Source organism: Neoarius graeffei, chromosome 26, assembly GCF_027579695.1.
Source record: "Neoarius graeffei isolate fNeoGra1 chromosome 26, fNeoGra1.pri, whole genome shotgun sequence".
In the NCBI taxonomy this organism is placed as follows: Eukaryota; Metazoa; Chordata; class Actinopteri; order Siluriformes; family Ariidae; genus Neoarius; species Neoarius graeffei.
This window is the reverse complement of record NC_083594.1, coordinates 53,748,896-53,819,957: the sequence shown is the minus strand read 5'-3', so window position 1 is coordinate 53,819,957 and position 71,062 is coordinate 53,748,896. Positions and strand designations below refer to the sequence as shown.

General features: G+C 42.5%; 1 protein-coding gene across 1 annotated transcript; it reads right to left on the bottom strand.

Moving 5' to 3' along the window:
- Nucleotides 1-13,199: 13,199 nt before the first annotated feature.
- Nucleotides 13,200-35,503, bottom strand: LOC132874224 (uncharacterized). Its single transcript, XM_060910213.1, has 16 exons — nucleotides 35,491-35,503; nucleotides 34,872-35,186; nucleotides 34,739-34,792; nucleotides 28,054-28,368; nucleotides 27,584-27,898; nucleotides 27,449-27,499; nucleotides 27,143-27,184; nucleotides 26,407-26,460; nucleotides 26,199-26,249; nucleotides 25,036-25,119; nucleotides 24,905-24,923; nucleotides 24,763-24,794; nucleotides 24,643-24,674; nucleotides 24,487-24,553; nucleotides 13,575-13,615; nucleotides 13,200-13,369 (listed from the first exon to the last, which is right to left on the bottom strand). The coding sequence occupies exons 1-16, from the start codon at nucleotides 35,501-35,503 to the stop codon at nucleotides 13,277-13,279; spliced, it is 1,578 nt and encodes a 525-aa protein (XP_060766196.1). The 3' UTR covers nucleotides 13,200-13,276.
- Nucleotides 35,504-71,062: the final 35,559 nt, after the last annotated feature.

The window sequence follows — 71,062 nt, the reverse complement described above, 5'->3', positions numbered from 1 at the left end:
GTAAGGAAGGCTGAAAAACGACCACCACTGAGTAAGGCACACAAGATAAAACGTCAAGACTGGGCCAAGAAATCTCTTAAGACTGATTTTTCTAAGGTGCTGTGGTCTGATGAGATGAGAGTGACTCTTGATGGGCCAGATGGATGGGCCTGTGGCTGGATCAGTAATGGGCACAGAGCTTCACTCCGACTCAGACGCCAGCAAGGTGGAGGTGGAGTACTGCTATGGGCTGGTATCATCAAAGACGAGCTTGTTGGACCTTTTCGAGTTGAGGATGGACTCAAACTCAACTCCCAGACCTACTGCCAGTTCCTGGAAGAAACCTTCTTCAAGCAGTGGTATAGGAAAAAGTCAGCATCTTTCAAGAAGAACATGATTTTCATGCAGGATAACGCTCCATCTCATGTGTCCAAATACTCCACTGCGTGGCTAGCCAGTAAAGGTCTGAAAGGTGAAAAAAATAATGACATGGCCCCCTTGTTCACCTGACCTAAACCCCATAGAGAACCTGTGGTCCATTATAAAACGTGAGGTCTACAAAGAGGGAAAACAGTACACCTCTCTGAACAGCGTCTGGGAGGCCGTGGTTGCTGCTGCACACAATGTTGGTCGTGAACAGATAAAGAAATTGACAGAATCTATGGATGGAAGGCTTTTGAGCGTCCTCATGAAGAAGGGTGGCTATATTGGTCACTGATTTGTTTTTGTTTTGTGTTTGAATGTCAGATATGTTTATTTGCAAATCTGGAGTTGTCATATCAGTGTACCTGGTGAAAATAAATAAGTGAAATGGCTACATATTTGGTTTTTATTAAGTTGCCTAATAATTCTGCACAGTGAAAGTTACCTGAACACATACATATTCTCCTAAAATGGCCAAAACTAAAAACACCCCACTCTAACTTCCATACATATTCAGCTTTGATATTTATGAGTCTTTTTGGTTGATTGAGAACATAGTTGTTGTTCAATAATAAAACTAATCCTCAAAAATACAACTTGCCTAATAATTCTGCACTCTGTGTATATATATATATACACATACACACACACATATACATACAAACACATACACTTCATAAATATCTATATAAATATATAATTACAAAAAAATATCTACTACATACTTATCCCAGTAAATATGAAGATATCTATCCCCATAAATAATTATATACCATATACTAAGCTAGTTCTAATATAACAATCAACCCTATTCTATTTATCCCTCATCATCCTCCATTAACATACTTCCTCTGTAATATACTTGTTTAAAAATATTTCTCATCTCATCTCATTATCTCTAGCCGCTTTATCCTTCTACAGGGTCGCAGGCAAGCTGGAGCCTATCCCAGCTGACTACGGGCGAAAGGCGGGGTACACCCTGGACAAGTCGCCAGGTCATCACAGGGCTAACACATAGACACAGACAACCATTCACACGCACATTCACACCTACGGTCAATTTTAGAGTCACCAGTTAACCTAACCTGCATGTCTTTGGACTGTGGGGGAAACCGGAGCACCCGGAGGAAACCCACGCGGACACGGGGAGAACATGCAAACTCCACACAGAAAGGCCCTCGCCGGCCCCGGGGCTCGAACCCAGGACCTTCTTGCTGTGAGGCGACAGCGCTAACCACTACACCACCGTGCCGCCCTTAAAAATATTTTTTGTACCTTTTTTTAAACAGATTTATATTTGCACTTTGTTTTGTTTCTGTCTCCAGTCTGTTCCATAAAGTCACCCCACAGCTCGATACGCACATGCTTTTCATATTTGTTCGAACTTTTGTTTTTTTAAAATTTAGGTCTCCCCTTAGATTATATCCCCCCTCTCTCTCACTGAACATTCCTTGTATATTTTTCGGCAATAGATTATTTCTTGCTTTGTACATTATTTGTGCTGTTCTGAATTTGACCAGATCCATAAATTTCAACATGTGTGATTTTATGAATAGTGGGTTTGTGTGATCTCTGTATCCTGTTTTGTTTATTGTCCTTATTGCTCTTTTCTGTATTGTACATATCGGCTGCAGAGTGGTTTTGTAGGTGTTTCCCCAGACTTCGACACAATAAGTCAGATATGGCAAAAATAATGAGTAATATAGAGTATGCAAAGATTTACAATCAAGAATATATTTTGTTTTCCACAGAATTGCCGAGCACTTTGCCAGTTTTGCTCGTACATATCCTACATGAGGTTTCCAGCAGACTTTAGGATCCAAAATCACACCAAGAAATTTAATTTCCTGTACCATTTCTATCTTAATATTGTCTATTATCAATTCTACATTACAACCTATTTTATGTCTCCCAAACAACATAATCTTTGTTTTGCTTAGATTTAATGATAATTTATTTTTGTCAAACCATAGTTTTAGTTTATTTATTTCAGTTGTGATTATCTCTAAAGTCTGCTGCAAATTCTCACCGGAACAAAAAATATTGGTGTCATCTGCAAACAAAACAAATTTCAGTTCTTTCGAAATTGTACATATGTCATTGATGTATATTATGAATAATTTCGGACCTAATATTGACCCCTGTGGTACCCCGCATTTAATATTCATGAAATCAGATTTATGGTCACCTATCTGCACAAACTGTTGCCTGTTTCTTAGATAGCTCGACAGCCAACTCCACCCGACTCCCCTAACACCACACTTTTCTAGTTTACTTAATAATATATTATGATCAATAGTATCGAATGCTTTTTTTAGGTCCACAAATACTCCAATTGCTATTTTTTTATTGTCTATACATTTTGTGATTTCCTCTATCAGTTCCATTAGTGCCATCGATGTTGATCTGTCCGTTCTGAATCCATATTGACTGTCTGTAAGGAGGTTGTGTTTTTCAATGAATTTGTCCAATCTATCTGAAAAAAGTTTTTCGAGTATTTTGGAAAATTGGGGGAGTAAAGAAACAGGCCTGTAGTTTGTGAAATGGTGTCTATCTCCAGTTTTAAACAATGGTATCACTTTTGCAATTTTCATTTTGTCTGGAAATATACCTGATTGAAAAGATAAATTGCAGATGTAGGTGAGTGGTTTCACAATTCCCTCAATAACTGTCTTTACTGTTAACATGTCTATATCATTCCAGTCTGCAGAAGTTTTGTTTTTACATTTTCTTACAATTTGGATAACTTCTTCCTCATCAGTTGCAGTTAGAAAAATTGTACTTGGATTTCTGTCCCCCATATCTTCTATATTCCCACATTGTGTTGTCTCAGGTTCCTTTATTTTTGCCGCTAAATCTGGTCCCACATTTACAAAGAATTGGTTAAAACCATTCACCACATCCTTCATATTATTTATGGTCTTGTCATTTTCAGTGTAGTACTCCGGGTAATTTGTAGTTTTGGATCCATTTCTCACAATACCATTTAATACAGTCCATATACCTTTAATATTGTTTTTATTTTTCTCCACTAATTTATTATAATAGTCTTTCTTACATATCCTCATAATATTATTTAATTTATTTTTATATTTTTTATATTTTTCCTCTGCCTCTATAGTTCGATGCTTTAAGAATTGTCTGTATAATATATTTTTCTTTTTGCAGGCATTTTGTAGCCCCTTGGTGACCCACGGACTATTTGTATATTTATGTATATTACTGTATTTCTTTATAGGACAATTTTTATTATATAGTTCATTGAATATTATTAAAAATTCCTCATATGCTTTATCAACATCTTTTTCTTTATAAACTACATTCCAGTCCTGTATTATTAAGTCATTTTTTAGTGCAATCATGGTTTCTTCAGTTTTCACTCTTATATATTTATAATTTTTAGTATCCTTTTTCTTGCTATAATTACAGTAATATACATTAAAAATAGGTAGGCGGTCACTGATGTCTGTTAATAGTAGTCCACTCTCTATATTATTTTCCAGGATATTAGTAAATATGGGCGGCACGGTGGTGTAGTGGTTAGCGCTGTCGCCTCACAGCAAGAAGGTCCTGGGTTCGAGCCCCGGGGCCGGCGAGGGCCTTTCTGTGCGGAGTTTGCATGTTCTCCCCGTGTCCGCGTGGGTTTCCTCCGGGTGCTCCGGTTTCCCCCACAGTCCAAAGACATGCAGGTTAGGTTAACTGGTGACTCTAAATTGAGCGTAGGTGTGAGTGTGAATGGTTGTCTGTGTCTATGTGTCAGCCCTGTGATGACCTGGCGACTTGTCCAGGGTGTACCCCGCCTTTCACCCGTAGTCAGCTGGGATAGGATCCAGCTTGCCTGCGACCCTGTAGAACAGGATAAAGCGGCTAGAGATAATGAGATGAGATTAGTAAATATATTATCTATTAAAGTGGTGCTGTGAGAAGTGATCCTGCTTGGTCTGGTAATAGTTGGATACAGTCCCATACTAAACATTGAATTAATGAACTCTTCTGTCATTTTGTGTTTCTTATGATTTAAGAGGTCGATGTTAAAATCACCACAGATGTACATGACCTTCTGAGTTGATTTTATAAACATACTTTCCATCCAATCTATAAAAACTTCTATACTTGATCCAGGACATCTGTATATACAGCTCACTATTATATTTTTCATTTTTTCACAGCATATTTCTACTGTAATACACTCCATCCAATCCTCAACAGCTACCGTCATTTTATTATTAATTTTATATTCCAAACTATTATCAACATATATTGCCACTCCCCCTCCTCTTTTGTTCTTTCTATTGATATAATTTAATTCATACCCGTTCAGCTCAAAATCTACTCCCATCTCATCGTTGATCCAAGTTTCTGATATGGCTATTATATTGAATGGAGTATTGAACTGACTGAGATATTCCTTCATTTTATGGAAATTGGCATACATACTTCTGATATTGAAATGAATAATTGATATCTTATTTCCGTCTCTAATCTTTGCATTGTATTGATATTCAGTGTAATACCGGCAGCTGATATTGATGTTGCTGAAAAGATTATTTTCCGGATCAATATTATTTTCCATATCTTGTATTTTGTGCTCAGTATAATGGAAAGTGTCCAGTTCTTGTGTCCAGTGTCCAGTCCTTGTGTCATGATTGTAAATTGCTTTATTTGGCTCCCTCAGAATTTGTCCAGTTCCCCAATATCTCGGATGACCAGGATCTTGGCCTCTTCTGGAGATCCCTTCAGCTTTATGAAAATCTTGCAGTTTTGTGTCCAAGTGTTTTGGATTTTCCCCTGTTTCCTTAGTAGTCTCGCCTTTTTTGCAATGTCTGCATTTTTTTTTGTTAAATGCTCATTTAAAAAAACATCCGAGCCTTTCAGTTTCTTCCCTTGTTTTAACAATTGCATCTTATGCTTTCTGTTGGCAAATCGCATTATTACAGCTGGTTTGCCAGTGTTGCTTCTCCGTGGGAGAGGGTGACATGCTTCAATGTTAGTGCTTTTTACCTCAATCCCCTTGGAGTGCAGGAATGCTAACACCTGTTTCTCCACAGAGTTAGCATCCTCCTCGTTCAGTTCCTCTCCGTCTCTTCTCGCCACTGCTCCAGCATATGAGCGGGGCTGAATCTGCAGTCCGGTCACAATGATGTCATTCATCCGGGTGTACTGCTCCAGCTCCTCCACTCGGTTCTCGAGAATGGCGATCCTCTTTGCCTTCTCCGTGTTCTGCAGCCTCAGAGCTTTGACCTCTTCTACCAGGTCCAGGATGGTCTTCTGCTGCATCCTGACAGCAGAGATTTCTTCCCCCAGAAAGTCGAGGGATTTTTTAATATCATCTATCTCCTCGACCGTAGGAGCTTTCTTCGGGGGCATTGCGTTTGTTGTTATTACGCGGCCCGTTCCCGCGCTACCTCTCGGCCTGCTCCGGCGCAGCTTCGCTCCCGCGCAACCTCTCGGCCCGCTCTCGCGCAGCCTCGCTCCCGCGAGGCTGAATATGAATGAATTAACAAAACATCTAGGCCTATGGGTTAGGCAGTCCTATACCTGTTTAAATGGGCCTGGGCTGTCAGGGGCTGAGCCCTGGCACTTTTTTCACACTTTTCAGCAATCAAAAGAGAGATATACAGAGAGAGAGAGGGAGAGGGAGAGAGAGAGAGGAGGCCATGGCAGGATGGCCTGGGGGGGGGGGGGGGGGGGGGGCACACTTTTAATAGCTGCAGGGGGCCCCCCAAGTATTTGCGTTACGCCAGTGCCTGTTCTACAGGGTTGCAGGCGAGCTGGAGCCTATCCCAGCTGACTATGGGCGAGAGGCGGGGTACACCCTGGACAATTTGCCAGGTTATTGCAGGGCTGACATGTTCTGAGCTTTAAAAAGTATAAAATACAACAATTATTCTTCAGTGAGAAAAATGACTCAACTGTCTTGAATGTTACTTTTTGAAAAGGGTTTTTTTTTCAGATTTCTGTCATCTTCCTGGAAGTTGAAATAACAGTGAGACGTTTTAACACTGACTGGAACACCATGCTGAAGTCCTGCTGCTGCTCGGTCTGGGACCAACAGCTGGAGCTGATGAACATCTCCAACCATCAACCCAACAGGAGGACGAGCAGAGCCACGGCACAGCCACTGGATGAAGGGAAATCACAGAAATGTCTGTTTTCAAAAGTAACAGGATCAGGAAGCAGATTGGATGAGTTTTATATGAATAAAATGTGTTTATTTCTTGAATCCAGGGAGTTAAATTCACTTCACATGATCACTGCGGGGGCGGCACGGTGGTGTAGTGGTTAGCGCTGTCGCCTCACAGCAAGAAGGTCCAGGTTCGAGCCCCGTGGCCGGCGAGGGCCTTTCTGTGCGGAGTTTGCATGTTCTCCCCGTGTCCGCGTGGGTTTCCTCCGGGTGCTCCGGTTTCCCCCACAGTCCAAAGACATGCTGGTTAGGTTAACTGGTGACTCTAAATTGAGCGTAGGTGTGAATGTGAGTGTGAATGGTTGTCTGTGTCTATGTGTCAGCCCTGTGATGACCTGGCAACTTGTCCAGGGTGTACCCCGCCTTTCGCCCGTAGTCAGCTGGGATAGGCTCCAGCTCGCCTGCGACCCTGTAGAACAGGATAAAGCGGCTGGAGGTAATGAGATGAGATGATCACTGCGCCATCACCGTGTCCACTAGGGGGCGACAGCACTCAGTTATTCATTCATTTCTTCTTCTTCTGTTTCTTCTCTCTAACACACACACATCAGTTGATCCTTTCATCCCCATTTTAAAACCATTTTTATGTTTATTTATTTAGTAAACCCTGGTAGAACTCATATAAACTTATGAAGCACTACTTTGTTTTGCACAGAAGCTGAAATCCTGTATTTATGGAATTTTTGAGTCTGACCCAGACCATCAGGATCAAGACTCTCTTCATTATTTTACACTCTGGGTCAAAATGGATCACGTTTATTCTGCGAAATGGGAACAATGTTCAATTGGTCATGTCGTGTATATTATTCCGCAATGTGGCATCTTTTCAGACTTTACAGCAAGACAGCTTTCACATTCATTTTATAAACTCAGTGTCCGTCTCCTCTTCATCTCCGTGCAGAGAAACACATTTTGAGGATGCACCAGTTCATTATTAAATGGTCGAGCAAGTATGACATTGATATCTCTCTCTCTCTCTCTCACTCTGAAATTTGGATCATGAAAACACGATTAATCTCATCTCATCTCATTATCTGTAGCCGCTTTATCCTGTTCTACAGGGTCGCAGGCAAGCTGGAGCCTATCCCAGCTGACTACGGGCAAAAGGCGGGGTTCACCCTGGACAAGTCGCCAGGTCATCACAGGGCTGACACATAGACACAGACAACCATTCACACTCATATTCACACCTACGGTCAATTTAGAGTCACCAGTTAACCTAACCTGCATGTCTTTGGACTGTGGGGGAAACCGGAGCACCCGGAGGAAACCCACGCGGACACGGGGAGAACATGCAAACTCCACACAGAAAGGCCCTCGCCGGCCACGGGGCTCGAACCCGGATCTTCTTGCTGTGAGGCAACAGCGCTGACCACTACACCACCGTGCCGCCCAACGCAATTAGTATTATCATATAAATTTTTAAAACACGGCTCACTTTGCAGGTGAACATCCTGAACGAGCTGGAGGAAGAGGAGAAGGGTGAGCAGCACCATTTCACACTCACTAGAGGAAGCAAGAGCACTGAGATTCTTCTCTGAATTCTGGATCTGGAAAAAGATCAGAAGAAAAAAACAAACCTGTCCACCTGAAAACTCCATGACATCTCCATACACCGCTGAAGGAAAGCTACGTTTAATCGATGTATAAATCTGGATGAATATCTGAATACAAACCTTCAGAAACAGAAAGTTAGCAGGACGGACCGTGGAACTTCTCAGCCAGAGTGAGACCAGAGACGAGATGGAGATCTTTCTCACCCAGCTCACGGGAAAGCCACAGCTGACTAAAGAAATACACCGTTCATTTCAGCTGCCTTATTTTATTTCACGTCTTGAGGCATAAATGTCAACCAGCATCACCTCAACAGGTTCACAGTCCTGTGAGAACAAAACGTTTCATATTTTTATTGAGCCGTAGGAACCGAAAGCTCTGGTGTCACTCAGGTGACACTTTTCACCAACGTTTGTTACTTTATAGATTAACAAACCAAAAGAAAGGGACAAAATCACAAATACATCAATTAATAAAAACACAATTTGTACAGTTTCTGAGGCAAAAATGTAGTGACTACTGTAGCACTTACTACAAATATTAAAGTGAGTTGTTGGACCAGAACTAGATTCGTAGGAGGAGCAGTTAATTGGTTTAAAGAATAATTGACAAGAGAAACACCACAGACCAAAAGTCTAGTTTAAATTGTGCTGGCTTTATCAAAAAGAAATGGAAGCAGTAGAAAAGTATTAATTACAAAGTGGTACCTTCAAAGACATTTACGTAGACATAACATACAACACAGAAATCATTTGCATGAATGCAAAGTGAATTCAAAGATGAATCTGAGTTTTACTCAGTTACTCTTTAAAGTAAAGAAACCATTATGAATTCTTAATCTTCAATTAACTTAAACTTAGTTAGTTCCAGTAGTTTAGTTAGTATCTCAGTTGAGCTCTTATTTTAATCTAGTTTTAGTTGTTATCCAGTTAGTTATTAGTTATTTGATATAACTAGTTCTTTTACGTATCCATCTTTTAAATGTTAATCAACATAGGCCTATTTTAGTTATAATGAAATCAAATGCATTCGGTATTACCCTTCTATCAATAGGTTATTACAACCGAAAACCATTGAGCATCTTACTAAGTCCAATGAGGAAAGTTAACACCAGTAAATGCAATAGCTATCAACCTTACAGTTCAAACATTCAGAATATGTAACAGAGGATGAAACATAAAACGAATAAACGGTTCAATGTCCATTAAATCAGGTCCTTACTGCTAAACAGTCCTTTAGCAGGTGAAAGGGAGACGTAATCCTTCCACACAACAGCGCGGAGCAGTCCACGCACTGTTCACGCGATCCAGAGGGGAAGCGGGTTAAACTGAAACAGTCTTACCACGGTTCAGGCCCGTCGCCATGGGCGGGCCTTAGGGGGCCGTGCCCGCCCTGAGACTCATGTGGGCCCGCCCTGCTGGAACCCAGAGCAAAGACTTTTTTTCATAGGAGACAGGTCACTGAAGAAATCGTCCATAGAAATGAATGGGGACAGTTCGTAACGGCAGCAAACATTCTAATCAACCGTCTCTGACGGCAGTACGGGTCTGCAAATATCCCGCCTGTTCCGCTGCCAACAACCAATCATATGTCGATCTGAACCAACAGCTTTCCAATCATCTTGCAGCTTCGTGCTCCGCTGTCCCTCTCCTGCCGTTATAGAAGTACTGCGCCTGCGCAGTGTCGAAATAATCCACGAGAAAAGTGGATTTTAAAGCTTTTTCTGAGTCATGAGAACCAACCTAACACTCAAGTATAATCATCTTTTCATGGCGATTTCAATCATATGCTCTTCGCGACCGTTAGTTTTCACAGAGTCCAGTATTGATATCTCCCCATTCATGTTCAGAGGGTCTGGTCTCACTAATCCGAAAAAGATGCCTGAAAGTGGCCGGCGAGTGACCGCACTTGGCCTGATAGGAGCCCGTCACAGCTGCTTCTTCTTTGTTTTTTTTCCCCCTCAAAAAAAAAACAAACGTAAACTACAAGTCAAAGTTTTTCAGTATAACAATAATAAAGAAAAATGTGCTCAATTTAAAATGTATTGAAAATATTCGAAATCGGCTGATCGGTTCATTCATTATTATCCGTGAGTACAGAAACACTAGTAATAATTTCTGGATCATTGCTATAAACGTGGACTAATATTTCTTGGGAACCAATGGGTTAATGTCATGGAATGAACCAACCGACCAATCGCATTTTTTCTTCAGATGGTATCTGGGTAAATGAGCAGCTGTCTCAGCCAATCACATTTTATTGCTGGACGGGATCATATCACGACATCTTCCGGTAGATACCCGAAATCAGCTTTGTGCGTTGTGAGGCCAGCGGAGCAAAAAAAAAAAACCTTTTATTATGCTGAGCAATGTTTGATACATTTTGGAAAGTTGTTTTGGTTGCTTTATACGTTTCTTAGAATATTTAACTCGTCACGTCTGTGCTGCTCTCCTGGGTTGCTAGAAACAGTTGTGTTGCCCTGGCTTGGCGTATAAAATGTGTGCCCCCCCCAAGCAATTCAAGGCCCGTCCGTCAGTCCGTGTCTGGAACCGGGTCTGCCACGGTTGGTGATTGTCTCTTGGCAAGGAAAGGAAAGGAAAGGCTGGAGCAACCGGCCTCTCCGTGCGATGTCCAGTTTCCCCAAAGAGGAGAACGATATTTCTTTCGACGCACGATGCAATTCAATCGTAGCTCCTAGCTCGGGTGGCTCGCCATCCATAATGTCCTTGATCACGCGCTGGATGCGTGATCTTCAAAAGTAAACTTTTGGTCCGCGATTAATAACTTAAAAAAAAGAAAATGTACAACTTAACCACAGTCTATCGGCATAGACAGAATGTTAAATAAAACACTTATAGAAAGAAAATAATCGTCAAATACACTTGGTATCTCTGCCCCTTTCTTTCTTCTCGCTGGAGCTCTACACAAGCGCGGCTTCACCTGTTCTTGCTTCCTCGATTCTGCTAAGAATCTTCTGGAAGAGAACGACTATCAGTGCTGTGATTGGCTGATAGATATGGCCTTTCAACTTTTTAAACCAATGATAAAATAAATTACTAAAACCATGAAATACTCGTTTTAATCCTATTTATCTATTTTAGACGTTTTTTATATCACTAAAGGAACTTATTTAAATGATGAAATTCTGCTTAATATTTATTCTTATTTATTCAACTATTTATTAACCAAGGCCTATTTTCACCTGGGTTACACTACACTCACCAGCCGCTTTATTAGGAACACCCATCACAAACACCTGCTGTTCGTTTTCTGCATTTCTCGAAGCTTCAGTTAATGTTCACAATGTTCCAGCATCAGAATGAGAAAACCTGTGATCTCAAAGTGTGACTTTCTTTCACTGTGGCATGGGTGTTGGTTTGAGGCGGATGGTTTGAGTTGGTTTGAGTGTGTCAGAAGCTGCTGATCTCCTGGGGTTTTCACACACAACAGGCTCTCGAGTTTACACAGGCAGAATGGTGCCAAAAACAAAAAACACTGAGTGAGTGACAGTTCTGTGGGTGGAAACAAACGCCTTGTTGATAAAAGAGGGTCAGAGGGAAATGGACAGATTGGTTCAAGCTTTCTTTTTTGCCAGGAAGGATATAGTAACTCATATAATCACTCTTTATAATCGTGGTGAGCAGAAAAGCATCTCAGCATGCACCAGAAAACAGAAGAACACAGTGGGTTCCACTCCTGCAGCCAAGAACAGGGATCTTAGAATCAACAGCAAGTTCTTATTAAAGTGGCCTATTGTTTATATCAGTAATTTAATCAAAAGTAAGGAATAAAACAATCTGTGCCATGCTGTTTTCAGAAAATAATGAACAACAGGTTGGTGAGATGAAGCTGACTTCCTGTAACTGACATTTGATTCTTTTCAGATTGCAGAATGTCGACAGGTTTTTTATTCCTCTTTCAAAATTTAACGTATGGAAATAAAACGAGACTGTGGTAGAAGGGGCGTGGTCAAGCGTCAGCTGTGGATGGAGAGGAGGCGAGTCGCACTGGCAGGTAATGTGTGATGATTCTCACCCGTGTCTAATCACCAGCAGTTGTTTACCGATGTTTGTTGTGTGTGTGATAAATTAAGTTAGCTGAAAAGTGAGTGTGCAGAAAGTAAAGTGTGTTGCATTACCACCATTTAGCAGACACTTTTATCCAGTGCAACATACAACACACCCAGAGCAGCCTGGGGTGCAGTTCAGGGCCTTGCTCAAGGGCACTTCAGCCATTCCTGCTGGTTAAGGGAATCAAACTGGCAACCTTTCAGTCCCAAACCTGCTTCTCTAACCATCAGGCCATGACTTCCCCCTTTGAGTCATCCCAAGCCTGCCTCTTGTTTCCTCATTTTCCTACAAAACACAAAATATTCCAGAGATTTTTTTTTTATCCATTTATAGTTACAGCTTTACTGTTCCAAACCACTGGCACTAGAGGCTCCTTCCATCACTGTTGAACAGAAACAGAAAACTTTGCTATATCAACAATTTTTTTAAATCCCTGTGATTAAAAAAGTTCCTGTGAATGAGCGGTTCCTCTCGACAGGGGATATCCTGGCATACACTCGGACCCCAGGGGGTGATGGTGTTGATGCCATGTTTGCTTCATACAAACCTGTGATTTGAAGAATCTGGTCATGCTGTTGATAAAATGTTGTGACTGTGTTTCACAAGAGAAGCCTTTTTTCATTGTTCTACACAATTACAAAACTTCAATAATGTACAATAAACTTCACACTTTTTAAAAAACTTTATTTCAATATTGAAGTTGAAAGAAGTTGAAAAAAGGCACGTATAGTTTAATGATAAATTGTGATAACCTTGGGGGCGTCGTGGCTCAGGTGGATAAGGTGCCATCCCAGGGACCCAGGTTTGATTCTGACTTGAGGTCATTTCCCAATCTCTCTCTCCCCCTCTCTCTCTCTCTTCTGCTCATTTCCTGTGTCTACACTGTCCTATCCAAATAAAGGTGAAAAAAGTGCAAGAAAAATATCTAAAAAAAAAAAATTGTGATAAGCCAAACAGCAGCTTGAAGTTAATTTTCTTAAAGTTCCAGAGCTGAGTATTAAATTTAAGGCATGTGTTGCATCAAAAAACATAAAAATGAGAAATAATTTACACTGTGTAAGGTGCATCAGTGCATCTGCAGCAGGCTGTACACTGCGCCTTTATCTTTGGGGCCCACTTGAGTGTCAGTGATGGAATAGTGCACGTGCTCGCCATCATCCTAAAAGTGTCAGAGCAAAACAGGAACACATCAACCATCAGCAGCGTTTTAAAAGAAGATTTTTTCGACTTGCATTAAAAACCGGTGTGTTTCAGGACAGTTACCAATGACAGCAATGACACACTGCAAGACTGCAATGTTCAAACCAGACCACAAAGCAGAAGAACAGCTCAGCAGACGTCACATTCCTAAAGCTGTTACTCACCTCTGGTTTCACAGAATCTTCTTTTCTGTCTGAGCTGCTCTCTGAAAATTAATTCACATGATTCAGAGCGTTAAAGTCGTCACACAGTGGCATGACATGCAGATTATTCAACAGTGATTCACAAAGGTTTTTTTTTTTTTTTCAGCTACACCATCACCTTTTACTGCACTTTTCCAACAATTATCAGAAAGAAGATGAATAGATTGTTTGTTTAATAATAGAGAATGAGACCGTGATGCCGATCACATTCCTGATTGTTACAAATTCATCCGAAAAGTTTTCTGCATATTGTGATTTGTCGAAGTCGTATGATTTTTTTTAAGAGTCTGTTCCTGAAGAAATGAACATAGGCTCAATGTAAATATTCCTCAGTCACATGATGTGGTGAGTGTTCTTTTTTCATTTTTCATTCTTGTTTTTTAAAAAAGAAATATATTTAACAGTTATAGTCTGCATGTTTCGGGAAACAATGTGCTCGTTGTTGTTTCACGTTGCACATTGGCAACGCAGCCCATGCACTCAGAGAACATGTCATGAGATGTTTATCAGATTTGGTTTTGAAGATAATTCAACTGTAAGATCTGAGAAAAGACAGCAGCTCAGCTACCAATGAAAAGTGAAAGTTGGTTTTGGTCAAACACCAGCATTGCATGAATGTAGTCGGGTGATGGCAGCCCCTCTGAGACGGGCTGTAACAGGTGACAGGTTACCATTAACAGGAAGGAGATAGAGATCCACCATCAGCTGAGCTGAGAGTCACATAGTGCTCCCAGGGGCGGAGCTAAGGGGTGGCCAGGGGGGGGGGGGGGGGGGCTATGGCCACCCCAGGGCACGCCTTGGCCCCGCCCTGGCCACCCCAGGGCTGGACAATAAAATTTATAAAACCAATATGTCCCACGAAATGTTAGTTCCGCCCGCTGGATTTTTGTTCCGCCTATTTGGTTTCTGCAGGGATGCCACTGGCGGCTCGTTAATAGGGGCGATTTGGGCGACGCACTCCCAAACAGGGAGGGAGATTTTTTTTTTTTATCACTCCTACTACCACGGCAACAGTAATGTCATTGTCCAATCAGGCTAAGGTCGCGCCTGGTGTAGCCACGCCCTTTTGGGGCGATTTCTGTCAGGTTCAGATTTGCCCCAAAATCTCCCATTGACACTAATGGTACGTACGTTTTTTTCGAAAAATCATGCTCCCAATGCATTTTCTATTAGGTTTTATGTGCTCGCACAAGCAGCGTGCTTACGTCATACGCCTGTTGCGCCGCGCAAGTGTTGCCAGATTGGGCGGTTTTAAGTGCATTTTAGCGGGTTTTGAACATAATTTTGGGCTGGAAAACGCAACTTGCGCGGGAAATGTGTGAACATTCTATGAAGAAGATGGCGAGTGTTGAGTGCAACAATACGATAGCGGCTCTGAAAGAAGTTCCCTTTAGTTGTCGTACCAATGAGGAGAAAACGGCAATCAAACAGCTAGGACCTCCTAGACCGAATTTAAACATCAAGCAAGTGTCTACGAAGGGGGAGAAGACCTACTCAAGAGGTTTTAACAAGAACTGGTACCACCAGAAAACTTGGCTAGCTGGCTGTGATGTAGTCAATGCTCTTTTTTGCTACCCTTGCGTTCTCTTCCACCCTGGAAGTAGCACAGCAGACGGTACAGTGATATCTGATATTTGAATTTACTAGGCAAAAGGTTTTTGTGTGTGTGTGTGTGTGTGTGTAACCAATGGCAGTTTAACATTGCCATGTTTTTGTTTTACCAATGGCAGTTTAACATTGCCATGCTTGGAATCAGACATGTGGACTCGAGTCATGTGACTTGGACTCGAGTCAGACTCGAGTCACCATTTTGATGACTTGAGACTTGAAATCCCTAGATGAGGAATGACTTGCAACTCGACTCGGACTTGCACGCTGTTGACTCGAGACTTGACTTGGACTTGACAGTTTTAGCTTGCAATGACTTGGCGTATCAGGTATAAATATTCTTTTTTTTCCCCCCTCGATTTTGAATCCAAGTACACTCGTTATTATTTGAATGCGGTGTAGCTCCTTGTCCTAGGCTACGGCAGCTCAATCCACTAGCACTAGGTGTCACTCAAGCACTTCAACTGGTTCAAATGAAAAAACAAACGGTGATGGCCAACGAGGACGCTGAACATTGATGACGCTGAATGATGAACGGACGGATAAAAACATGATTCCCCGCGTAATTTCCTTTGGATTTAAAGAATACTCCAATACAGATGGCAAACGCATTGCTACGTGCAGAACATGTGGAGCCACAATTTCGGACAGCCAGTCAACCACATCAAACTTCGTTCGTCACCTGAGGCTGCATAAGGACAAGTAAGTAACAAAGCTAGGCTACAGCTAGCAAGAATCTGTACAGGCTAGTTGGTGGCTAGAAGTGGAATGTGTTAATATATTAACGCTGTCAGGGATTTGTTTTGCTTTGCTGAATATAAAATAGTGAAGTAGATTTTTTTTTATTGGATTGCTTTTGTGCTCAGTCTAGTGTTAGATTATGTGGGCTAGGCTACCAGTTAACACACATTGGGAAGGCATAGCCAGAAGGTGGTGATTTGGGCCGAATCCCATTTCACCCCTTGGACCAACCCCTTGGCCCTTCCCCTCCATTTTGCGCGTTCACGTGAAGGGGTAGGGGTATCCCAATCCCAGTTAACGCGGAGGGGTAGGGGAAGGGGGAGGGCTTCTGTACCCCTCCAAACGGAGATTTTCCTGGAGCTGACTCCGAACGAAGGGGTTTGAGTGATTTCCCACAATGCCATGCGGATTTCAGCGAGATTTCATGCGGATTTCATAAAGATGGCGGTTCCCGCGGCGAAAGATTGTCATAAATGTATTTTCTCCATTATTTACGTGTTTTAAGTTGTTATCCAGAGGAAACACGCCGCTTGATTCGCTTTCGAGCTGAGAATGAGCAGCGATTTCTGAAATCCAAGCTGCTGCTAAAAAGCTTTGGGAGTGAGTATTGTTTTCGGTTGCTTTACTGCGTACGTTTTGTTCTGTTATTCTCGCTTTTATTGTTTACATGAGTGTTCTGACACTTCATTCTGTCGGATGTGGTGCACGAAGCGCCAAAGATATCCCATTCAGTGGTGTTAGTTAACAAATCACACCCTGCCAGCAGAGATTTCTGTTCTGGCTCTGACTGTAGCGGCTGGTCGCAGCCAATGACGCATTTGGTCACGTTTTGCTAACGTAAATGCTGACGGAGGTACGCGATGACGTATGCGATCGTTGAAGGGCTATCCCAATACGTAAGGGTTGAATTTCAAGCCCTATCCCTTGTAGCTCAGTTTCAAGGGGAAGGGCCAAGGGGAAGGCGGAGGGGAAGGGGGAGGGGGAGGGGTAGAAATTAGAATTGGGATTGGGCCTTGGTCAGAGCAGAGAACGTTTACAAGATTGTTATAAAGGCTCTGGTCAGAACGACACAGACTTATAAGAAACGGACAGCAAAGGATAAAACGTGAATCAAATAAACAGTTACCCAGGCTGCAAGCTAAGTATGTAAAACAGAAGTTCGCTCTTTGCAATGGGAAAGTCAGTGCTTGTCATGAAAGGCATTTAAACCACTGAGACGAGATGACTAGCAATGCAAGTTAAACCAGGCGTTTAACTGTTTGCTACGTACTGCACCAAGTCGTGGACGCTGTGCGATGTGTGTTATTAGTGCTGGGATTACGTGTCATCAGAGACATTCAATTCTATTCTCTTCCTCTCTCTGGTGTCATGTAGGCAATGTGAATAATGGGCCATTTGGGCTATGTAAAATGTAAGCTCAGCTGACGTTTTATAGCGCAGTACATCCCGACAGATTGGAGTGTAGCCTACTCCGACGCGAAGCATTATCCCACAGTCTTTTACCCAAACGACAGGGCACACAATGCCTCTACATAGCGTGGCTTTACCAGTGCATTTATTAGTCTCTGGCAAGAAACCAAATTCGCCAAAAGCACGCAACTTGGATCTGGAGGATTCCGCTGAACATTCTGAAATTCACAACAACTGTTTATTCTACTTTATTATACGGCTCTCTAGAATGTTGCCAGGGCTTCATTCTCACATTCTGGCCAGAGCCCTAGAGGACTCTGATTCTGGCTACATCGTCACAACGTTCTGTGTTTACTGAGGCTACCGGTATTTTAGCGAGTGTTTAGTGAATGCATTGTGGTCTAGCTAAACTGGGAACATCCTGGCTGGCTTGTATTAAACATTATACTGTGTATAAACAAATATGTTCAGATTAAATGAACTCAGACTTTGATATTGAAAATGATAAAAACATGTTAATATCTACATGATTAAAAACAGAAAACAAGTAGGCCTACTAATTTTACTTTTTTTTTCTTGTTTAGATTTGCAGAATATCTGAAGAACAAGATCATCCCAAGTGAGACAGAGCAGCCGTCCATTTCTGGATTCCTTACTGCAAAAGATACACAGTACAATGCTACCCACCCACAACAAAAAGCCATCACAAATTCAATACTAACAGATTTGGTCATTGGATGCAACATCCCTCTCTCAGTAGTGGAGAACAGATATTTCCGGAATTTTTTGTCAGTTAGTTGGTCTCTCTCACACACACAAATGTACTCAAGTCACGTTGTATTGTGTTAAAGGCATGTCATGTTGTATGTTGGGACAGTGCCTAACTTCAGAAGGAAAACCATTCTTTGATTCTAAAAGTACACAGATCATCTGTTAGCTTGGACTTTGAGTTTCATGTCTTAAAATGCACATGAAAAGCATTTTTATGTGAAAAATGACATGAATGAAATGAAAAGAAAATGATTTTTGTTACACAGTACCAGTACTAGTTTTGTTTAGAATTTTGTTTTAATTTCTCACTAATTTTCCAATAAAAAATGTAAGGAAATGGTCATACTTTCACTCATTCTCACACCCTTAGCCTCAGATGTACACTGACTCACTCAAACTAAACTCACTGAAAATTTAAGATGCTTTACTAACGTTAACTAACTAATCATTGTCTCCTCTGAGATTCTTTGATTGTCTTGGGGCACAAGCTCTAAAACATTTTAAAATGGAAAAGAATGGGTGTACTGTAGTTCCTTGTGCTGACTCTATGAATCATTGACATTACATTTAGCAGACATTTTTATCCAAGGTGACTGGCAAAGGAGGACATACACTGCAGTGTGGAGAGGTTATACATTTGTGATCAAAAATGTGTTGATTGCCTGTAGAATAAATGGTGACTTGTTAGGGACTTGGAAAAAAATGAGACTTGGACTCGACTTGGCTTGGGTAGGACTTGGACTTGGACTTGACTTGGTCAAAAGTGCCTTGACTTGTGACTTGACTCGGACTTGAGTGGTAGGACTTGAGACTTACTTGTGACTTGCACATTAGTGACTTTGTCCCACCTCTGCTTGGAATATTTCAGTAGCCTCAAGTTCTCTCTGACTTGGTGTAAATTAAGCATATTTTCAGTTTTTATATATTGTACAGTATATGTGTTCATTGGAGCCAGCAGCACCTTACCTTTTTTCCAACTTGTTAAGCCAAGTTGCACTGACTACAAAACCTTGTGTAACCTTGTGTGTATATAGCTAAATAACTAAAGCCTTTTGTGTTCATTGACATGCTTGTAATACTTTAAATTTCCTTTTCGGGCATGGCTTTCTGGAGGAATTCTTGGGGAAAAAAACTGCAGAATTTATTTAGAATTATTATTTGTTGTTAAAATGGTGCAATTCCATATAAAAAAAAACACATAATGAAGCTGCACATGTTTGTTTGATGGTTATGCTTTTCTTCATCTTTTTCAAAACTTAAATAAACACTTGTTTTGGATTTATATCCTGCCACTTTAATTGCATTCTTTAGAATGAAGAAATTAGAATATGTTTATAATTAAGAATTTGTGTCTACTTATTATAGAATACTGGAATAATATGAGAAAATAAATAAGTAATGTAATACTAATTGATTGTGATGCCAAATGTTTTGCTTTGAAGGCTTCACAATGAATCTTCCTTAGTTTTAGCCTGGCAAGCCAGACTAAATGTGAATATTTGCCACTCGTAGGCAAAAATATTTTTGGCCGCTAGGCAGGTGGGTCTAGTTTACTAGGCTACCTTAGTTTGCCACCTTTAACTTGTTCAGTGTTGCCACCTAGTGGAGAGAAGAGATATTGTCTATATTGATATCTGAATTTACCAGGCAAAAACAAGTTCGGCCAATTGATTTGCTACCTAGGTCAATTTACGTCAGTCCTGTGGACATTTATGGTCCGTGTAGACATAACGGGGGAAAATTGCCCCCCCGAAAAAAAATTCAGGAGCCGCCACTGAGGGATGCATATTACCGTAGCACATAAACATTTCACGCGTTCAAGCAGCAGGTGGTATCAGATAGTCATGCTCTAATCCGACAACACAACAACCTACGAACTACGTGAACGTGCGATTAATTTGGGATGTAAGTTATTCATCTCTTATACTCTCTTCAAGTTTTCTCATTTTGTAGACAGACAGTTACAATTCTGTCCTCAGACAAGTCAGAGTTTACAGAAATCTCCCGAGTTTCCAGAAATCTCCACTTTGCCCGGGGTTTTTGAAAGTATCCGTTTTCAGTGACTGAAACCTTCGTTTACATGTAAATGCAACCGTATAGATAAATATGCGTCTTTATAGATATCCGGCTACAGTGGGATTTGTGCTGTGTGCACACATAGATAGATAGATAGATAGATAGATAGATAGATAGATAGATAGATAGATAGATAGATAGATAGATAGATAGATAGATAGATAGATAGCAAAACGTCGGTGGTTTTGGATTGTACGACTCAAAAGAGAAAATTACGTTGGCAAGTTAGCTGTCTGTGAATCACTTTGCTCGCTCTAACCGCTGAATACAACTTTTAAAGTTAATGTTTGTCTGTTACATGAAAATATAGAGATGTTGTGTGTTACTGGTGGGAGAACACATTGATTAATAATTGTCACACTCACTCATACACAACACTCATGCATTCTCTCAACACACACACACTCTCCCCTTACCCCTCTCTCTCACACACACACACACACACACACACACACACACACACACACACACAGACACACTCTCCCCCTACCCCTCTCACACACACACACACACACACACACACTCCCCCTACCCCTCTCATGCACCACATTTCTATATTTACCGTACATGCAACACACTCACTCATACACAACACTCATGCACTCTCTTAACACACTGTCTATCTCACTCTCACGCAAACAATTTGTGCACTACATTTCTATATTTACATGTAACATTCATACACTCTCAACACAGACACACAACTCATGCACTAAATTTTTACATTTAAATGTAACACTCATGCACTGTCTTAAAGGAACAGTCCACCGTATTTCCATAATGAAATATGCTCTTATCTGAATTGAGACGAGCTGCTCCGTACCTCTCCGAGCTTTGCACGACCTCCCAGTCAGTCAGACGCGCTGTCACTCCTGTTAGTAATGTAGCTAGGCTCAGTATGGCCAATGGTATTTTTTGGGGCTGTAGTTAGATGCGACCAAACTCTTCCGCGTTTTTCCTGTTTACATAGGTTTATATGACCAGTGACATGAAACAAGTTCAGTTACACAATTTGAAACGTGGCGATTTTCTATGCTATGGAAAGTCCGCACTATAATGACAGACGTACTAACACCTTCTGCGCGCTTCGACAGCGCATTGATACGGAGCTCAGATATCAATGCGCTGCCGAAGCGCGCAGAAGGTGTTAGTACGCCTGTCATTATAGTGCGCACTTTCCATAGCATACAAAATCGCCACGTTTCAATTTGTGTAACTGAACTTGTTTCATGTCACTGGTCATATAAACCTATGTAAACAGGAAAAACGCGGAAGAGTTTGGTCGCATCTAACTACAGCCCCAAAAAATACCGTTGGCCATACTGAGCCTAGCTACATTGCTAACAGGAGTGACAGCGCGTCTGACTGCGTCTGACTGACTGGGAGGTCGCGCAAAGCTCGGAGAGGTACGGAGCAGCTCGTTTCAATTCAGATAAGAGCATATTTCATTATGGAAATACGGTGGACTGGTCCTTTAACACTCTCTCTCTCATATATGAACACATACTTCACTCTCTTAACACACACTATGTCTTTCTCTCGCTCACTATAAGATACAACTCATGCACTCACAACACACACCCTCTCTTACACACACACACACACACACACACACCACTCATGCATGATGCACTACATTTCTATATTTACATGTAACACGCTCACTGGTATACACAACACTCGTGCACTCTCAACACACACACACTCACCCACAGACCACCCATGCACTACATTTCTATATTCACATATAACACACACACCACTCATGCACTACATTCCTATATTCACATATAACACACAGACCACTCATGCACTACATTTCTATATTCACATACACACAGACCACCCATGCACTCTGAACATACACTCTCTCTCTCACACACACACACACACAACTTATGCACTTCATTTTTGTATTTACATGTAACACATCTTCACACACACACACACACACACACACACACACACACACACACACACGCGCATACATTTTGCAACTCAACACATTTAGTTTGTACAGTACTTACAATGGACAATGTCACATGTTGTAAGTGTTTACGTATGTTGTATGTATGAGTTAAGTAGACAAGTATTTTCCTTTGCCTGAGCAAAGCACTCTTTATTCAAGCCTGACTCATATCCTTACTACTTCCCAGGTGCCTGGGACAGGTGATCTTTTAGTTTTTACTTTTGCATTTTAGTAGTGATCGTTAAAATCCTGATGCTTAACTAGAGTAAACAAGTTGGATGGTTTCTTTGTTTTGCAGATGCTTTATGTTACATAAATAAATTCATCTCATCTCATTATCTCTAGCCGCTTTATCCTTCTACAGGGTCGCAGGCAAGCTGGAGCCTATCCCAGCTGACTACGGGCGAAAGGCAGGGTACACCCTGGACAAGTCGCCAGGTCATCACAGGGCTGACACATAGACACAGACAACCATTCACACCTACAGTCAATTTAGAGTCACCAGTTAACCTAACCTGCATGTCTTTGGGGGAAACCGGAGCACCCCCACGCGGACACAGGGAGAACATGCAAACTCCACACAGAAAGGCCCTCGCCGGCCCCGGGGCTCGAACCCAGGACCTACTTGCTGTGAGGCGACAGCGCTAACCACTACACCACCGTGCCGCCTACAGGAAATCAAATCTAGCCAATTCAAAATTTTCCGGGGAAGGACCCCTGGAACCCCCCCCCCCCTTATTTAGTCACAGCATGGCCACCCCTTGTGTATCCTTGGCCCCTCTTTGGCCACCCCATGTAAAACAAATCCTGGCTACGCCACTGAGTGCTCCTGGGTACAATAATTCATAAACATAGTGCCAACCTCTATGAATATGCTGATGACACACAGCTGTGAGTTCAAGACAAGTAACAGACCCCAACTGAATAAAGTCAGTGTGGAAAGGACACCAAACACCAGATGTGGAGGACTGTCCCTTTGGCTTTGAGAAGAAGAAGAAGAAGAAGGTATTTATTTCTCACATATACATCACATTAAAGTGAAATTCTTCTCTTTGCATAGCTCAGCTTTTTTGGAACTTGGGTTCAGAGCCCAGGGTCAGCGATGATACTGTTCCCCTGGAGCACAAAGGGTTAAGGGCTTTGCTCAAGGGCCCAGCAGAGTCAACTTGAACCCCCGATCTTCAGCCACAGAAAAATCACGACTGTTTTACAGGGTCCAGTGGCTGCTGGAAAAATAAGCAGAAGCGTACTGAGTTGAAACGGTGGCAGCAATAAACATGAGTGTGATTTTCGCTGAGTTTGACCACAGGCGTTGCATGTTTGAGCTGCTCATTCCCAATTTCTTTCACCACTTCTACATCCTTATGTTTTTGTTTTTGTGTGGATGTTTCAAAGTACCATGATGTTACTGTATGTGATGCAGTGTTGTAGTCGAGTCACTAAACCTTGAGTCCGAGTCCAGTCTTGAGTCCTCAGTGTTCAAATCTGAGTCAAGTCCAAGTCATCGAAGAAAATTTCGAGCTGAGTCTGAGTTGAGTCCACTATTGATCTGAGTCGAGTTCGAATCAAGTCTGAGTTGAGTCCACTATTGATCTGAGTCGAGTTCAAGTCAGAGAACAAGACTCCAACCGCACCATTCAATGGTGGCTGTTGCTGCCTTGATGAGAAACCATTTATGGTGCACGTGTGAGACTCCGCTTGGCGCGTGCGCTGTCCAGAGCGCGCCCGAGAGTCTATCTGATGCACACACCAAGGCGCGCAGATGTGACACTCTCACACAAAATTCAAACAAAAATTAATGAAGATATAAATATCTTATGCCAAATTATTATGGCATGTTACAAAAAATAAAGATAAAATCTGAGTCCTCATCTCATCTCATCTCATCTCATTATCTCTAGCCGCTTTATCCTTCTACAGGGTCGCAGGCAAGCTGGAGCCTAACCCAGCTGACTACGGGCGAAAGGCGGGGTACACCCTGGACAAGTCGCCAGGTCATCACAGGGCTGACACATAGACACAGACAACCATTCACACTCACATTCACACCTACGCTCAATTTAGAGTCACCAGTTAACCTAACCTGCATGTCTTTGGACTGTGGGGGAAACCGGAGCACCCAAAATCCGAGTCCTCATCGCCAATTTACGAGTCCTCATGCAGTTACGAGTCTGAGTCCAAGTCTGAGTCATCGGTGCTGAAGTCCAAGTCAAGAGTCCTTAAAATTAGGGCACGAGTCCTGGACTCGAGTATTACAAGCCTGATGTGATGTGTGTGAGTTTGTACTGTATGACTTACCGAAAAGCAGGGACGGTGAGGGGACTGAGCTGATCACAGAATAAGTTCCAGGATCTTCCGAACCGGACTAAGCATCAGACAGAAGGAAAGAATATCAGTTTATACCGAAGCATTAATCATAACTGATCGTCATTAATGATCAGAAAAGCGACTTACTGTCTTCATCTTGTGCATGGATAACACGCCTTCTAGGAGAAGAATTAAAAAAACAAACAATTTTTTTTATCTTTATCAAGGCTCAGTGGCTCTAGAGAGGAAAGAAATGAATAAACGTACCCTGATCACCTTGGGTCAAGTCCATTTTGCGTCTGTTGGGGGAAGAAATCCACAGAAACACTCAGATAAACACGGCTATGAGGCGTTTCGATCAGATAAAACCAAAGATACACGATTAAGCTGAACACAGTAAATCTCTCACCTCTCAGCCGTCTGCTTCCCTGAAAAAGAAACAGAACAAACACCTTCTGTCAGATCTGAACGATCTCCATGATCAGTTTCACACAGGACGGTGTGCAGGAGAGACACGAGGAGATGAAGTTAAAGACTTACTGATAAAGCTGCAGAGACAGACGCTCATCATTCCAGCCAGTAAAACACAGACACCGAGGACTGACGGCAGCACCGACAAAGATCCTGAACACAATCGTGTAAAATTCAAGATGTTTCTGTTATTATTGGATAAAATATTGGAGAATTTGCAAATACAAAACGTCTGCTCAATATTTTCGTGTGGATATCGACAGCTGAAATATGTTTCATTGAAAAACAGTTGACGTGTTGAACACTTATTTCCCCCACTGTACATTTAATGCGATATAAATATTATGTTTTATACTGTAAGTTTATGGAGGAAGGTGAAATGTACAGTATGAGCTCTAAATCTGTGAAAGGAACAGAACGTTCACGATAATCCAAAAATATTTATATTACAATGATTTTTAAAGTTTGGATTTTTAATCCAAAACTATTAAATAAACAAAATTCTCTTGCTAGTCATGAGTTTTTAAGCCTCTTGTGGTGTTTACATAGGAAATAAAGTACCAGTCAAAAGTTTGTACACACCTTCTTCGAATTCAGTGTTTATCTTTATTTTTATTAATTAAAAGTCACGTTGTGTCTTAAAGTAATGATGGATGTCGTTTCTCTTTACTTAGTGGTTTGGATCTTGATGTGATACTGGACGGATTACTTGATTTGTGTTTTGGGCTGTTTACTTACTGTGTGTTTTTTTATTATTTACTATTTACTGTTTGATCTCAAAAGCATTAAGAAGCAAGAAACTCGTCCACTAATTAACTTTTGATGAGGCACCTGTTGATTGAAAAGTGTTCCAGGTGACTCGCTCATGAAGCTGGTTAAGAAAATGCCACTAGTGTACAAAGAGTCATCAAGGGGAACGCTGAACATGCTGAAGAATTGACATCAAAAATATCTTTTTTATTCACGCTGTTTTGTTGACCATATAATTCCATATATGTTCCAGATGTTATTTCATAGTTCTGATATCTTCAGTATTGTTCTACAATGTAAAAAAGTCAAAATACAGGGAAAAAAACCCTCTGAGTTAGGAGAGGAGGGGTGTACAAACTTCCGACTGATACTTTATGAACTGGAAAATCTCCAGAGAAATTTACAAAATGCAATAAAAACAATTTCAATTGTTTCCTGTAACTGAAGGATATAAACAGCGGGAGCTGAAGGAGTGAACTGACCTGCAGTCGGTTTCTTTCTGTCTGTGGTTGGAGTTGATGGTCCATGAGACTCTAACAAAAGGAAAAACAAATACATGTTAAAAAAGACCAAATAATTGTTTGTTGTATATCTGTAGAAAATAGAATGAAAAATATAATAATACAATTGAAAATGTATAAATGATGCACATTAAATGTTTAATGTTAAAAGTCTGAATTTAAATGGAACCTGCTCTCGTTTTCTCTTTAGTTGTGGATGACGTTGTTGAGGGAGAAGAAAAACCTGACAAAACAAAGAGCAAAATCTGAGATAAAAGAAACATTTAGAATTTACTGAATTATAGAAAATAAAGATGAAGGGGATTATTTTAATCCTAAAATCAACTGTTATCTAAAGTAATCGTCTCTAAGTGTGATATTTCTGTTCGATATGAATTCGTGAGTTTCAGTGAGGAGAACTGGCTGAGATCTGATGATGATGATGATGATGATGATGAGTATAATTTTGAGGAACTCTATCACGTTCAGCTCCAGGAGAGAATGATCAGATTATAACTGATATCAGTAAAACACAGATATGAATAATAAACAGTATCCTGTAACTCAGTTCATGGACTTTATCGTGTTGATGGGAATAAAACTGCACAAAGTTCACTCGAGCAGTTTCCAGTATAAAACCACCTGAACACAGGAACTCACAAATATTTACATTTCCATTACTCCGTGAATATAAATTAAGGAGAATAAAATGAAAACCTCAGAATTATAATGTGCATTAAAACTGAGTGACTGACCAGTCGGGGAGGGTTTAGTTGTGGGCCGCTGTTTTCAGTGATCTATAGGGTTTCCATGATTTGCAAATCATCACATTCTGTTTTTGTTTACAGTTTACACAGCGTCCCAACTTTTTTGGAATTGGGGTTGTCATTCCCACAGTGAGAACTACGACTCCACAATACACTCACTCATAGCTGTGGGTCTTGTGGTGATCAGACGAGTTGAAAGAACTGGAGAAGTGAGAAAACAAATGACACAACATCGAATAAAGACAATTTATGACTTTAAAATGATTAAACAGTGATGGATGAAGGAATAAACTGCAGGTGTGGATGGTGCTGTTGGTACCAGAACCAAATCTGATTGGCACAAATATTTACATAAACTACACACACTGATTTTTTTTTTTTTTTGCATTACTCCATGAATACAAATTAAGCAGAATAAAACGAAGACCTCAGAATTATAATGTGCATTAAAACTGAGTGACTGACCAGTCGGGGAGGGTTTAGTTGTGGGCCGCTGTGGTGTTTCAGGAAAGAAATCTAAAATACAAATGGATTAAAAATGAATCAGATTTATAAAGCGATGCACATCAAAGCCAAGTCATGTGATTAAATATAACTTACGCATCATGTTGTATTTCTTACTCATCGGAGAGCGAGCAGTCGGGTCAGAGGTCACTGAATAATCACAGCTCACTTCACGACTCTTTACTGACTGCAGACGATTAAACACATCATTTCTATCTGCTATAAAAACACAAACCGCCTTCCCAGAGTCTCTCTTCTGAAAGGATGTGTTTGAGAAAAACTGAGTTTTTTCTCCAGTGTAGAGATTACAGCTAAAATCAGCAGTTACTGACTCTGACCCTGGGATTTCACATGAAAATCTGAATTCATCAGACTGATCATCATAAACGACGCTTAGCTTTGGTTTCTGATCTGCAGAGAGATAAATAAATAAATTAATTAATTAATTAATTAAATATTCATGAATGAATTAATCAGTTGCATCAAATACTCCATTGTGAATGTTAATTGAGTAATTATAAATGTCTATTAGAAATGTTATGATCCACACAGACAATAATACACACTCGGTGTAATGTTGATCTTCCTCAGCACTGTGACTGGAGCTGGGCGAGAGTGAGGAGAAGGAGAACGAACAGAGTTATCCAACACATAGAAACAAATAATCCGAAGTGTTCCAGGAGACCTGCGTCCTGTCCACCTGATCAGATCAGAACCAGTGACTGAGAGCCGACATGATGGAGAGGATTTTACATTTTTGTCGTCTCCCTCTGGGTAGAAAGAACACCGAGACACTTTAACATTGTATGGAACAGAACAGTGAAGCTCCACTGATCCTCTCTCTGTGAGAACTTCAGGAGACACGAGCAGCTGAGGAACATCTACACACACACACACACACACACAGAGTCAGAACAACATCTTTCACCGACTTCTGAATGAAATGTCAAACTGATTCCTGCTGTAAAGTAAATCTACTCAAAACACAAATTCCCATGTTTATTAAACTGTACACCAAGACAAGAACTGAAGGAATGGAGAATAAACTGAGCAGCAAAATCAATAAAATATTTGGGCATAAACAGAACTAAAAACTTTTCCAAACTATACAGGATTAACTGACAGCTCTATCCAAACATATTTTTTTTTCCAAGATGGTGGCATGTGTAATGGCTGCTCAGTGTCTCTCTGGATTAATTCGTTTTTAATGGATTTTACTGCATTTATATATTCTCAATAAGTTGCAGTTTTTGCTGAAATCTTTTTGCAAGCTTTGAGAGAACTGTGGACTTTTAAGGGATCTAATGACAAATCTACAGGATATTTCTCCTTTGAATTACTCTGAAGCTAACTAGCTTCGGGCTGTCCCATCGTGCTGGGACCTGGGCTGGAGGGCCTACCCCTGTTGCATTCTCCTGGAGCTGAGCTGCCCAGCCTGGGGTCTGTTGTATCATCTTGGAGCTGAGCTATCCAGCTTGAGGCCTGCTACATCATTCTGGAGCTGAGCTAACCAGCTTGAGGCCTGCTGCATCATCCTGGAGCCGGGCTAACCAGCTTGAGGCCTACTACATTCTCCTGGAGGTGAGCTAACTAGCTTGAGGCCTGCTACATCATCCTGGAGCTGAGCTAATCAACTCGAGGCCTGTTGTATTCCCTTGGAGCTGGAGCCTGTGCCTATTACATTCTTGTGGAGCTGAGCTACTGTGGCCAGCTTGGGGCCTGCTGCATCACCCTGGAGTTTAGCCAACTAGCTTAGGCCTGCTACATTGCCCTGGAGTTGAGCTAACCAGCTTGAGGCCTGCTACATCTTCCTAGAGCTCAGCTAACCAGTTTGAGGCCTGTTACATCTTCCTAGAGCTCAGCTAACCAGCTTAGGGCTGCTACATCATTCTGAAGCTGAGCTAACCAGCCTGAGGCCTGCTACATCACCTTGGAGTTGAGCTAACCAGCTTAGGCCTGCTACAGTCTGGAGCTGAGCTAACCAGCTTAGGCCTGCTACAGTCTGGAGCTGAGCTAATCAGCTTAGGCCTGCTACAGTCTCATGGAGTACCTGTAAGAACCTTTACTTTTTAAGGGCTTGTTTCTTTTTCTGCTGATGAACATAAAGTGAGTCATAATGGCATTTTTCATTATTTTAATAAGTTTGTTGTTAGCCTGTGATATAAGACCAAACAATGTTGGTTTGGTGAGAACCCATAGCAATGTTTTTTGTTTGGGAATCAGTTATTACAGTGGCACCATTTTTAATGCTGTTCCTGGGCAACCACAGACTCATTTGGTATGGGCTTTAACCTCCTGGTCAGATGTATCGAAGTTATTACACAAACTCCAAAATGTTTTTTCTTTATATGACCTCACATTTTTGCCCAGTGAAAATAGTTGCCTGGCCCCGACATACAAAAATACTGGTTCAAAATGTAATGTGAAACAAAGATTGATAATTGTTTTACTTTTACTTCTATCTGGAAATGTGCAACCAAACCCTGGACCTGAACTGCAACTCACCCACACTCCGGCAGATTTTAAATCAATGCCTGGGCTCAAAATTGTTCATCTTAATGTGCGCAGTTTGTTACCTAAAATGGACATGGTCAAAATTTGGGTTAGATCAATAGATGCTGACATTGTCATTATCTCTGAAACGTGGCTGACAAAATCTATTACAAATGATGATGTCAGCATAAGTGGATACAACATCTATCGTACTGACAGGCTCAAAAAAGGTGGTGGGGTAGCCATCTATGTTAAATCAAGATTTGTTGCTTCAGTTGTTTTGTCTGAGTCCATTAGTAAGCAAATGGAGTTTTTGGCCTTAAATGTGGAAATAGCCAGATCCCTCTGTATAACTGTTGTTGGATGTTATAGACCTCCATCTGCTTCCAAGGAAGCATTAGCATCCTTACAACAACTTCTGTCCAAGTTAAACTATAATGAGCTTTTAATGGCAGGAGATCTCAATTGGGATTGGTTAAATATAACCTCTGAAGACTTCAAATCCTTCTGTGACTCTGTAAATTTTAGCCAGTTGATTAACCAACCAACTAGGCCAAATCCTAAATGTCCTGAAAAGTCAACATTGATCGATTTAATTCTAACAAATGCTCCACATAAATTTTCATCCATGGGTGTTTTCTGCAATGATTTGAGTGACCACTGTGTAGTTGTAGCTTGCAGAGACACAAAAATCCCTAAATGTAAACCTCGTATTATTTTTAAGAGAAACTTGAAGAAATTTAATGTACAGGCCTATCATCATGATTTGTCCTTAGTCAAATGGGAACATATAGATTTGTTGCCAGATGTTGAGCTAGCTTGGACATTTTTTAAAGATAACTTTGAGAAAATTGTAGATAAACATGCTCCCAAAAGAAAATTCAGGGTGAAGGGACGAGAAAACCCCTGGTTCTCTTCAGAATTGTCTGATGTTATTCATGAGCGAAATGAGGCATGGGCCAAAGCTAGAAAAAGTGATTCTGCTAGTGATTGGTCCATTTTTAGACAACTGAGAAATAAATGCACTTCTCTTATTAAAAAGGCTAAATCAGAATACTATTTGTCTGTTACAACTGATAATCTTAATAATCCGCAGAAATTTTGGAAGGTGATCAAGTTTTTATCTGTGAACAAAAGTCCTCAGACACTTCCTACTTTTGTTTTAAAAGACTCAGCCCCAGTGTATGATAGAACTGAGATCTTAAATTGTTTTAATAAGCACTTTGTGTCATCTGGGTCCTTGTTTGAAGCCACAAGAACTGTTCCCGTGCCTCATTGTACTACAAGCTCTGAAGCATTCTTTGGAGAACCTTTTACATTTGTACCTTCTACCATGCAACAAGTACGTAAGGTTCTTAAAACTTTGAACCACAGTAAACCTCACGGGCCAGATTTTATAGAGCCTTATTTTGTGAAAATGGCTGCTGATTTTATTGCACAGCCCATCACAACACTTTTTAATTTATCAATTGAAAACAAAGAACTACCTTCAGTTTGGAAGTCAGCCTTTGTTATTCCTCTTTTAAAAGGAGGTGATCCAGCCGTATTAACCAATTACAGGCCAATATCTAATTTGTGTATCCTGTCAAAAATCCTTGAATCTCTGGTGTGTGAGCAACTCAAAGATTTTTTATATTCAAACGACCTTCTTTCAAAGCTGCAATCAGGTTTTAGGAAAAAGCACAGTACTGTCACTGCTGCCACAAAAGTGATTAATGACATATTTGTTGCCCTTGATAAAAAACAGTACTGTGCTGCGCTTTTTATTGACCTGTCAAAGGCGTTCGACACTGTGGACCACATAGTTCTAAAGAAAAGGCTCTCCAGTTTTGGTCTTTCAGATCATGTAGTTTCCTGGTTCACAAATTATTTAAGTGATAGAACCCAATGTATCAAATATGATGACTTGTGTTCAGAATTTGTGGGTGTCCATAAGGGGGTGCCACAGGGTTCTATATTAGGTCCCCTCCTATTCATTATGTATATAAATGACGTGGGTCAAAATGTGTCTGATGCAAATATGCATTTCTATGCTGATGACACAATCATTTACTGCTGTGGGTCATCCCCTACTAATGCTGTTGAATCCTTGCAGAAGGCTTTTGATGTGATCCAGCACGCATTTCTGCAGCTAAAACTAGTACTTAACGTGGACAAGACTAAACAAATGTTGTTTTCAAAGCCAAGGAAGGGACTGTTAAACATCCCCACAGTATTCACTCTTGAGGGAAATGAAATAGAGGTGGTCCACTCGTATAAATATCTTGGTATCCTGCTTGATGACACCCTGACATTTAAAGCCCACATTGAAAATCTTGTTAAGAAACTTAAACTGAAGCTGGGTTTTTTATTTAGAAATAAATTTTGTTTTTCTTTTGATGTTAAGAAGCGCCTTGTCGCTGCAACTTGTTTATCTATTTTAGACTATGGAGACTTGTTGTACATGAATGCTTCAGCTCAATGCCTGAGTAAGATTGACTCTGTGTATCATGCTGCCCTGAGGTTCATCACTAATTGTAGGGCCTTGACCCATCACTGCGAACTATATTCCCGAGTCGGATGGCCATCATTGTCTGCCAGGAGGCTGACTCACTGGTATACCTTTATATACAAGGCAATACTTGGACTACTGCCACCCTACATCAGTAACCTAATTACATTGAGGAACCTTGACTCTTATGGCCTGCGCTCTAATGATCATTTGCTGCTCTCTGTCCCATCCGTCTGCACAGAGCAGGGAAAAAGAGCTTTTGTTTTCTCTGCCCCTACCACCTGGAACAAGCTGCAAAAGGACTTAAAAATAAAAGAACTTATTCCATTGAGCGATTTTAACTCCAGACTGAGAGCACTTGAGACAGCGTCTCTGATTTGTAACTGTTTTAAATGATTTTTTCTTTTTTCTTTAGACTTCTGTAAATTGTAATTTTAATTTTGTAACTTGTGCTGCCTCTTGGCCAGGACGCCCTTGTAAAAGAGATTATTAATCTCAATGGGTCTTCTTTCCTGGTAAAATAAAGGTTTAATAATAAAAAAAAAAAAAAAAAAAATTAACTATGAACACACTGATGAAACCATAAGGAAAGATACTGACAGATGGATCACTTTTCCACTGGGATTCAATGACAGGATAAATGTGGTAAAAATGAACATCTTGCCACATCTGTGATATCTGTTCTCATCTCTGCCTCTCCATATATCAAAAGATCAGTTCCTTCAATGGGATGAGCTCAGAGCAAGATTCGTGTGAGGAAGCAAACGACTTTGGAAACGTTATACCTCACTACTCCTGCCAAAAGACGGGGGGGGGCACTTCTGAATTTAAAATAATATTTTCATGCTGCACAACTGCGTCAACTAATCTCCTGGTGTAATGGAGGTTCTGTAGCTCGATGGAAAGATACTGAAGGTTCTGCTTTCAAATCCCCAATTCAGGCGAGTATTGGGGAATCAGAGACCCCCATCGATATAAAAGAGGAACTGGATCTTCACCCAGTGGTATATTTTACTCTCCATATACAGTACTCCACAGTGAAACAACTAAAAATAGGAAAGGAAGTTGGACGACTCAAATGGACGGCTTTCAATGACAAATTTATACCAAGAAAATTCAATAATAGATTTAAACATTGGGTGGAAAAATGAATGACAGCCATATGCACAATTATTAAAAAGGGTGAAATGAAAAGCTTTCAAGAACTAAACAAAAAAAACATATGATTGAATAAATCAGGACTTGTTTTGATATTTACCGTACAAATGTGGGACTATTATAGTAAAAATATTAAAATAAATGAGGATAAAATACATCTGAACATAAAGCGACATGTACAAGCTGATAGTAAAGCGATCCCTAAAAGCTGCCTTAGATTTGTACTGGTGTTTGACAGAAGCGAGAACAGATTCAACATTATCTGTGTTAGCTAAATGGGAAAGGGAGCTGGGTGAAGTGATTCCAGAAGAGATGTGGAAAACACATCAAACTACGATTCCTGCTGTAATTCTCTCCATCCTGAGAGTGTAAATGCACAGGGAGGGTTTCAGAAAGTTCAGAGTAAATTCATCTTCATATCTGTTTTTCTAAAATCTAAAGGAAGACATTAAACTGTAACGCGTCTGTTTTAACCTCCAGATGTGTGAGTTTGGGGAATTAAACTGTGACACCGAAAGAAATGAATTTACCAAAGCTTGATTCCTCTTTAATCACTAAATAACTTAACACATAATCTACAGAATATTGTTTCAAAAAAGAGGAAGATGTGAAATAAAATAAATGAATCTTACAAGTGTAACAGAATGCAGATTAAACTTCAGTCATGAAAAAGTGTAACAGAACCATCTCATCTCATCTCATTATCTCTAGCCGCTTTATCCTGTTCTACAGGGTCGCAGGCAAGCTGGAGCCTATCCCAGCTGACTACGGGCGAAAGGCGGGGTACACCCTGGACAAGTCGCCAGGTCATCACAGGGCTGACACATAGACACAGACAACCATTCACACTCACATTCACACCTACGCTCAATTTAGAGTCACCAGTTAACCTAACCTGCATGTCTTTGGACTGTGGGGGAAACCGGAGCACCCGGAGGAAACCCACGCAGACACGGGGAGAACATGCAAACTCCACACAGAAAGGCCCTCGCCGGCCACAGGGCTCGAACCCAGGACCTTCTTGCTGTGAGGTGACAGCGCTAACCACTACACCACCGTGCCGCCCGTAACAGAACCAAACAGCAGGAAATAAAATAAAATGAACTCACGTGCAGGAGATTTCTCAGGAGTGATGGACGACTGTGTTGGTGAAGGAAAGAAACCTGATGAACAACAGATGTGAATAAGTTCAAACACAATTCAAAGCTATAAAAGAAATTTAATTGATTAAATATAACTTACGCATCATGTTGTATTTCTCACTCATCGGAGAGCGAGCAGTCGGGTCAGAGGTCACTGAATAATCACAGCTCACTTCACGACTCTTTACTGACTGCAGACGATTAAACACATCATTTCCCTGTGCTGTAAAAATACAATCCGCCTTCCCAGATCTTCTCTTTTGAGATCTTTGGTTTTGGAAAAGCGGAGTTTTTTCTCCAGTGTAGAGATTACAGCTAAAATCAGCAGTTACTGACTCTGACCCTGGGATTTCACACACAAATCTGAATTCATCAGACTGATTATCATGACTGACGCTTAGCACTGGTTTCTGATCTGCAGAGAGATTAATTAATTAATTAATTAATTAAATATTCATGAATGAATTAATCAATTGCATCAAATACACCATTGTGAATGTTAATTGAGTAATTATAAATGTATATTAGAAATGTTATGATCCACACAGACAATAATACACAGTCGGTGTAATGTTGATCTTACTCAGCACTGTGACTGGAGCTGGGCGAGAGTGAGGAGAAGGAGAACGAACAGAGTTATCCAACACATAGAAACAAATAATCCGAAGTGTTCCAGGAGAGCTGCATCCTGTCCACCTGATCAGATCAGAACCAGTGACTGAGAGCCGACATGATGGAGATGGAGAGGGTTTTACATTTTTGTCGGCTCCCTCTGGGTAGAAAGAACACCGAGACACTTTAACATTGTGTGGAACAGAACAGTGAAGCTCCACTGATCCTCTCTCTGTGAGAACTTCAGGAGACACGAGCAGCTGAGGAACATCTACAATGATAAACAAAACACACCGTGTCATTAATACACACACTGAACATCAAACTGAATGTCACTGCTTGAAATCTCTTGAATTATTTTTGAAACGTCTCTTAGAACAAATCCCTCAAATCCCAGCACCATAATAACGACTCACTTTGAGAGCGAATGTCCAGAATCAGATGGAAGAAGAACAGGAGGACGAGCGCCGCCATTTCACAGCCACTGGACGAAGTGAAATCATCGAGACGCTCATCTGAAAATAATAGAATCAGGAAGCAGAACATTTAAGCCACAGGAAAACCACGAACACTCGAGTGTTTAACAGAATACACACCTCTCAACTGTGCTCAGGTTCACACACTCACTTCTGAGCAGTTTTATCAGACCTGAAAAAAAAAATTCCAGAAGCATGTAGAGTTTTATTGTCTCATCATTCTCGTCATATCCAAGTGTCCAGTGGAAGCGAACTGAGAGCAGTGAGGGACAAGATAATTACTGCACAACATGGAGTGCAAATTAGGAAACAGTTCACTGCATCCAGACAAGATACAGGACAGGAAATACACGTGAACCCAGTACAATAAGTCCAACACAACACAGCCCAACGGCTGAAGGAGCTCCAGGCCTGGCAGCGTGGATCATACAGAGTCCATCCAGCAAACAAGAGCTGACTGTACAACTGGTGTGTGATGAGGAAAGTCTGAAATAGATTTAAGAAGAAACCTTTATTTGTCACATGCAAGAACAGTGAAATTCATCCTCTGCATTTAACCCATCTGAAGCAGTGAACACACACACACACACACACACACACACACACACAGCCAGAGCAGCGGGCAGCCACACCAGAGCGCCCAGGGAGCAGTCAGGGGTTCGGTACCTCACTCAAGCGCACCTCAGCCCAAAGCCACCCCACATCAACTTAACTGCATGTCTTTGGGGGAAACCGAAGCACCCGGAGGAAATCCACGCAGACACGGGGAGAACATGCAAACTCCACACAGAAAGGCCCTCCTCGGCCGCTGGGTTCAAACCCGGAATCTTCTTGCTGTGAGGCGACCGTGCTAACCACTACACCACCGTGCCACCCCAACGTGTTTAATGTGTTTGTTTAGTTTTGGAGAAAACAATTTTGAATAAAATATTTCCCAGCATATTTTTGCTTTGGGGGCGGCACGGTGGTGTAGTGGTTAGCGCTGTTGCCTCACAGCAAGAAGGTCCGGGTTCGAGCCCCGTGGCCGGCGAGGGCCTTTCTGTGCGGAGTTTGCATGTTCTCCCCGTGTCCGCGTGGGTTTCCTCCGGGTGCTCCGGTTTCCCCCACAGTCCAAAGACATGCAGGTTAGGTTAACTGGTGACTCTAAATTGAGCGTAGGTGTGAATGTGAGTGTGAATGGTTGTCTGTGTCTATGTGTCAGCCCTGTGATGACCTGGTGACTTGTCCAGGGTGTACCCCGCCTTTCGCCCGTAGTCAGCTGGGATAGGCTCCAGCTCGCCTGCGACCCTGTAGAACAGGATAAAGCGGCTAGAGATAATGAGATGAGATGAGATTTTTCTTTGACCCAGACAGTTAAACTCACTGCACATCATCACTCCAGACCTCCAGGTTCCCATCATCAAGAGGTTTCATCTCAGCTTGAAACTCTCATGTAGTAATTATTTTAACCACTGGGGGGAGCCATCACTCTGCATTCATTCATTCATTCATTCATTGAGTGGAAACAGAGCCTATTCATATTTTTTGGTCTTACAGGGGCGGATCCAGGAAAATGGGAAAGGGGGCGTCAACCCAGTAAGGCCGGGGGTCCAGGGGCCCGCCAGAGGCCCCCAGAAGCTCTGCAGTTTTTAAATGCCCGGAGATGCATTTTGAGCTGTTAGAGACAAGTTGTAAATGAAATCTCTTAAAGAAAATGGCCGTATCAAAAATACGTTTTCAAAGTAGGAACTTTCAGAACCATTTTATTAGTCACTGAAAATGATCTTGTCGGAGTTGCAGGTAAATGTTTAGAACATAATTACAACTGATATCTGGTCATATTTATGAAAGTTGCACTGTAATGTAATGCATGACCACATGACACACTACAGTGTAGAACACTGACCACAAAACACCTTCGATCAACAAATCATTACTGTTTTAGTAACTGCAATCTGAGCTCCTGCTCAGGACAGTCAATGTCCAGGTAAGACAGTGAATACAGTATAGCCAGGGGAACTGAGGGACTGTCAGGGGCCACTTAAGGCAGAGCTTCATACCGAGAGAACTATAAACACAGACTGCAGGAGCTGCATGCCTGTAATACAAAGTCAGTAACTGCAGTCTGAGCTCCTGAGTCGAACAGACTGAGAGAACGATACACTGATTGTGTGGGTTACATGTGAACAAGTCTGATAATAAGTCTTAGCTCCTGAGTCTCAGGGGATTTCAAGCAGATTTTCTTCAGAGCCGTTACAAAAATCAACATCTCTCACAGACCGTCCCAGCCACTGTCGGAAAAATCAAAGTGAGGCTCCGCCCCAAAACGGCACGTGTCCCATGTACATACACAGGGTATAGTGAGTTCAGGGAGACCCTGTTAACGAATACGAGCAGGAGCCAGACAGCCGTCGTGTGTGTGTGTGTGTGTGTGTGTGTGTGTGTGTGTGTGTGTGTGTGTGTGTGTGTGTGTACGCAGTGAACCTGCTGCAGCATCTTACACTGTAAACCCGAATAAGTTGAGTTTACTTAAAAAAATTGAGGAAAGTGGTTGCCTTAAAAAAAATAAGTAATTATTAATGATTGAATTGAGTACCTTAAACTTACCAGAAGATTGTAAGTTTAAGGTACTCAATTCAATCATTAATAATTACTTATTTTTTTTAAGGCAACCACTTTCCTCAATTTTTTTAAGTAAACTCAACTTATTCGGGTTTACAGTGTATCGTTTTGGTTTGTGAACATATGTGTGAACGATACCTTAAAAATAAAAGGACAGCGCACACCCTTTACATGTCTACAGTCTACAGTGCAGTCCGGGAATACAGTATGTTATTATGTCGATGCACGAAGTTCCTGTGCCCTGTTCAAATCTAACAGGACTCGTCCAGCTCACTTTTAACTGCATTCGTGTCACGAGCCAAAAAACCTAAGTTAGTACTTACTATTAAATATAAATCTATACCATAAACTCTTCAGCTCAATCCCATATAATGATTTATTTTATTCATTCTTTAAACCTTATTAAAGGTGTCATTCCACGACAACTGGTTAACTGGTGACTCTAAATTGAGCGTAGGTGTGAATGTGAGTGTGAATGGTTGTCTGTGTCTATGTGTCAGCCCTGTGATGACCTGGCGACTTGTCCAGGGTGTACCCCGCCTTTCGCCCGTAGTCAGCTAGGATAGGCTCCAGCTTGCCTGCGACCCTGTAGAAGGATAAAGCGGCTACAGATAATGAGATGAGATGATCACTGCGCCATCACTGTGTCCACTAGGGGGCGACAACACTCAGTTATTCATTCATTTCTTCTTCTGCTGCTTCTTCTCTCTCACACACACACATTTGTCAGTTGATCCTTTAATCCCCATTTTAAAACCATTTTTATGTTTATTTATTTATTAAACCCTGGTAGAACTCATATAAACTTATGAAGTACTACTTTGTTTTGCACAGAAGCTGAAATCCTGTATTTATGGAATTTTTGAGTCTGACCCAGACCATCAGGATCAAGACTCTCTTCATTATTTTACACTCTGGGTCAAAATGGATCACTTTTATTCTGCGAAATGGGAACAATGTTCAATTGGTCATGTCGTGTATATTATTCCGCAATGTGGCATCTTTTCAGACTTTACAGCAAGACAACTTTCACATTCATTTTATAAACTCAGTGTCCGTCTCCTCTTCATCTCCGTGCAGAGAAACACGTTTTGAGGATGCACCAGTTCATTATTAAATGGTCGAGCAAGCATGACATTGATCTCTCTCTCTCTCTCTCACTCTGAAATTTGGATCATGAAAACACGATTAATCTAATCTCATCTCATTATCTGTAGCCGCTTTATCCTGTTCTACAGGGTCGCAGGCAAGCTGGATCCTATCCCAGCTGACTACGGGCGAAAGGCGGGGTTCACCCTGGACAAGTCGCCAGGTCATCACAGGGCTGACACATAGACACAGACAACCATTCACACTCACATTCACACCTACGCTCAATTTAGAGTCACCAGTTAACCTAACCTGCATGTCTTTGGACTGTGGGGGAAACCGGAGCACCCGGAGGAAACCCATGCGGACACGGGGAGAACATGCAAACTCCGCACAGAAAGGCCCTCGCCGGCCCCGGGGCTCGAACCCGGACCTTCTTGCTGTGAGGTGACAGCGCTAACCACTACACCACTGTGCCAATCCAACACAATTAATATTATCATATAAATTTTTAAAACACGGCTCACTTTGCAGGTGAACATCCTGAACGAGCTGGAGGAAGAGGAGAAGGGTGAGCAGCACCATTTCACACTCACTAGAGGAAGCAAGAGCACTGAGATTCTTCTCTGAATTCTGGATCTGGAAAAAGATCAGAAGAAAAAAACAAACCTGTCCACCTGAAAACTCCATGACATCTCCATACACCGCTGAAGGAAAGCTACGTTTAATCGATGTATAAATCTGGATGAATATCTGAATACAAACCTTCAGAAACAGAAAGTTAGCAGGACGGACCGTGGAACTTCTCAGACAGAGTGAGACCAGAGACGAGATGGAGATCTTTCTCACCCAGCTCACGGGAAAGCCACAGCTGACTAAAGACCGTTCATTTCAGCTGCCTTATTTCATTTCACGTCTTGAGGCATAAATGTCAACCAGCATCACCTCAACAGGTTCACAGTCCTGTGAGAACAAAACATTTCGTATTTTTATCGAGCTGTCGGAACCAGAGCCGGATTAATAATTTCCTGGGCCCTGGGCAACAAGGCTCAAGGACCCTCTCACCGCTGTCCCAAAAAAACCATCATAAAATCGGCATCATCAAGAGCATAATATCAGGCTTCTGCATGGCTCAGGAAAGATGTATATGTGTACCTTTATAGTCTCAGCATAAAGTGCATGTAATCAAAACACAAGACAGATGCACAAATGTTAAACATAACTTTTTATCCAAATGAAGCCATATACATACATCAATTATTTTAATTATTTTCCCACATATCAATTTAAACAAACCGCCACATTCATTATTTTAAGAAATAGCAGATTAGCCTACTCTGTGGCCTTCCTTCTTGACTTTGAATATGCAAACTGGTGCACAATATCTTCAAAATCTATTCCCTCAACAACTTCATTTTCTATGGAAAGTAATGACAGAGCAGAAAGTCGTCTCTGTGTCATAGTGGTCCTTAGGGCATTTTTGACTCTTTTTAACACAGAAAATGATCTCTCGCCCTCACAGTTTGAGACGGGCAGAGTTAAAAACATTCTAAGCCCAACATATACATTTGGGAATGTTGTCTTAAGGCTATTTGTTTCAAGAATCTGCAAAATTTTAACAGGCGAAGTGCAAGTGTCACTCGACACAAAGTGCGTGAACTGCATGAGCTCGTCTGCTAGGGACGCATCTAGGTCTGTAGGATACATGGATGTCAACCTCGCAGCTCGTTCGCGCACTTCACGCTCATCACAGTCCCTGTCAAATAAAATGCCAAAGAGCTCACAGACTTCTGTGTAAGCACCGATCCGTTTTGATAGGCAAGAAGTGAGTTTGTCAATAATCACATCATATGTTTCAACTTTGAATCTTAGACTGCCATCAGTAAAGATGACCTCCTCATTGCCGTCACTCTCGTCAGCAAATCTCTTCCTTTTTCTCCTCCGTGAAATGTCACACTGATAGTCCTGTGTAACACTGACAGATCGCGCTGATTCTTCCAGATCTGCAAACTGGTCTCGTAACTTGCCAACATAGGAGAGCAGTGACTGTAAAAGCCGCACAGCAGTTGCTAAATCTATGTCCCTTGTTTGAATTTTATCACTGGTTGCTTTGAATCTGCATAGTATTTTGTCCCACATAATGGTCATCATTGCACTCTCAAGTGTATCAAGTTTTGCAACGAGCGCAGAAGCCTCGCGTTTGCATCGTTCTTTTTCATTACTGTCCGAGGCTATTTTGGCCAATGCATCTCGAATTGCTTTGTAATTTCTGCATAGAGCTTTTGTTGAGTCTGCTCTACAGCTCCACCTGGTACCACAGAGTGATTTTAATGTATGGCTAATGCCAAAGTCGCTGTTTTTGAAAACAGAATTCCAGCGATGAGTTGAAGCACTGCAAAATGTATAAAGGGACTGTAGGAATTCAAAAAAAGAGATGACATCGGGACAACAGTCCTCAATTGTATTAACACCCACGAGATTTAAGGAGTGGGTGGCACACGGTGTATAGTGGATTAATGGGTTTACTTTTTTCAGCTGAGCTTGGAGTCCGCTATAGGGGAGAGCGGGGTAAGATGAGCCAGGGGGTAAGATGAGCCACCCCCTGTTTCTAAGAAACAGTAAACAAATGTGACCATGTGACCACATTCAAAGGGGGGGCGGGACCATTTACTTACACTTGTGGAGAGGAGCACCACATGTCAAACTAGGTGAGGGAGATATTTATAAAAATGTGTTTTTGTGCTTTCTAAGTCAATTCCATGTTTGTCCACAGTGAAGATGATTTAGAGAAGACAAAAGTAGAATAATATTTAGACACATTAGGGTTAAGTTAGTGGCTTTCTAAACTATGATATGAATGCTAATAAAAATAATTTTGATTAGCCTAATCCCCTTTATTAGCATTTTTCTACAAAATGGTGGCCACGGGGTAAGATGAGCCATTAGATATGGGGCAAGTTGAGCCACTGGCTCAACTTACCCCATTGGTGGCTGAGCTTACCCAATATGGATGACACTTAAGTTTTCACATTTACTGGTCATATATGACAACAACAAATAAACAAACAAATAAATAACATGTTAATGTAAATAATATGTTTAAAAGGTTTTTAATAAATAAAATAATGCCTTCTGTTATTACAGGTGTGCATGATGCCACACTCATACAAAAGAAAAACAGACAGGGCCGCGCAGTCCCGTGCAGTTTTGGAGAGAGCCGCAGAGGAAGCCAGGAAAGGCAGGCCTATTCGGGCTGTGGCGAGGGATATGCATTTGGACAGGATGACTCTGACTAGGTTCATTGAAAAGATAAAGAATGGAGAGGTAGAGATAGGTTATACCAAGTTGGTGAAAGTGCATTTCTTCATTGGCCAGATAATCAAATTGGATGTCTTTGAAATAGAGGCAAGATTTCTCAAAAGAAGCCGGTCATGCCATGGCTCTGCAAGAAAGCCAACCTTTGTCTTCAAAGAGAAAGATGAGGCTGTCCTGTCAAGACAGGATATTGTGAAAAAATTGTCCCGCCCCTTTACTGTTGGGGGGACAGCACGGAGGGAGAGGCAAATGGTGTTCCCTTGCAATTTGAACGCTTGGAACATTGAATAATGATGAAATGAATGACTGATGGAATGATTGCTGCATGTTTTAGCAATGTTTTAACCTACTGAAAGAAATAAGATTTTTTTGGCACTGTTCTACTGTTTTAGTAATTTCTATAATATAGTATATCTCTCATTCCCTCGCTAACCATCCCTCTTTCTATCTATCTACGCATATCTCTCTCTCTATCCATCTATCTATCCCTCCCTATCCCATCTCGTTCTATCACCTCTTTCTTCATCTCCCCTTCTCTATGCAACGGCCCTATCCCCCACTTGATTGACTTGACTTGATTCATTGATTGCATTTCTAATAATAAAAGTTGTTTACTTTGTTAACCTAACATGTTTTGTGTTGGCTCAATTTACCCCACACAGTGGCTCATCTTACCCCATGCATGGGGTAAGTTGAGCCACTTGACTTTTTTTTTTCAAGAGGTAATATCACTCTAACCATAAGAGCTTATCAATTATTTTTTGCTCAGATAGTAACAGTACACTTTGAAATTTGGTATGGTGTGTAGACTGGAAGCAAAAATGGCTTTAACATGTAGTTATGATGAAAAATGTAAAAAGTGTCTCATCTTACCCCGCTCTCCCCTACTTGCCAGACATGTTGCTCGCATTATCATAACTTTGACCACGACAGTTCGCCATGTCCGGTCCAAGGTTTCGCACCATGCTGATGACAGATTCCGCTAAACTAAGGCCTGTGTGGCTGTGGATGGGCTCAAATCCTATGAACCTTTCAATTACTTTTCCACTTCCATTAACGAATCGGAATACGAATGTCAGCTGATCCAGATATGAAAGATCCGGGGTAGAATCGATGATTACAGAGAAATATTTTGCTTGCTTGATTTAATCTGCAATGACTTGCTTTGTTTTGTCACCCATTAATGCAATAAATTCATCACACACAGTGGAGGAGATGTATGAGGGCTTACCTTTCCCCTTGTTGCCATGCTTTTCCAGGTGGGCTTTTAAAAATGGGTCGAAATGTGCAATGACCTCCAATATCCCCAGATAATTTCCATTATGCACTGAGCCCAACAGTTCATCGTCACCTCTGAAAGCTAATCCTCTTGCTGCCAAAAACTTGATGACAGTAACGACACGCCTGAGTACCTCGGTCCAGTACCATTGTTCTGCCTCACATTGTCGGGAAAGTGCAGCATCCACTCGGCAAACGACTTTGGATCTCTGTAATAAAGACAACATATTCCGTCTATGTTCCAAACTTGTTTCGTGGTCCCGGATCCTCTCAGAGTGTTTCCAGTCGCTGAATTCACTGATGAAGGCATGTTGTTGGCTTTGAGGTGACAGGACTTTGCAGGCATAGCAATAAACATTGCCAGTAGATGGTGAATAAAGCAGCCATTCCCTCGGGACGACTTCGTTGTTTTGAAGACGGCAATTTAACAGATCAGTTGTAAGAGAGCGGGTTCGACACCCAAGCCCAGACTCCCTCACTGATGCTGGGTACCTGCTGGCCCGGTTTTGGAAGGTGGCAGGCCCTCTGTGGATGGCCTCCTCCCTTAGCGTCTCTGTTAGGGGTCCCCATAGCGCTGGATCTGATGGGAGCGTGAAGGTGCTGCGAGGGCTGGAGCTACTTGCTGTCTCAGCTCCTTCGGTTGGATTTGCATCAGGTGCAACATCTTGATGATGTGGAGGCTGCTCATCCTCGTCATCCTTTTGCTCTTGTTTAAGTTGCCAGTTGTCCCATGTCTCACTAGCTTCCACACTGGTGGCCTGACTGCTAGTGCTAGCAGCACTAACGTTAACGTTAGCCGTTTCCTCCACAGCCACAGGAGGAATTCCAGCGTTTTCTTCATCTTTTCTCCGACTCAGAGGGCACTGGTTTGCAGTAAAGAAATTGGCTATTTTAGGTATATGTTTCAAACTGTCCACTAACTTCAATTCCCTTTCTCTTTTCAATTTTCTTTTCACACTCCCGCTTAAGTGTTTCTCCATCTTCCTACACTGCTTTTACCCATCGGGCTCTCTCCAGTCCATCCGAACGTCAAGTCATGTGACTCATGTCCTCTCGCAGTGTCCAAGTAGCGCTGGGAAGCGTGCAGGCAGAGATTACTACACAAACACTGAACACACCTTAAGGAAAATAAGAATTGTGTTCATAAAGCTATATTTTAACATTTTAGTTGATGGTGTCCTGGGCCCCTTAGACGTCTTGGGCCCTGGGCAAGTGCCCAATTGCCCTAATGGTTAATCCGGCCATGGTTGGAACCAAAAGCTCTGGTGTCACTCAGGTGACACTTTTCACCAACGTTTGTTACTTTATAGATCAACAAACCAAAAAAAGGGACAAAATCACAAATACATCAATTAATAAAAACACAATTTGTACAGTTTCTGAGGCAAAATTGTAGTGACTACACTCACCGGCCGCTTTATTAGGAACACCCATCACAAACACCTGCTGTTTGTTTTCTGCATTTCTCAAAGCTTCAGTTAATGTTCACGATGTTCCAGCATCAGAATGAGAAAACCTGTGATCTCAAAGTGTGACTTTCTTTCACTGTGGCATGGGTGTTGGTTTGAAGCGGATGGTTTGAGTTGGTTTGAGTGTTTCAGAAGCTGCTGATCTCCTGGGGTTTTCACACACAACAGGCTCTCGAGTTTACACAGGCAGAATGGTGCCAAAAACAAAAAACACTGAGTGAGTGACAGTTCTGTGGGTGGAAACAAACACCTTGTTGATAAAAGAGGGTCAGAGGGAAATGGACAGATTGGTTCAAGCTTTCTTTTTTGCCAGGAAGGATATAGTAACTCATATAATCACTCTTTACAATCGTGGTGAGCAGAAAAGCATCTCAGCATGCACCAGAAAACAGAAGAACACAGTGGGTTCCACTCCTGCAGTCAAGAACAGGGATCTTAGAATCAACAACAAGTTCCTATTAAAGTGGCCTATTGTTTATATCAGTAATTTAATCAAAAGTAAGGAATAAAACAATCTGTATCACGCTGTTTTCGGAAAATAATGAACAACAGGTTGGTGAGATGAAGCTGACTTCCTGTAACTGACATTTGATTCTTTTCAGATTGCAGAATGTCGACAGGTTTTTTATTCCTCTTTGAAAATTTAACGTATGGAAATAAAATGAGACTGTGGTAGAAGGGGCGTGGTCAAGCGTCAGCTGTGGATGGAGAGGAGGCGAGTCGAACTGGCAGGTAATGTGTGATGATTCTCACCCGTGTCTAATCACCAGCAGTTTACCGATGTTTGTTGTGTGTGTGATAAATTAAGTTAGCTGAAAAGTGAGCGTGCAGAAAATAAAGTGTGTTGCATTACCACCATTTAGCAGACACTTTTATCCAGAGCAACATACAACACACCCAGAGCAGCCTGGGGTGCAGTTCAGGGCCTTGCTCAAGGGCACTTCAGCCATTCCTGCTGGTTAAGGGAATCAAACTGGCAACCTTTCAGTCCCAAACCTGCTTCTCTAACCATCAGGCCATGACTTCCCCCTTTGAGTCATCCCAAGCCTGCCTCTTGTTTCCTCATTTTCCTACAAAACACAAAATATTCCAGAGATGTTTTTTTATGAATGAATGAATGAATGAATGAATGAACCCTTTATTATCACTGTTACTAGTGAAATTGACCATCAACCTGTCCTTACAGAGGGGGAACAGGACAGGAAGACAGGGATAAAAGAAAAGAAAAAGAAACACAGTAGTAACATGAGGAAAGATGAGGAAAAAAAGAACAACACCCCCCACACACACTATGCTCCTATCAGGAGTACAGTGTGGGAGCATTTAAAAACCTCCACACAAGCACACAATAACACAAGTACACTTTAAAACATGGGACTTGAGGGGGGGAAAGGTGGGAAGGAGGAGGCAATCAGGGGTGGGGGGGAGGGGTAAGGGGGTAGGAGGAGAGGGGAGGGGAGGAGGTAGAGGTAACCCAGCGCAAGCAAGCAGCCGTCCGCTCCTGCAGCCATGCAAGCGACGCTGGTCACGCACCCGCTTGTCACACTGGGGGTGAAAAATGGCAACTGTGGAAAATTGGTGAAGGAATGCGAAGAATGCGAGAGTGTCTCCCAGCAGTGACCTTCTGGGGGAAATGTTTCCCCAGCAACGGCCGCAACGGCCTTGATCGAGGCCGGTGCTGTTCAGGGAGCCAAATGTCGATAAGATAGAGATTGTTTGGTCTTTCGAACAGATGCAGTCTTTACATGTCCACACCACTCATCCATATCTGTCCATTTCTGTTCAATTCAATTCCATTTGGTCTCCGAAATACTTATTCCTTGCAAAGCCGAAAGCTTCTCCAAGATGACAACCATGTTGTGGTTCAAGTTCTGCCACAGTCTGAGTGCCGACAGCTTTGCCCACCACTCCAATCATATCGGGCAGCTTTGTGGGGCTTTGAACAGCTGTCACCATTGTCCAATTTCCTCGATATACCAGGGCAATGCCTAATCCAATCAGCAAAAGTCTGGTAATCATGGTTCCAAATAGGTAGATATCTTCAATGTCCTCCACAGACGTTACGGCAGGACAGGTGGGTTCCCCCGAACCCAGAAACTGTGTCAATTTTGTTGGGAGACCAGTTTATCAAATCCATGCTTTTTTAGTTTAGAAATTCAATGCGGAGAGAGTCTCTCAAAAAAAAAAAGTATAGGCAGACGAGACGAAACAAAGAGCACAAGCAGGAAAAAAGGAGAGGAGAGGAGAGGAGAGGAGAGGAGAGGAGAGGAGAGAAATGTGACCGCCTTCCGTGAGAGCACGGAGAAGAAGTTTATCTATTTATAGTTACAGCTTTACTGTTCCAAACCACTGGCACTAGAGGCTCCTTCCATCACTGTTGAACAGAAACAGAAAACTTTGCTATATCAACAATTTTTTAAAATCCCTGTGATTAAAAAAGTTCCTGTGAATGAGCGGTTCCTCTCAACAGGGGATATCCTGGCGTACACTCGGACCCCAGGGGGTGATGGTGTTGATGCCATGTTTGCTTCATACAAACCTGGGATTTGAAGAATCTGGTCATGCTGTTGATAAAATGTTGTGACCGTGTTTCACAAGAGAAGCCTGTGTTCACGTCCCACTGTCTGTTCATATCACTGTTTTTGTGTCAAAAAAGGCAAATTCAACTCTTGGGCTACTGCGTCGTATCCTTAGTGGATGTGATCCAAAAGTTAAAGATCAAGCCTATCGTTCGTTGGTGCATCCAAAGCTCAAATATGGGTGTAGTGCATGGAACATACTAAGCAGAGTATTGACCAAACTGAAATGGTCCAGCGTCGTGCTGCACGATTCTTCTACAATGACTATTCTCGTTTTAGTCATGTGACTCCAATGATAGAGCGTCTTGGTTGGGATTCTCTTGAAGATCGCAGACTTTTCTTTCAAGCCAGTATGTTCTACAAGATCTTAAATGGACATGTTGGCATTTGTTTCCCTCCTGAAGTGCGTCAAATTACAAGAGCTACTAGACTACCAAACACTCGTCCTTTTCATCAAATCAGTGTATCAAATAATGTTTTTAAATTTTCTTTTTATCCAAGGACGATAACAACATGGAATAATTTACCTATAAATGATGATGTAAATTTAAATAATTTTAAATCCATTGCTCTTGCAGCCATTACATCATAAGCAAGTATTTTATATGTTTTTAGATTATATTGTAAATAGATTCTGTTGGGGGCGGCACGGTGGTGTAGTGGTTAGCGCTGTTGCCTCACAGCAAGAAGGTCCTGGGTCCGAGCCCCGTGGCCGGCGAGGGCCTTTCTGTGCGGAGTTTGCATGTTCTCCCCGTGTCCGCGTGGGTTTCCTCCGGGTGCTCCGGTTTCCCCCACAGTCCAAAGACATGCAGGTTAGGTTAACTGGTGACTCTAAATTGAGCGTATGTGTGAATGTGAGTGTGAATGGTTGTCTGTGTCTATGTGTCAGCCCTGTGATGACCTGGCGACTTGTCCAGGGTGTACCCCGCCTCTCGCCCATAGTCAGCTGGGATAGGCTCCAGCTCGCCTGCGACCCTGTAGAACAGGATAAAGCGGCTAGAGATAATGAGATGAGATGAGATAGATTCTGTTGACCACTATATTTATATATTTTATTTATATTTTTATTTAAGTTTTTTTTTCCTCCTAGTATAGTGTATGCTGTTTTTAGGAGTATTTTCATTAAAGGATTAAAGGTGTCACCAGTTGGTGCGACATCTCCAGAGAAAACAAAACCCGAAACCCCCTGATGATGATGATGATGTCATGAACGGCAGCCGCAAGGAGACAGAAACTCCACCGTTGAGAAGCTTAATGCAGCTAAAAACAGATTTGTAAGAACTTTGGCGCGGCGTGTGAGGAGAACACAAACACTTCCGACCCTACAGATAATCTGCCACATTTGGGTCAGCGGTTTTTAGATTGTGGATTCTGACTGGTCAGGAGGTGTTGATTAATTTTCTGGAAGAGCAGCTCTGGTGATAGTGCAGCTGAAGGGGAGCTATGAAGTGAAATTTTGCCTCCTGATTGTTTTTATGGTGACGCTTTCCGTGACGATGTGTTTATTTAACTTTTATGAAAGGAGTCTCCAGTCTCCAGTGTGGCGGCACGGTGGTGTAGTGGTTAGCACTGTCGCCTCACAGCAAGAAGGTCCTGGGTTCGAGCCCCGGGGCCGGCGAGGGCCTTTCTGTGTGGAGTTTGCATGTTCTCCCCGTGTCCGCGTGGGTTTCCTCCAGGTGCTCCGGTTTCCCCCACAGTCCAAAGACATGCAGGTTAGGTTAACTGGTGACTCTAAATTGAGCGTAGGTGTGAATGTGAGTGTGAATGGTTGTCTGTGTCTATGTGTCAGCCCTGTGATGACCTGGCGACTTGTCCAGGGTGTACCCCGCCTTTCACCCGTAGTCAGCTGGGATAGGCTCCAGCTTGCCTACGACCCTGTAGAAGGATAAAGCGGCTACAGATAATGAGATGAGATGAGTCTCCAGTGTCAGTGCTTTGTAACAGCGAGCACCTTTAATAACACGTCATTTTTTTTCCCTTTGTCACCCGTGTGCGCGCACGCGTGCAAGACAGTTTTGTCCACTAGGGGTCAGCACATGCTGCACTAAAAAAGAATCTCTCATGGTTGTGTTCTCTCGACGGCCATCTCCATCACTGAACACAGGGCCAGCTCGACCACTGAGGTTCTGCTAGTTTACCAGTTAAACCAACTTAATCTACACTGTTTAATTAAGTACGTCCAGGTATCTCACACACACACACACACACACACGTGCGTGTGCGTAATGACATGAGGTCTGAATAGTAAACTTATACTGTGGATGCTTATACTCTGTGTGTGTGTGTGTGTGTGTGTGTGTGTGTGTTTGGGCGGGGGGTGTTCCACAGCACTTTCCCATGGGAACGTGTGCCTTTAGGATTTGAAAGTAATTATAGAAAATAATAGTTTTCATTGTAGCTTTGTGTACACTAAACATAAATGTTTGTTTGACATCATGCAGTCTTCCATCTTACAGATTCCTCGTCTATGTTTACATTTACGTTCAGAGATCTCATGCTGATTTCTTTCCTCCAAACAAGACGGTCTGTTCTACACGTAGCACCAGATCTATTTTCACCTCATTGCTCATGGATGAATGGAGCAAAATCGTGCTGCTGAAGAGGGAACACGTTGTACAGATGATACAAGCACCAAAAAGGGGGGTTCAGTTCCCAAACAATTCCAAAGATGCAGCTGATTCCTTGACACCGTTATTTGAAATGGAGGAAATGCCACATCACAGCTGCAGGGTTCCCAGTTTGATCCTTGTGTCTGTCACTAACTTTCGACCAACAGGGAACGGGTTCTTGAACCGGATCTGATCAAAATTCTTTGAGCATTGGTGCCAGCGAGCAAGCCAGCCTGTGATTTCACCAGTTTGGAATGGAACCGTTGCAATCAAGGATGCGTCATGAACGGAGGGCGTTTCTGATTTAACAAAAGAAGTAAACAGCCATCGCGAGATGGTGGAGATGGTGCACTGATTCCCTCCGAGCTTTTGTTCTGTTTTTGCAGATGTTTGTTTTCATTCATTTTTTTCTGAAGATGGTTCCTTTTCCGTTACGTTCTCCATCCCTGCGCTCTGCTTGCTCTCCAAATTAAGGACATGCCCGCTGATCTCATCACGGTTCATGCTGGAACAACCAGCTATGTTTTGGTTCCAGCTGGGAACCAGGTTTTCAGATTCTGAATCAATGTATTTTTGGTCAAAATGCTCTATGCTGAGTTTCCCAAAAGCATCGTAGCACAATGAGCACTCTCTCTCTCTCTCTCTCTTATGGTACGTCTTAAGATGTTCTTAGCATTAAGATGCTTTTGGGAAACCCACCATTGTATGGTTCAAAATTTGGTGCATGAACCAGAACAGAACCCATTCCCTGTTGGTGGAAAAAGAGTATGTGTGGGTTTCTTCAGGGTTCTCAGGTTTCCTCCAACCAGGTTTCCTCCAACAAGGGTGGATCAGCTCTGCAAAAGGACCCCAGATGTGAGGAAGAACAGAAGAAGAGCAATTTTATTTATCACACGTACACTGAAGCACAGTAAAATTCCTCTCTGCATTTAACCCATCTGAAGAAGAATATGTGTGAGAAAAGTTCTTGACAGGTTCCATATCCACTGCCTTGTCCAGAAGAAATCGTTTATTCAAGATGGATGAAATTGTTCCAGCAGCATTAACATGATTTTTGATTATGAGAAGGTTTAAATCTCTTCCATTGTTTTGTCATCTTGCTGTTGAGAACCTCACGCTGGCACGCAATGTGTTTAAACGATGATGTGTCCTGTCCTCCTTTTGGTTTCTGTACAGTAGCTGTAATCTCCGAAATGAAGCTTAACGCTGTGCTTTTTCTGCTTCCTGGATTGGTTATGTAAGCTGCTGGGGGAAAAGCATCGAGGATGAACAGATGACTGATGCAGCATTGATCCTGCTTTCTGCCAAACATTTTGCACAATGACTAACAGAGGGGAAGAACGTTCACTTCAGGACACGATTCCAGATATAATATCACTTTTTTAAAAAAATAAATACAGAACATGTCTAATAAGCTGCGTAAAATCTCTGCAGAGAGAACCGTCACAGGATTTGATCATCCGTGTCCACCTCCTAAAGTTCGGGTGGGTGACTCGTTCCTCATCCGTGCTTCCTCAGGGCTTTCTCTCAAACGCTGCACTGACGATGAGGCGTCATCATCCAGCTGATGACTCAAACGCCACACAGAACCCTGCATGAGTCATTCGTGATTTGCCTTTTTTTAGTTTACATCAGTGTTGTGTGTTAATCAGAGCTTCAGAGTGAAGTAGAAGTGGAGCAATCTGATGCGAAAACACATATTTATTTGTACATCCTGACAGCAAAGGTTCTTCGTGTCAGAAAGATCTCCAAATAGAACTTTTCTGGAAGAAGAACCCAACATTGTCCTGAGGAGCTCCATGTTAAACATCTGACAGGTTCGAAACACCAAGAAGAAATTAATGAGCAACAATTTGGGAGTTTGTACCAAAAAACAGCAATTTAAAGGATCGTTGGATAGTTGAGTTCTTTGGATCCAAAAAATGTTCTCCCTTGGAACCCTTTCTTTGCAGGGTTCGAGATCAAACATTTAAGATGTTCTGAAGGTATCATAAACGTGGGACGGCCTTGGGCTGAGGTGCCCTTGAGCGAGGTACCGAACCCCTGGCTGCTCCCCGGGTGCTCTGGTGTGGCTGCCCACTGCTCTGAGTGTGTGCGTGTGTGTTCACTGCTTCAGATGGGTTAAATGCAGAGGATGAATTTCACTGTGCTTGAAGTGTGCATGTGACAAATAAAGGTTTCTTCTAATAAAGGTTTCTTCTAAAGTTACAGTTTTACCTCTGTTACAAAGCGCTGACGCTGGAGATTCCTTCCATGAAAGTTCTGAAAATGTCACCATGTCAGTGATCATACGTGCTTGTTTTGTTTTGCTGTTTGGTAGATTTTTTGACTGAATGTGGAATATCGTTCATACAAGTCCCTATGAAATGAAGCTTTTGCGAAAGAAACTATAACCTCTGAGAACAAGCTGCTGTTATCAAATATTGATCATCAGTGAGAATCCAGAATTCCACAGTGCTGTGATCTGATATAATACATTTTATTCAATCCAAATTCTCTGGATATGAGCAATCGCACGCTCTGATTGGCTACTCGACTACTAGGATATCAGCTCATATACTGTGAGTAGAGAAAAACAAAATGGTGGCGCGTGTTGGTGAACCAACCAAGGATGAAATAAAAGCTCTACTTGAAAACAAAACCCAAAAAATATAGGAAAAAAATCAACAAAATATGGAATTAAAGTATTTGATGGTAAGCATGTATCTTTTTTATTTTTCAATATTTGTTGATTATTATCGCATTTTTTCACAAATTGCTCCTGTCATGTTGCCAGTTTGTTTACATTCTAAGTGGAAATTATTTTGTCAGATGTTTTGTACAAAGTTTTTATTGACTGAATTTGCAAAAAATAAAAATAAAAATGCTCTGTTTCTCAAAATCCAGTGAATGTGGACAGAATAAAACAGTTATTCCACGCGCCTCATCACTATCAGCTCATGTATGACTCAATTTCATGGATCCAGCCGAAGTCGGGTCGCGGTGGCAGCAGGCTAAGCAGGGTATTCCAGGCATCCCTCTCCCTAACAACACTTTGCAGTTCCTCCTGGGGGATCCCAAGGCGCTCCCAGGCCAGATGAAATATATAATCTCTCCAGCGTGTTCTGGCTAAACCCCGAGGTCTCCTCCCAGTTGGATGTGTCCGGAAAACCTCCAAAGGAAGGCACCCAGGAGGCATCCTAATCAGATCCCCAGACCCCCTCCACTGACTCTTTTCGGCATGAAGGAGCAGCGGCTCGACTCCGAGATCCCTCTGGATGTCTGAGCTCCTCACCCTCCTCATCTCTAAGGCTGAGCCCAGCCACCCTACGGAGAAAGCTCATTTCAGCCGCCTGGATCCGTGATCTCATCCTTTCAGTCACTACCCAAAGCTCATGACCATCAGTGAGGGTTGGAACGTAGATTGACTGATAAATTGAAAGTTTTGCCTTCCGGCTCAGCTTCCTCTTCACCATGACTTCATGGAATAACTGTTCAATTTCATGGAATAACTGTTAATTATCAGATTTAAAACCTCCAGGTTCACTCAGGTCGTCCCACAAATAGACTCATTGGAAACTACCGAACTTTGCATAAACACTCAAACAAATTCATTCTTGATTTAGCGAGGTTTTCAGAGCCTTTTGGGACATGGATGGTTTCAGTGGTTTCTTGGTTTCTCTCTAAATAAACGTTCAGCTGTTTGCTTTTGTCCTGCATCATGTCTCTGACCTGTACACTACATTCAGCTCACGGACTCACAGACTGACCTTTTTATCCCTCACTGGAATTAAATCCACACATGCACACATTTATATCGTAATCTGTTCAGAAATAAAAGAAAAAAAAGATCTAATTTTTTTTTTTTTTAAACTGCACATGGTCATGGATCGTTTTGCTGGAACAGGACGCTGATGCGATGTGCCTGAGCTGAAAATGGAGATGGACGTCTTTTAGAACAGCGATCCTGGTTCTCTGGAGCTCTTGTTCAATCATGCGCTGTATTTATATGTGTATAATTTTCAGCTTTGTGTATGATGTGCGAGTGGTGGTGATGTGTGAAGCTCAGAAGCCCTCGTCTGTCTTTTCAGAGCTGCTATTTTGGGTTTTAATCCTAAAAATACCACAAGATTTCCTGAGAACTGATGACTGCTCTGGGAAACTTTGTGCTTGGTACCTACAGAGAGAGAGAGCTCTTATTAATACCAAACTATACACTCCCATAATGTGTGTGTGTGTGTGTGTGTGTGTGTGTGTGTGTGTGTGTGTGTGTGTGTGTGTGTGTGTTTTCTCCACCTCAAGCTGGCGACGCTCAAAATAACTCTCAGAAGCTGCTGTGTTCAAGATCCAACACGAAACTTTTCCGATTTTCGCCAGTAACTCGTTCACACATCAGTTTTCTGAATCAGGCCATGCAAATGAAATTCAACAGTGTGTCACTTCTCAGGTGTTTAAACTTGTCTGCGAACACAATTTATTTCCCCGGGCGATCACAGGACGTCCTGATAGCATGTGATTTTGGATTTTTTTTTCTTGGCTCACATGACTGAGGTTTGTGCATTCAGAGGTTCGAATTCGATGAGCACATGATGCCTTGAAGCAAAAGTAACTGCTGCCTTATGTGTCCTTTCCCCTTCGGTGAACTGAGCTTTTTGTGGGCGTGGCCTGTCCAGCATTTATTGGTTACAGTGTGAAAAAGCAGTCTAGTGATTACAGTTCTGTGTTCTGTGCTTAGAAAGTTATGTTTAAATCCCAGGATGGCTTTCAGAGGCACTGCTGCAAGGCCTGTAAACTTTATCTCCTCTGTCTTTGCCTCATTTCTGGATCAAATCAGTGGTGTTTTATTGAACCGTTCTCACCAGTTCTTCCAGAATCCTGTTCTTCACCGCAGCTCTGAACTTGCTCAACTTTCCTCACATCTATTCCGGGTTGTGTCAATATTCACAAGTCTCTCTGTAGCTTTTCCCGACAGCGTCTGCCAGCTTTTCTCTCTCGCTCTCTTTCAAACCTTTCCACAGTGTGTGTGTGTGTGTGTGTGTTGTCCTGACAGTTCCAGAGGGGTCTCTGAACCGAGGGTCGCTCTCTGAACTCTTTCTGTGAAAGCGCTTTCTAGTGCCGAATGTGTGGCGAAGAACAACAAACAGGAGCTGTGTGCTGTGACAGATGTCCCACACTGATAAACCCATCAAAGATCTTCCTCACGTGCGATTATGTAATATTTCCCACAATCGCACGCTCTCCTGCTTCCTTGACACCATTCACACCACAGCACTGGAGAGTCCTGCATTCTGATTGGCTGGAAGCTGTTGATGAGTTTTCCACAGCAGCGGCTCGGACTGTCGTGCAGTTGCAGGTTTGAAAGACGTTTCTGAATCATTTCTATGATAACAGCTTGTTCACAAGGACTTGTACCTTGGGAACACTGGACATTCACAGATTAAAAATGTGTGCACTCATGATACAGTGAGGTTTTGTATCAGGAGATGTTTATTTATCATTTGTATGGAAGGAGTCTCCAGTATGAGGAACAAAAGTAGAAGCGACGACTTTACGACATCTTCAGGAGTTTACACTTTGCGGTTTCTCGGTAATGTGATGAGCGGGTTGCGTTTTTCTGTCTTATTAAGTTCAAGACAGAAACGTGAGATAAACATCTGTTTATCGTTGCTGTAATGTAAGTGAGAACAGGAACTAAATGTTTTCACGGATGTTCGACAGCGTTAAATAGAACTACTGGATAAACTGATAAAATGTACGATGTGTGACTTAATCAATAGAACATTATCATCATTGGCAAGTTGTTGTGGTATAAGAGGAATAAAACACTTGAGAATATGCTATTATTGGAAAATTATCTTTGGAATGGGAGCAGCAATGACATAGAGCTCGACTGCTACGTCACTGTCACTGATTCATTCCCTGTTAGAGGATGACGCCGGATTATTATTTCATATTACAAAACTGTTTTATTGCATAAATATTGAAATTCGGTCTCTTCAGATGAGTGTCTGATGATCACTCTGAATTAAACATGATGGTTTCTGAAGACAGCACTGATGTTCCAGCACTTCCACAGAGTGCACATAATTTAACCAGCTCCCTGCCCCGCCCTGCCCTGCCCTGCCCCGCCCCACCCAGCCCCGCCCCGCCCTTATTCACTCAGATAAATACAATATATGTACATGTTTGTGTCACACAGACTGATTATCTGCTCAGCTTCAGTGCAATAAAGCCTCCAGAGAAATCCGATCAGGCTTTCAGAATGTTAACCGTAATTGAATTTGATCGTTCGATGTTATGACAGGAAGGAGCAGAACATGTTAAATGGAGTTAATCGTCTGCAAGGAGACGTCCTCTGTCCCCTGTCTGCCACGAATCTTTAATCATGGTGTTGAGTGGCACTGAGAACGTTTCAGCGATTCAGTTCTTCTTCACTTCACCAACATTCAGGAAATAATTTCTATCTGTCTTGGTGTCAGGTTCCCAGATATCAGCTTTACCCTTTCATCCTGCAACAATCGCTGCTCTTTTAATAATAATAATAATAATAATAATAATTTCAGTTTATATAGCGCCTTTCACAAACCCAAGGACGCTTTACACAAGAGTTACAAAAAAAAGGCCACACTAGGAAGAGTAGTGTAGGTAAAGAGAAAAGTTTTCAAGTTAGCTTTGAAGGAAGAGAGAGTGGAAGAGTCATGAAGCGATTGTGGTAACGAGTTCCAGAGTTTAGGAGCAGCAACACTGAATGATCTGCCACCCATAGATGCCAGTTTAAAATGTGGGACAGTCAGAAGTCCACAGACAGAAGATCTGAGGGAGCGGGAGGGACAGTACAAATGAATTAGCTCACAGAGATAGGAAGGGGTGAGACCATGAAGAACCTTATAGGTTAAAAGCAAGATTTTGTATTTAATCCAAGAAATAACTGGCAACTAATGCAGTTGCTGTAAAACAGGAGTGATGTGAGCAGTGCGCTTGGTGAGTGTGAGGACTCTAGCTGCTGAGTTTTGGATGAACTGCAGGCGATTGAGCAATGTGGCAGGGAGACCATAAAAGAGAGAATTGCAATAGTCAAGACGAGAAAAAATAAACGCATTGACCAACATTTTGGCATCAGTTTCCAAGAGAACAGGGCGGAGATGTGCAATATTGCGGAGGTGAAAGAATGCATTCTTAGTAATGAGTTTAAAATGGGGTTCAAATGTAAGGGTAGAGTCAAAGAGAACTCCAAGGTTTTTTATAACTTGGGAAGGACTAATAGACACACCATCAACATCAATAGTGAAATTGGAGAAGTTCAGAACCTGTCTTTTGGTACCTACTAATAGAACCTCCATTTTGCTAGCATTAATTTTAAGGCAGTTCTTATGCAGCCATTGCTTAAGGTCAGTGATGCAAATCCTTAGCAACTGGACAGAGGCTATGGAAGGGGTGATAGTGATGTAGATTTGAATGTCATCAGCATAACAATGAAAGTTAAGGCCATGGTTGCGAATAATCTGGCCTATTGGAGAAACATATAATATAAAAAGAAGGGGACCAAGGACAGAACCCTGAGGCACACCTTAAGAAACAGTAACAGTGGATGATTTATGAACACTAGTAGAGATGAACTGTTGCCTGTTTGCTAGATATGACTGAAACCAGGCTAAAGCTAAGCCAGTAATACCAAAAGAAGATAGTCTGGAAACGAGTATCTCATGATGTACAGTGTCAAAGGCAGCTGTGAGGTCCAAGAGAACAAGGACATTGAGATGACCAGCATCAGTTGAGAGCAGGAGGTCATTAACAACTCTTAAGAGAGCAGATTCAGTGCTATGCAGATTGCGAAAGCCTGACTGAAAGGGTTCATAGAGATCATTATGAGCAAGGAAAGTATGAAGCTGAGAGGCTACAACTCGCTCCATTACTTTAGCTAGGAAAGGGAGATTTGAAACGGGTCTGTAATTGAACAGTGAAAGAGAATCTAGACCAGGTTTCTTTAGTATTGGTGTAACTGAAGCAATTTTGAGGGAGATGGGAACAGTGCCTAAAGCAAAACACTGATTAATCATATGAGCATTATAAGGGGAGATAGCAGGTACCCAGGATTTAAGAAGTGCAGTGGGTGCAGGGTCCAGCAGACATGAGGAGGACTTAGTCATGATTTCCGATACTTTAGAAGAATCAACAGGAGAGAAAGCAGAGAGACAGCAGTCAGCTTTATGAGAAAGAGATACTTGCAAGATAGAAGAATGAATTTCAGAATGAAAGTGTTGGTAAATACTGTCAATTTTACCCTTGAAAAAATCCAAAAAAGCCTGACACTGAGCAGGGGAACTGGGAGTAGTTGAGGACGGAGGCTGAAGAAGTTTATTTATTGTATTAAACAGAGTTTGGGGTCTATAGTCGCCACTCTTAATGATGTTAGTGTAGTAAGAGGATCGGGCAGCATTAAGAGCATCCTTATACTTTGCTATGTGTTCAGAGAAGAGTGAAAGATGAATAGTAAGGCCAGTTTTCTTATAAAGGCGCTCTAGCCGCCTTCCCTTGGCCTTCATGGCCCTAAGCTCAGAGGTGAACCAAGGAGAGGCGCGATTTGCAGAGACCTGTCTAGTTTTAAGGGGAGCGAAAGTGTTGTGTGTTAGATATAGTATTATTGTAAATAGAAACTGTATCATCAGGAGAGGAAACCTCAGCAAATTTACAAAAAGAAGAGAGGAGAGAGGCAGAGAAAGAATGCACATCAATAGAAGAAAGATTACGGAAAGAGACAGTAGAACGCAGAGGAAGTTTAGAAGGTGGCACACTGAGACAACACTCAATCAACTTGTAGTCATTAAAACCTACATCAGAACCCAATACAGATACAATTTTTATACCAGTAGAGCAAAGCAAGTCAAGTATATGACCATGATTACAGCGGTATGTAAAAGTTTGGGCACCCCTGGTCAAAATCGCTGTTAATGTGAACAGTTAAGCAAGTTGAAGATGAAATGATCTCCAAAAGGCATAAAGTTAAAGATGACTCATTCCCTTTATATTTTAAGCAAATTTTTTTTATTTTCATCTTTTACATTTTCAAAATTACAAAAAAGGAAAAGGGCCTGAAGCAAAAGTTTGGGCACCCTGCATGGTCAGTACCTAGTAACACCCCCTTTGGCAAGTATCACAGCTCGTAAACACTTTTTGTAGCCAGCTAATAATCTTTCAGTTCTTATCTGGGGGATTTTCACACATTCATCCTTGCAAAAGGCTTCCAGTTCTACAAGTTTCTTGGGCTGTCTTGCATGCACTGCTCTTTTGAGATCTATCCACAGATTTTCAATGATGTTTAGGTCAGGGCACTGTGAGGGCCCGGGCAAAACCGTAAGCTTGTGCCTCTTGAGGTATTCCATTGTAGATTTTGAGGTGTGTTTTGGATCATCATCTTATTGTAGGACCCATCCTCTTTTTAACTTCAACTTTTTTACAGATGGTGTGATGTTTGCTTCCAGAATTTGCTGGTATTTATTCGAATCCATGCTTCCCTCGACCAATGAAATGTGCCCTGTGCCACTGGCTGCAACACAACCCCAAAGCATGATCGATCCACACCCATGCTTCAGAGTTGGAGAGATGTTCTTTTCCTGGAATTTGGCACCCTTTTTTCTCCAAATATACCTTTGCGCATTGTGGCCAAAAAGTTCTATTTTGATTTCATCAGTCCACAGAATGTGTTTCCAAAATGCATCAGGCTTATTTAGATGTTCATTTGCAAACTTCAGACGCTGAATTTTGTGGCTAGGACGCAGGAACGGTTTTCTTCTGATGACTCTTCCATGAAGGTCATATTTGTTCAGGTGCCGCTGCATAGTAGAACAGTGCACCACCACTCCAGGGTCTGCTAAATCTTTCTGAAGGTCTTTTGCAGTCAAACAGGTTTTTATTTGCCTTTCTAGCAATCCAACGAGCAGTTCTTTCAGAAAGTTTTATTCATCTTCCAGACCTCACCTTGATCTCCACTGTTTCTGTTAACTGACATTTCCTAATAACATTACAAGCTGAGGAAACAGCTACCTGAAAACACTTTGCTATGTTCCTGTAGCCTTCTCCTGCTCTGAGAGCATCAATTATTTTATTATTCAGAATGCGAGGGAGTTGCTTAGAGGAGCCCATGGCTGTTGATTTTAGGAACAAGTTTGAGGAGTCAGAGAATTTATACAGCTTTGAAATCTGCATCATCTGACCTTTCCTAACAAAGAATTTGAACAAGCCGCAGCTTAATAAGCTAATTAAGGTCTGGAACCTTGGTAAAAGTTGCCTGAGAACTCAAATGTATTGGGGTGCCCAAACTTTCGCATGGTGTTCCTTTTCTTTTTTCACTCTCCAATTGTACAAAACAAAAATAATACACAAATTTTGCAGAAAACACTGAAAAGAAATGTCTCGTCTTTACCTTTATGCCTTTTGGTGATCAGTTCATCTTCTGCTCACTTAACTATTCACAGTAACAGATATTTTCAGTAAGGGTGCCCAAACTTTTGCATGCCACTGTATGTGTGGGAAAGTCAACATGCTGAGTTAAACCAAAACATTCAAAGACAGTCAAGAGCTCATCAGTAAGGGAGCAACTAATGTCAACACGAATATTCAAATCACCCAGAAGAATGACAGCAGTACAGACAGATGAGGCTACAGTTAGCAGTTCATTCAGTTCAGACAGAAAAAGAGATGGCGATGATTTGGGAGGTCAATAGATTAAGAGCAGCAACATCGGTGGAAGTGGAGGTTTTCAAAGCCAGATATTCACAAGATGTAACATCATGAAAAGCAATCTCTAAGTTTCAAACCACATCGGAAAACTGCAGCTAGACCTCCACCTTTCCCTGTGAGACATGGCTTTGATATACAGTATGTGTGTATCCAGCTGGTGAAGACATATTTAAATGTAGATAGTCAGCCTGTTGCCATGTTTCCACCAGCAGAAGTATGTCCAGGGTCTTTTGGATAATTAGGTCATTAATGAGTGATGCTTTGTTGTGATGGAGCGGGAGTTTAAAAGGCCAATCTTCTCAGGAAACACAGGTGACGATCCAGAGACAGCAGAACCTTGCAGTTTCCCAAGTGAGTGAAGAACACCGTGATTAACTCTACGAGCGTTCTTGTTGACCTTGGCAATCCGACTGTGAGTCCATATGATGGGTATGGAAGACTCCGAAGCATAGTAAGCAGTAGGAGAGTACGGAGACCGGTGAATGTACCAAGGGCGGCGCGCGATTCCAATAGAGCAGCACAGATTAAATACCGCGGAATCCAAGCGGTGCCACGCATTAAGGCTTTTTAATTCCTCCGGCGAGTAGGTGTAAAACATGGGTAAAAGCCCGGGCCACAAAACCAATACCCAGACCCACAGTCACGATCCAAAAACAGATGGATAGACACAGTCCAATGATAAGCATAGTGGTTTACTGAAACACATCCATTGAGCATATCAGGATCACCACACTGCAAAGCCACCTTAGCCTAACACCGCTCATAAACAGAGCCAAAACACCAGTGGTACCACACCCAGAGTACAGTACAGTGCAGGGAAGCAATTTGACTAACCAGCACATAAAACAAGGCAACAGCGTCGTAAATGGTGGAAAGTCAAGCAGGTTTTAACATTTGATTTATTTCTTAAAGGCAAAAAATGGTTTAAGGGAAGTCACTAGTATTATCACGGTAGCTATTCTCAAACTGAAGTGTTCTCAGTCTTCATGTCTTAAATAATGATTTTTTTTTCAGTCAGGGAATCAGATAGACAGATTTACATAAATGGAAATCAAATTAGGAACAAATGAAGCACAAACTTGCTTCACTCACTCGGAGTGAGTTTATACAATATATCATGTAGCTAATATTATGGCTAGCAAGCTAATCAGTAGGTCTGGAGATACAATGCTAATAGCTAGCTGGTGTCTTTGAGTCAGGGAGTGCAATATTTCCCTTGAACCCTTTTCACAGTCAACGACAAAGTGCAAAACAGAACTGAACAATTTTTGAGTTTCTAACTACATTAGCTAACTAGCTACTTCCTCTCCGTGTGTAACTTCTTTTTTCTGTCCTCCATTACACTCCATTAAAAGCCCAAATATTGGTCAGTAATCTCTACTTGAATCTCCGCTTTTGAAATAAATACTTATTTAAGTGATGAAACAATCTAGTTTGCTGAGTTAGCAGCTTTATTTTTAATACAGTGTTATCAATTTTGTTTCTACAACTGGAACTGTCTCCATCATTTTCCCATTTTGAAATGAGAACCCGATCACAATGCCTTCTGCTGATGGCAAGAGAGAAAGGTGATGAGAGCATGTTAAAAAGAGAACCGGAACCCAAGAGAACCTTCATACTTCTGTGGTTCTTGTCTTCGTCCCATCTGTGATTAATTAGGAAATTGCCAGGATAAGTCATTAAGTGCTGCGTGATCATCTCTGCAGCGTTCAGTTCATGAGAAGAAAATGGCAGAACAAAGAGGAGTGAGCTCGTCCTTCCCCACATGCCGCTGCAGCATCTGTCCAGACCCCAGAGTAGCCCTGAGTTCAACTTTCCCCCAGTGCCTGATTGGTGATGTGGCCTGCTGGGTTGGACGCAGCTGCAGAGAGTCACCCGTGGGCCCTCGGGCGGGAGATGGAGGCCTTCTCCTTTAAAAAAATGCAGACTCCTCGTGCGTACGACGGCATGCTATATCTCAAACACTCTTTGAAGTCTGGTAGGTTCCATGGGTATCACGTGTCATGGTGCTCAGGCTGGCAGGAGGATCACTCAGCATATATTTTGTGTTACAGTAATGATCCTACGAATCCTAGTGTGAGAGGACCAGGTGTGCGAGCGCAGGTGTTCGAAGAGCAGAAAGAATAAAGGGACAGTTCCGCCAAAAGTTTGCTTTTTTAACTGCACTTCCTCAAAAGTTCATTCCCTGATAGTCTTGAGTTAATAATGTGTCCTTCATAAACAAGCCAGCTCTCTTACTGAATGCTGATCGAGAGTCAACTCATGAAAGGTGAGGTGTGTTTGAGTCGTGCATATAGGAGGGATAAGACGAATAATTGTTGTTCAAAAACATATCACAAACTCAGTTTGGAAGAAAAATGGCAAGAAGCAGTTTGGAAACTGAAAGAGTCGACTCTTATTGGTGATCTGACACAGTGAAAAGAGCTGGAATTTCCATCATGATGATGTTCATCACTGGACTATTCTCCTGCGATAAACCAATCATGTTTGCCAGTGAGAGTGTTAGTGGTATAGTGTGGGTTTCCTCCAGGTGCTCTGGTTTCCTCCAACAGCCCAAAGACATGTGGATTAGGTCAACTGGTGACTCTCAATTGCCCACAGTTGTGAATATGAGTGTGATAGCTCTCTCTCTCTCTCTCTCTCTCTCTCTGTGTTCGCCCCAAAAAGACTAGAGACCTTCCCACTGTGTACCCCACCTCTCTCCCAATGTCAGCTAGGATTGGATCCAGCTTTCCCGCGACCGCTAATAGATAATCTATGTCGATAATGATGCATGAAATAACGGATGAAGTCCACAGCACCATAACAGGCTTTGAGCTCTTGCTTGCTGTAGATGAGACGAAGCTTTGTCTTCAGCTTGTTTCCATTGAGTATTCAAGGTGTTCCTTAGTGCATCTTCAGGAAATGCTATCTTGTACTCGTCAAATCCAAACCTGTCTCCTTGCAGCAAGGTGGCACTGATGAAATAGTTTGCGTTCCTTGGTATGGGAAAAAAATGGCCATTTTACCTACATCACTGAAAGTTATTAACAGGCAACAGTTCCATTTCTAAATATGGAACTACTCAAGTCGTTGTACTGTCACTGTTACGTTCTATTAAGTCAGAAAAAGATACTGTATTAGCTAACCCCCAAGGTAATTTATAGTGCCTTCGACTGCCATCTTCTGAACAAAATGTGAATATGTGACGCCTCACCGAATCCAGGGACACATGTCGGCCGAAACGAATCTGAGATAATCGCAAAAGAAGCATTTTTTTTTCGAAATTTGTGATTTTTGTTTTTTTCCATCATGTGCAAGTTGAGATCTTGAAGAATGCAATCAGTATTTCAGATAATAGATTGTTTTGTTGGAAAAGCATACATTTTTTGTTGCAAATTGTCTCGTTTTTGTCAGGACTGTAGCCTGCTGGGGGGTGTGGGTAAATTACCATATGGGCCATTCACATGATGATTTAAGTCTTTTGTTGTTGTTTTTCGCGAATCAGCTGTATGATACGAGCTGAGCTCGTGGCTACTTAAGCTGCATACAGGCATGTAATTTCACTATGGAATGAGCAAGCTAAACAGAGCGCAGAGGAGCTGAAACACCGCGAAGCAAACAGACACACGGTATTTACATCGGAGATAACCATTTCTAGCAAAAAAACCCAACCAAAAGGAAGCTAGGATTACATTCCATCGGAGGCATTGGTGTGTGCAAGGCGCCGTTTCTCATTCTGATGGGGTGAGTTTATTAATCTAAGGCTGTGTGGTTATTTTTGCATGTAACGGAGAGTGTTGTGGTTTGGTTAAGCCTAGGTCACAACCGGACGTACGATTTTTTGGCCGTGTGATTTTTGGCGTTTCCCAAATCGCTGCGTTTTTTTTTTTTGTTCATGGAGAAAGACTCGCGTTGGCCGTAAGTTTGTCTTGCAACCTGAAAAAAACGTAAGCGCCCGTAGAGTTTGTTTGACATGATAAAGAACCTCTGTGGCTGGTCTGCGGCCAGTCTATGGCTCGAAAATCAGCACGTCACACGCGTACTCTCGTGCGTTTCACACACGCCCTCCATGCGTTTCTTGCATTTTTTGCATGTAGACCGGCCGTAGGAGCACGTACAGCCAGTTGTGACCGAGGCTTTACATGAAACTAGCATTGTGTTAGTTGTGTCATCATCGTGCTATCTTTCTTATGGTGTGAGTAATTTTTCAACCACAAAACGTTAAAGTATACTTTAGGACTTATTTTTGTACTTCATAATTGTGTTGGGCATACTTTGCATGGAAGGAAAATTGACATGGTGATCTTTGTTTACATGAAAGTAGCATTGTGCTAGCTAGTAGGGGTTAGGGCTTTCCTTAATGTCATGCAGATGAGCACCATTATGTGCCCGCCCTGCACCCAGAGTAGCTGAGATGGAAAACTTTGAGGGCGATTTTCTCCCTTTTCTGTTTTAAGAGGTATACACTTTCAAAAGGCCACACATTCTTCAAATATTGTCAGATCTCCACATGGAAGGCATCATTGGAAAGCTTGGAAACTGTACTTTCTGAATCTGTCAATAACTCAAAATGCCCCCGGGCGGACATGTGTCCCTGGATTCTGGATTTGGGCACATATGTAAACACTGAAGATGATAGCTTAAGTCTTGTAGCAAAGAATCCTGAAGTTAAAAATATCTTGAAACTCACAGGGCACTTGGAGAGCGAAGACCTCTACCAAGGCCAAATGCTGTATCTCGTGATGAACGTTGGAGAAAGTGAAATTAAATTCATGGATCCGTGCCGTGACTTGAATCTGCTTCAAAATGTCGTGGGTTCTTCCTTGGCCCATGCTACACCCTTCCACCAAGTTTCATGGAAATCGGGTTGATAGGTTTTGCGCAATCCTGCTTACAGTCAGACAAACAAATAGACCCAAAAAGTTGCATCAAGAGCATAACCTCCTTGATGGAGGTCATTACATTCACTCAGTTGAGCATACATCTCTATCTAATGCTCAATACAAGTGTCTGAGCACGTCTTCATAGAAAATGTGGAGGAAATTCTGCTTTCATTTTTGATGGTGATGAACTACTGAACATTCCTAATGCCCAACAGCTCTGAAGAACTTGGACCAAGGAACCAAACTGATTTCTAAATGAGGCTTTTTTACACAACACAGTACAGACAGCAGTAGTGTGTCTCTGTTTGGAGAAGGTAAAAAAGCATTCTAAAGAAGATTACACATTATTTTAGAAACAAGGAGGAGCTCAAGAAGTAACAGGTGGTTCAGCCATGGAATGCCCTTTTACACAGACTGTACATCATTACTGAATGAGATGAAGAAACAGGAAGACTTTTTTAGAGTGGTCAGAGACAAGTGGAGGGGGTATGAGTAGTGTCCAGAACACATGATATCAGGAGAAGTGAAGGTCAAGTGAAGATTTGCACATGCACCAAGAGAAGGAACATTATTTGTTGCCTCAGTGTTCACAACCATCCTGTTTACTCAAAGCAACAAACTCTCTTTTTCTATATGAAGAAGAAGAAGAAGAAGAAGAGGAAGAAGAAGAATTTCAACTCCATCCTCATCCTCTGCTATGAACATCATCTCAACCTGATAGTCCAACAGGCCACCTTGGTGGATTTGCCAGCTTTGTTTCCAGATCACCCAAGAGGACAGGTGTTCTTGATAAAGTCGCGGCCCATAGACTGTCAACAACAACAATGCTCCTCTTCTCTCTTCTGGAACTTGGCATAGAAGAGGCATGATGTGGTGAAAAAGTTTCAGAAAGAACTGAAAGTCTTGATCTTCCAGGAGCACAGCGACGACTCCTGCTTCTCTGAAGGTACTGGGGTCAAAGTCCCCTGAGTCGTCTTCTTCTTCCTCTTCAAAAAAACAAACACTTTTTCAAGATGGTCTCCACTTAAAACATTCAATCATTTCGGCTAATAAATCACTGGTTAGTTTCATCAAGACGATATTCATTTTTAACTTTGAGGCTTTTATACTCTTTCAAGTACTTGCATTTGCAATTTAGTTCCCAATAAACGGATTTCATCCACACAAAGTAGGTAAAAAGTTGGCAAGTATCTTTCCACAGAGACTTCTCCAGCATAAACTCACCTCTGCTCTAATCCCGTCATGATCCTCTGGACTGACTGTCCAACATCTCTTTATTGGCTGAGAGCCACTGTTTTGCTCAACCATGTGATCTTTTGTAGGTATTAGTGGAACTGCTGTAAACATAACACACTTTCAGTAACATAATTTAAGCCTACATAAACACTGACTCACACATGCAGTGTTGCCAGATACTGCTGATGTTTTCCAGCCTAAAATATGTTCAAAACCCACCAAAATGCACTTAAAACCGCCCAATTGGGCGGGAAACCGCCCAATCTGGCAACACTGCGCACATGCTGCTTCTCTTGAACGTATACACGGAAGTAAGGCGGAAGGTAGTTTGTCGACGTCAACTCAAGACGACGCCAACAATTGGTCAAATTTGTGGAAAAGTTGCGGTGATTGGATATAATTGCAACACCGCCCTGAATTCATGAGGATTGGTTGAATTTGCGTTGAAGTTGCAAATCGCAACATCGCGAAATCCTGGAGGGTCTGAATAATGGCATATGTGCAGGACATACAGAGAATTGAAATTGTGTTTCCCTCTTATCCGCAGTGCAAACAGTAATAAACATGAAATATAAAATATAGGTACAAGATATAAACTATAAAAAGGAAAAAAGGGGGGGGGAACGGGGTGTTACCCCTCCTAGAACTGCCACCTTATTGTGGTGGAGGGGTTTGTGTGCTTGAATGATCCTAGGAGCTATGTTGTCGGGGGCATTACGCCCCTGTTAGGGTCTCCCAAGACAGACAGGTCCTAGGTGACAGGCCAGACCAAGAGCAGTTCACCAAAACCCTTATGGATAAAATAAAATCAAGGACCGTGACGTCGCCCGGTATGGCGCAGCCGGGGCCCCACCCTGGAGCCAGGCCCGGGGTTGGGGCTCGTATGCGAGTGCTTTGTGGCTGGGCCTTTGCCCACGGGGCCCGGCCGGGCTCAGCCCGAAGCGGTAACGTGGGCCCGACCTCCTGTGGGTTCACCACCCACAGAGGTAGCCGTAGGGGGCTGGTGCAGTGTGGATTAGGTGGCAGTTGAAGGCAGGGGCCTCAACGACCTGATCCCCGAGCACAGCGGCTAGCTGTTGGGACATGGAATGTCACTTCGCTGGGGGGGAAAGAGCCTGAGCTTGTACGGGAGGTTGAGAGGTACCGGCTAGAGATAGTCGGGCTCACCTCCAAGCACAGCTTGGGCTCTGGAACCCAGCTCCTCGAGAGGGGCTGGACTCTCCACTTCTCTGGAGTCACCCATGGTGGGCGGCGGCGTGCTGGTGTGGGCTTGCTTATAGCTCCCCAGCTCAGCCACCATGTGTTGGAGTTTACCCCAGTGAACGAGAGGGTTGCCTCTCTGCGCCTTCGGGTCGGGGAGAGGGCTCTTGCTGTTGTTTGTGCCTACGGGCCGAATAGCAGTACAGAGTATCCGGCCTTCTTGGAGTCCCTGGGAGAGGTACTGAGAGGTGCTCAGACTGGGGACTCCATTTTTCTACTGGGGGACTTCGATGGTCACGTGGGCGACGACAGTGACACCTGGAGGGGCGTGATTGGGAAGAACGGCCTCCCCGATCTGAACCCGAGTGATATTTTGTTACTGGACTTCTGTGCTAGTCACGGTTTGTCCATAACAAACACCATGTTCGAGCATAGGGGTGTCCATAAGTGCACGTGGCACCAGGACACCTTAGGTTGGAGGTCGATGATCAACTTTGTTGTTGTTTCATCTGATCTCCGGCCCTATGTCTTGGATGCTTGGGTGAAGAGAGGGGCTGAGCTGTCAACTGATCACCACCTGGTGGTGAGTTGGATCCACTGGCGGAGGAGGAAGCCGGACAGACATGGCAGGCCCAAACGTATGGTGAGGGTCTGCTGGGAACGTCTGGCCGAGCACTCTGTCGGGGAGGTCTTTAACTCCCACCTCCGGGAGAGCTTCTCCCAGCTTCCAAGGGAGGCGGGGGACATTGAGTCTGAGTGGACCATGTTCTCTACCTCCATTGTAGATGCAGCTGTTCGGAGCTGTGGCCGCAAGGTCTCCAGTGCCTGTCGTGGCGGGAATCCCCGAACCTGGTGGCGGATGCTGTCAAGCTGAAGAAGGAGTCCTATCGGGCCATATTGGCCTCTGGGACTCCGGAGGCAGCTGACGGGTATCGGCAGGCCAGGCGTGCCACAGCTCGGGCTGTTGCGGAGGCAAAAACTCAGAACTGGGAGGAGTTCGGTGAGGCCATGGAGGAGGACTATCGGTCAGCCTCGAAGAAACTCTGTGCAAACCGTCCGGCGCCTCAGGAGGGGGAAGCAGTACTCTGCCAACACTGTTTACAGTGCGGGTGGGGAGCTGTTGACCTCGACTGGGGATATTGTCGGGCGGTGGAAGGAATACTTCGAGGATCTCCTCAATCCCACCATCATGTCTTCCATTGAGGAAGCGGAGGCTGATGACTCAGAGGTGGACTTGTCCATTACACAAGCCAAAGTCACTGAGGTGGTTTTCAAGCTCCTCGGTGGCAAGGCACCGGGGGTGGATGAGATCCGCCCTGAGTATCTCAAGTCTCTGGATGTTGTGGGGCTGTCTTGGCTGACATGCCTCTGCAGCATCACGTGGCGGTCGGGGACAGTGCCTCTGGAGTGGCAGACTGGGGTGGTGGTCCCTCTTTTTAAGAAAGGGGACCGGAGAGTGTGCTCCAATTATAGGGGAATCACACTTCTCAGCCTCCCCGGGAAGGTTTACTCCAGGGTACTGGAGAGGAGAATTCAGCTAATAGTCGAACCTCGAATCCAGGAGGAACAATGCGGTTTTTGTCCTGGTCGTGGAACACTGGACCAGCTCTATCCCCTTCATAGGGTGCTCGAGGGTTCATGGGAGTTTGCCCAACCAGTCCACATGTGCTTTGTGGATCTGGAGAAGGCATTCTGTGGGGGGTGCTTTAGGAATATGGGGTTCGGGGCTCTTTGCTAAGGGCTGTCCGGTCCCTGTACAAACGAAGCAGGAGTCTGGTTTGCATTGCCAGCAGTAATTCAGACCTGTTCCCAGTGCATGTTGGACTCCGGCAGGGCTGCCCTTTGTCACCGGTTCTGTTCATAATTTTTATGGACAGAATTTCTAGGCGCAGCCAGGGGCCGGAAGGAATCCTGTTTGGGAATCACAGGATTTAATCTCTGCTTTTTGCGGATGATGTTGTCCTGTTGGCTTCTTCAAACCAGGACCTTCAGCATGCACTGGGGCGGTTTGCAGTCGAGTGTGAAGCGGCTGGGATGAGAATCAGCACCTCCAAGTCCGAGGCCATGGTTCTCGACCGGAAAAGGGTGGCTTGCCCTCTCCAGGTTGGTGGAGAAGTCCTGCCTCAAGTGGAGGAGTTTAAGTATCTCGGGATCTTGTTCACGAGTGAGGGAAGGATAGAGCATGAGATCGACAAGCGGATCAGTGCAGCCTCCGCAGTGATGCGGTTGCTTTACCGGTCCATCAT

Coding starts and splice junctions, on each gene's coding strand:
- LOC132874224 (XM_060910213.1), bottom strand. Junction 28,369..34,738: donor TCCTGAGAAATCTCCTGCAC/GTGAGTTCATTT, acceptor GTGTGTGTGTAG/ATGTTCCTCAGCTGCTCGTG. Junction 25,120..26,198: donor CAGAAAGAAACCGACTGCAG/GTCAGTTCACTC, acceptor GATTGTGTTCAG/GATCTTTGTCGGTGCTGCCG.